This window comes from Xenopus laevis, chromosome 4S (assembly GCF_017654675.1).
Source record: "Xenopus laevis strain J_2021 chromosome 4S, Xenopus_laevis_v10.1, whole genome shotgun sequence".
Lineage (NCBI taxonomy): Eukaryota > Metazoa > Chordata > Amphibia > Anura > Pipidae > Xenopus > Xenopus laevis.
Window position 1 is genome coordinate 39,738,516 of NC_054378.1, and position 64,642 is coordinate 39,803,157.

The 64,642-nt window shown below is 39.8% G+C and overlaps 3 protein-coding genes across 4 annotated transcripts; 2 read left to right on the plus strand and 1 right to left on the minus strand.

The window, feature by feature from the left end:
* Positions 1-7,245: 7,245 nt before the first annotated feature.
* Positions 7,246-14,870, plus strand: XB5732280.S (uncharacterized XB5732280 S homeolog). The gene is made up of 2 exons (XM_018260483.2): positions 7,246-7,764; positions 10,892-14,870. The coding sequence occupies exons 1-2, from the start codon at positions 7,456-7,458 to the stop codon at positions 12,044-12,046; spliced, it is 1,464 nt and encodes a 487-aa protein (XP_018115972.1). The 5' UTR covers positions 7,246-7,455; the 3' UTR covers positions 12,047-14,870.
* A 4,156-nt stretch (positions 14,871-19,026) lies between these two features.
* Positions 19,027-35,269, minus strand: tk2.S (thymidine kinase 2, mitochondrial S homeolog; the record flags this gene model as incomplete). The annotated part of the gene is given in 10 exon segments (NM_001088715.1): positions 19,027-19,104; positions 23,256-23,336; positions 24,065-24,144; positions 27,228-27,316; positions 28,506-28,579; positions 29,530-29,619; positions 30,415-30,468; positions 33,474-33,548; positions 34,500-34,534; positions 35,089-35,269. Coding segments are annotated over 10 exon segments (837 nt in total).
* Positions 35,270-38,585: 3,316 nt separating this feature from the next.
* On the plus strand, positions 38,586-58,752 carry cmtm3.S (CKLF-like MARVEL transmembrane domain containing 3 S homeolog). Of its 2 annotated transcripts, none has more exons than XM_018260484.2 (5): positions 38,586-38,758; positions 52,891-53,046; positions 54,559-54,654; positions 54,741-54,861; positions 58,276-58,752. In XM_018260484.2, exons 1-5 carry the CDS (start codon positions 38,636-38,638, stop codon positions 58,302-58,304), a joined length of 525 nt encoding a protein of 174 aa, XP_018115973.1. In that variant the 5' UTR covers positions 38,586-38,635; the 3' UTR covers positions 58,305-58,752. The 2 variants fall into 2 exon arrangements, with proteins under 2 accessions (XP_018115973.1, XP_018115974.1); XM_018260485.2 differs by lacking the exon at positions 38,586-38,758 and adding an exon at positions 44,595-44,879.
* Positions 58,753-64,642: the final 5,890 nt, after the last annotated feature.

The following is a 64,642-nucleotide window of genomic DNA, read 5'->3' on the forward strand; positions in this document are numbered from 1 at the left end:
CGCTTGCCACAAGTAATTTAGCGGCGGGCGGATCTGAGGCATTCCGAAGGGACAGGAGAGCTCTGAAGGAGGGTCAGGAGAGCTCTGAAGGAGGTCAGCGGATGCATGTATGTGCATGCAGGTGTACATGTGTGCGTGCAGCTAAGCCGGGGCCCCGGAAGATTTTTTTGCAGGGGGCCGGGTTAGCTGTAGTTATGCCGATGAGCCGCCAGGTCTTAAATTGAGAGGAACAAGGCGAGAGTTCTGGGCAGACAAGGAAACCAAACTTGTGCAAGAAGGACAGGGAAAGAGTAAGAATAGTCATGGAACCGGCCGGACTCAATTACCAAACAGACAGCATGGTACAGAATCAGGATCGAGAAGAATAGTCAGTAATCAGGCAAGGTTGGTTCAGTCAGCAGGACAGCAAGGGTCAGGGATAGAAAGTTGTCTATTTACAGGATCAGACAAAATTAACACACCCAGGAATTATGGAACACAGAGATATGTTGGACAATAAGTCAGTGCAGGACAGGGGTTATACAGTATAGGCAGACTAATAACTTACCGTACACAGATCACACGTGGCCAAATTGGCAACAGATGAATCAAGTTATGCCAACTTGCAATTTGAAAGATAACAATAGGAGTGAACCAGGACCATAGCTGTCTGCCCACATAGAGCAGAGGCAATGCACACAGCCAGATAAAGACTAAGTCCTCGGTTCAAATACAGACAGGATGTTACAAGTAGGAGCAATTTAACATTCAGGCCCAGACTGGAAATCTGTGGGTTCTAGTAAATGCCAGAGAGGCTGCTGTTAGATGCCATAGACAGTTACTGTTTATTGGCCTGTTGGTGGCAGTTTGGGCCTCTGTGTATTTGAAATGCTAGGGTCTATTTTGAAACCCAGTCCAGACTTGATTTCATTGCATACAACTGCAGAGTGTCCCAGGGTTTTACCATGCCACAGAAGGTCATGTAATATTGTCCACATATTGTCCTATGCCTGCCTTTCCACAACCTAACTGACACAGCAGAGAGCTGTAGAAACAGTGGCGTTACTATAGAGGAAGCAGACTCTGCAGTCACAAGTGGGCATGGGGAACAGGGGGGCCTGGACTGTTGGGTCTGCTTCCTCCATAGGTAATAAAAACACCCTCCTCTCCAGCGCTCTCTTACCTGCGGCGAGGAAGGTGGGATGCAAGCCGGGGTGGGTGTGGGCAGAGTCAGGGTGGGGAGTGGACGGGCAGAGGCGGGGATGTGGGTGGGGCAGAGGTGGGATGGGAAGTGGGCGGGAGGATGGGAATTGGAGTATACCATGCCCCTCTGAAGATTTTTTTGAAGGGGCGCCAGGCACCACTATGTACCACATGAACTGTATGCCAGCATCCCTTATTCTGAGCCTATAGCGTTAAAAAGGCCTTCCAGGAGCAACAGCAGGGTGCTGGAACAGCCAATCCACAGGGTTCAGGGCTTATCATGCACATGCTAAGCTCATTTTTATGAGGGGCAGTCATGCATTTTGCAGTGGACCCCTTGATAGCTCTGTGTTGCATAAAGCATATTTTAAATGCATGCAGAGAACCTATGCAGTTGCAACACTGCTATAAAGTTTTTTTTTATATGCAGGACCACTTATCAGGATTACTTTGGGGACTGTTGGGAAAACAACAATTAGCAGCTGTTGGGAAAACAACAATTAGCAGCTAACCTGTGTCTTAATACATTTAATTAATGCAAAGCCTTTCTACTTTCCAAAGCTCTAATATACAAGTAGTAGTTGTACAAAAATCTGCACCAGAGTGACAGGGAGCTGCGCTCCACAGTGAGCATCTGGGGGCAGCATGCCGCCCATAATGTTTTGCCGCCCTAGGCCCAGGCCTTTTTGGTTCGCAAAAATCCGGGCCTGAATACCACACAGCAGCTTGTTTATATGAACTATAGTAGTGTTTCCAAATCAAAAGTTTTACCAGTGCAGGGCAACAGTACATGATATTTTCATAACTTAAAACACTTGCATTTTTTGGTGTTACTGTTCCTTTAAGCAATTGCTGAGTGGGAGTGGCAACACCTTGCTGTGATGTGATAACAGCAGGAGCAATGTCTTGCCCTCCCTTATGCTGAATTCAAAGCATCTTTCCAACAACCATCTGCCCTGAATCCTCCCAATTAACATTACTCTACATGTATGCAGTGGCGGAACTACCAGGGGTGCAGGAGTGCGATCACACCAGGGCCAGCACCCCCTTGCTGCTCCTCCGCCCACAACTAAAGACCAAGTTAAAATTTGGGATTCACTAGAGTACTACTACAGAAGAATCCATTTACAAATATGGGACTTTCAAGAGCATAAAAGAATGTGTGGCTGAAAAAAAGGATATCTGCCTTTCAGTTTTAGTGTCATAAAACATTTAAACAAGTCATGGTCACACATGTGACCAGGGCCGGTCTTAGCAACTGCGGGGCCCAATTGGAACCATTTTGGGCGGGGTCCCTTTTGGGAAGTGCCTGTCTTACCCTCTGTCCAAGTGACTGCTGCCAATCAGGGCTGGGGGCAGGTTGGGGACCATATTCCTAAATGTCACTAAATGTTTTGTGCAAATTTGTTGACCAGTGTAAAAATGTGCGCACAACACCATGGATTATATATATATATATATATATATATATATATATATATATATATATATATATATATATATATATATATATATATATATATATATAAATACATTTCACTCATTACTACCGGTAAGTTTTATTTTTAACTGCATGGACAGAAAATGTATTTATGGAAACATAGAGTGCACGTACAGCATACCTCCCAACATTTTGAAAATAAAGAGTGACCATGCCCATTTTTGTTGGCACACCCCCTAATTACCATGTTCATTTTAAAGAAAATTTGGCAGGTTATGAAAGTTTGAACATATTTCTGTGTTTTTTTTTGTTATTACAGTTTTGCTAATGAAGGGGAACTGCCATTTAAACTGAGTCTAACTTTTCCAAAAGGACCTCCTTATCTAAATTGTTACAATTACTTATTTGCTTATCTCAAAATTGTTATAAAGTATCTTATTTGCACCTGTTAGCTGTTGTGGGCTCTCTGCCAAAAGCCAACTTTGTTTCTTTTTCTGGCTATTTATTGCAGAGAAAGTCGGAACTTTGCAGTACAAATGCAGGACTGTGGGTTGAGCTGTCAAAAGCAGGACTGTCCCACTGAAAATGGGACAGTTGGGAGGTATGTGTAAAGGACTACCTTAAACCTTCCTGCTTTATGGTAAATAGTACAGAGGAATACCAATGCTGGCATTTATTTATGGTATCTCTCTGTACAGACTATGAGCAAATTTAGGGGGTCCCTGTTGAATTGTGCTTAGTACAGAGGAATATCTATGCTGCCATAGTTTTTTGGGATCTCTCTGTACAGGCTATGAGCAATTCCATGAATAACAACCCGTGAACGCAGTAATTTTTTTGTTCAAAATCCTCAGCGCATATATTAAAATAAATATCACATTTCCAGAGGTTAAAAATTAAAATGACTCATGACAGCAAGGAAATAGTTAATGGTGTCACTATGGGAGAACAGAGTGGAACAAGCCAGATCTATGAGAGTAATCTCCCTGTGCTGAGACAGTGGGGGTGGAGGTGGAGAGCTGGAAAGTAGCTAGCCACTGAGCCACCAACTTGCCTTTAGCAAGTCTAGAGCCCAGCTGCAGCACTTGGCTCTTCTGCTGTTCTTGCTCTTCTACCCTCCCTCCCTCCCCACACAGCCTGGATAGGAAGCTCAAAAGCAGGAGAATGAAGATGCAATCTGAGCCAGACCAGCATCAATCACTGTGTGCGCTTTGATTCTTATCATAAATAGGATTACAAACTAAGAAATGCTTTTCATGGCTGTTGGCTCCTTTCATGGTTGGGTTTGCCACTTGGCCAATGTAGTTGCCAGCAAATTTGTAATACCATTAACAAAAGCCCTTGGCCCTCCACTCCAAACTTACCTTTTATTCGCCTTCTGGCCATCACGCTGTGTGGCTCCGCCCCTTTTGCATAATGAACACCCGTGGCTCTGCCCACTTTGCATCACGGTCTGCCCCTTTTGTGCCCGCCCCCACCACGGCCGGTAAAAATTTCTTGAAAAGGTGGCAACCCTATTCATGGCGTGGGGCCCGATTGGGCGCAATAGGTCCAACTTAGTGTTGCTACCTTTACGAGTGTCTGAGACCAGGCTGGGGGCGGCCGTGATGTCAGTGGGCGGGGCAGTGATGTAGATGGGAGTGGCTATGATGTCAGGGGCGGGGCTATGATGCGGCGATCGGCCCATCGAGGGGATTGTGCCCAGTTTTCATTATTTGGAATACCGGGCAGGAAGTTTTGACCCGGGCAGCCCTTCAAAATACAGGGCAGTCCGTGTCAAAACCGGACAGGAGGCAACCCTACCGGCACTGCATGTGACAGTCCCTAATGTATGAGTCATGTATGGAGGCCATATGTAAAGGAAATGTGGTTCAAACACATAGATTGTATGTTATTAAAATCTCTGCAGGGTATCAGAAATGCCTCTGGATGGCATTTTCTATAGACATGATATTCTCGAGTTACATACACCGACTTACAACTCATACTTACAAATGGAGGCTGTTACAGTAATGTACTGTGGTTTGCTTGGCCTTTATTAGCATTTAGATTTAACAAACCACCTGCCCCAATCCCCTCTGGCATGTGTTGTCTACTGCAGAGCGCAGAAAGGTAGCTGTGATTTCTGACTTGACGGGGCTAAAACTGCTTGCAATGTGCCCAGACCCCAGTGTACACGTGCAACTCCCTGCAACTCCCGGTACCTGGTGTGATTCGGTGCAGCAGAAGATCCAGTCAGACAAGTTTCTTTGCAGTAAAATAACTTGTTTATTTAACAGGGAACTGTTGCGATGGAATAGTTCACAGATACTTAAATGTATCTATATGGTAATAGGATAGCTTTAAACAGCAATATTCAGGGTGCTCCAGGTGAGCTATTATATACAATATAGATAACTTTATTTGAGTAGCAGCAACAATAGACTTAGAGGATAGTTACCACTCTCACTAGATACTATCCCTCCGAATGTACACTAAGGCTTGGATTTCTCAGCCTGGGGTCTTGTATCTTGGTACCGGACTTGGGCCTCGCCTCACCCACTGTTTTCAGCCTGGGGTCTTGGCACCCTATCTGGTCCTCAACTCACCCACTGTATTCCCTGCTCTAGTGGTTTACATACCACGGGGTCCTAACCCCACTACTTCTCCATGTTGGAGCCACAGCAGATCACTAGCTACCCTGTGCTGACTTTCACTCCTAGAGTGACTATTACCCTATTCACTATCCCTTAATAACTTTCTTATCTAGCTTTATCACGGGAACCTGGACCTGTAATCAGGGCCGCCATCAGAAATCGTAGGGCCCCATATGAAAAAATTTCCTGGGCCCCCTTGGCTGCGCCCACCACAAGCCCCACCTTCAGGTCCGTCCTCCCCACCCCACAGGTCCACCCCCCACCAGGGCCCCACCCATTGAAAAAAAAATTTGTGGTCAGGCCCCCCCCATTAAAAAAACATTTGTGGTCAGGGCCCCCCATTAAAAAATATTGGTGGCTAGGACCCCACATGGGGAAAAAATTGGTGGCCAGCCCCCCCCACTTTATAAGAAAATTGGTGGCCAGGGCCCCCCTTAAATGTCCATGTAAAAAAACTTGCCCCCCAGAAGTTTAAAAAAAAATTGGTGCCCAGGGCCCCACCACACAACAGGGACCACAAAGGATTACCTTTAGGGGGCCCTGCCATGTTACACTTACTTCACTTGCTGTCAGTGAGTTGCCAACTACATTTTTTTCCCTTATTGTTCACAGAAATTCAAGTCCTGGTAAAGCTGCATGGTGATTGGATGAGCTGGAGGAGAAATTCAAACCTCAGCTATCCAATCCCTGAGCACCTCAACCGGGATTTAAACTCAGTGACCAATAAGGGGAAGTAATGGACAGAAGATACCTCCCCCCCTGCCTTCCCGAAGTCAGTAGCTCTCAGAAAGCAGGGGGCCCAGCTAATCAAGAAAGTGCAGCGTGGCCGGGCCCCCTTACCCTCGGGGCCCCCTACAACTCGCCCCCCTGATGGCTGCCCTGCCTGTAATACCTCCCAGTGAGGCAAGGTCCGAGGACAGACCCTGAGGACATGGTTGTTATTTATTATATATTATATTGTTAAACAGTGCCACCTAGTGGACAAACTCTGCCTAGAGTAAACCCAGTGGACCCAGGAAGGGAGAACTACCTGCCCGGGTAGACCACATAAGTGTCCAAATACTAAGGGGCAACTGCCTGAGTAAAAAACACCCAAATCTCAGGGTCCCTACACTTGGTTTTCCAATTGAGCTGATTCTAAGGGTGGAGGCAGACGGAGATATTAGTCGCCCAGCGACAAATCTTCTCTATTATGGGCGACTAATCTCCCCGAAATGCCTTCCCGCCGGCAAGAATGCGAATTGCCGGTGGGATGGCATAAGTATAGCTTCGGAATTCCAAAGTTTCCTCGTGAGAAAGCTTGGCACCTTCAGAAAACAAAGCGCTGCGTATGCCATCCACGCACGCACAAATCTTTTTGTCCCTCTTTCCATTTTTTGAAAGTTTGGGAGGTATGGCTCAGTGAGTAATATGAGCTGAGGGGTCGTAGGACAGCATTAACTAGCAGAGGCGGTCCTCGGTCTCAGGAAAAATCAAACCTGCCCAAACGATATCAGCCTGATATCGAACAGGGAGACCCGTCGAAAGCCTGGATAACACTTGAACTGGGAACTGGCACTTATAGGACCATGTCATACACTGTAATCGAAAGCACTTTAATACCCATCCGAATTGTGTCGGTAAGTTACCCTCGCATTTTACACTCCAGCAGCAGGTACTGATTGACTTTTCACTTTTTCTGAGGGGGGTGGGGGTTGCTAAAGCAGGAGAGAATCTGTCAAACTGAGCCTTTGAAGCTTCTGAATTACCAACGCTGGCTTTCTACAGCTGAAGATTGACAGCACTTGCAGCCAATGAGAGAGAGACCTCAGAGCAGATCAGAGGCAGTTAGGAGAGCACTAGAGCAGCAGCAGCAGCAGCCAGTGGAATTATCTGTACAACATTTATAATACATTTTATTTAGAGACTTTAATAACTTCATGTGATGATTCATTTCTGATTACTGATTTCACGATAGTTCCCCTTTAAGCATCGCTAAACTCTGTTGCAAGAACGTTCCTTACTTCTTTCACTTTTGCTTTTAACTTCCTGAAATGCAGACGTATGTTGCACTTTGACTGATGCCTGCTGGAACCAATCAAATGTGGCAGTGTGCCGAGAGCTGTCCAATGAATGACAAGTTCCACAGACAGAGACGAGAGCTTTTGAACTTCGAACTTCCTCATGCTGCAGTTGTGAGAACTTGCTGGGTACAACATGAAGGGAGAAGCGGAACGGCAGGAGCAGTATCAGGAATTTGTTGCTTATTATGAAAGGAAAAGCCGAGAAGGAAACTTGACTTTGTTTGACACATTGGACTCAAAGGGAGACCTCGACGTTCAATCAGGGTGTCCTCTCATTGCGGGGTTAGGGAGCCTGTCTTTGCAGGTGTTGAAAGAGAATGATATGGGTGCTAGGCAGCAGGCTTCTTTACTAAGAGGCCTCATGAAGGGTTTTGCCATTTTGGAGCTTGTCTGTGTCAATCTCTTCCTTTATCCATGGAGGAAAGAGATAAGGACTCTGAAGGTAAGAAGCAATGCCTGTGAGTTAGGGATGTGATGCATGTAGCTGGCTCACCTTATTCTCTAATGGATCAAACTACATGTAGCTGCTGCCTGTCTGTCAGTGTCATATAAATGCTTACATTCTGACAGTAGGGAAAGGACTTTTTCTGGGGTTCACTACATTGAAAACGTGTTTTAAAGAAACCTTTATTTTTCATCAGGTTACATTCTTCAGAAACTGGTCTGTAATGTCAAGCCTGCTGATCTCCAGCATTGTTGAACTACAACTCCCAGTATCTGATGGCTGCAGATTGGGTATCACTTTCCCACCTCTTACACTGACTGCAAATGCTTCTCTAGTCTCTGCACATTGGCTTGCTACTTAAATATAACTAATTGGGGGGATTTAGAGCATTAAAGAGCATCTATCACCCTGAATTTGCTTCCTCCGGCAGAGGTGTGGGCTCCAGTTGGGGGAAACAATAGTTAAAAAAAAAAAAAAAGAAATGAAAAATAGCTCCACCAGCACTAGGCCACCAACACCAGGAGGATGCTGCTGTGGGTTGCAATGTTGGGGCACATGCATGTACATAATGGGCTAATGCCACAACTGACTCATCATGTGCATGCATGTGATGTAAGCTTGTGACGCGTATCCACCACACCTATGTCAGACACATACACATAATGAGCAAGTGGTAGCACTCACTCATTATGCACATGCACAATATACAACATGGTTGCCCTCACCAGGAGCTCCCACTTAGCAGCGGGCTTTTTTTTAAATTATTGTATTGTTTCCCCTAACCAGAGTGCAGTCTTTATTAGGGTAAAGTCACACCTGGAGATTTTATTTTAGTCGCCCGGCGACTAACCCCCGCTTTGGGTCCACTTATCTCCCCGAACTGCTTCCGCCTACTAGAATGAACAAACGCCTGCGGCATGGCACTCGTGGTGCTTCGTTTTCCGAAGTCGCCTGAAGTTGCCTCACGAGGAAGCTTTGGGCGACTTTGGAAAACTAAGTGCCGTGAGTGCCATGCCATTCTAGCAGGCAGAAGACAGGGGGAAGCCGTTTGGGGAAATTAGTCGCCCCAAAGAAGAGGAGATTAGTTGACAGGCAACTAAATCTCCCCAAATCTCACAGTGTGACATTACCCTTAGCCTGCACCTCTGCTGGGGGAAACAAATTCAGGTTGATAGGTGCCCTTTAAGATAATTTGTTTCCTGATTCAGACTAGGCAGGCCGGATTAAATAGCATAATCAAAAACCTATACTACAAATGAAGCACCTATATGACGGGCCAGGGCTCATTCACAGGTATCAGATTTCTGGTTCTGCCCATGCTTTCTTATCAAATTAGAATTATATATTTAAGGAAGAAAGAGCCAGGTTCAATTCAGTGAGAGAAGTGTAACTCAATTCATTTTTCAGATAGAGTTCTACATAGTTTTCATGAGAAAAAGCAGTACTTAGTGTTTATCATCAAATTACCTGAAATTTGCAAAGCAAGTATACCATATAGAACGGGTATAAATTCATAAAAATACACAAGCTGTTTGGGGTGTGTCGTTTTCATTGCTGGTGTAATGGTCTTTGTACCACTTTTAAAAAATATTATAAAACCATGGTAAAACAGTAAATATATATACAGTAAGAATGTTGGTTTTCAGTAAACTTTAGAAGTCAGTTTTCCTCTGGTTGCTTTGGTAAGTTACAGAATGTGCTCAGATATCAGGATAGTCTTTCTGTCAGCAGGTTAGAGCTAGGTTAGCCTCAATAGGTACTGCTAATGCCTTGTCCCTGAGGGAACGGACAATGCCTTGTGTAGATATTTCTGTATAATACACAAAAGCCATGAATATCTTGTAAATTATATCCTTATAAACGGTGAGTAGTGATGTCATCAGTTATAAACGGTGAGTAGTGATGTAATTTCTGTCACATGACTCACTAAAATTTGTGTATTATAATTAATAAAGTACCCCCAGTTGTAAAATATGAGGATATTATAAGTTACCTTGGAGTTCCATGACCTGTATAAAAACACTCGGCCTTCGGCCTCGTGTTTTTATATGGTCATGAAACTCCTCGGTAACTTATAATATCCTTATATTTTACAAGAGGGGGTACTTTATTCACTATATATGATATAAGCACTCTTTATACGGATGGAGAAACTTAGACAGAATATCACCAGTTTGGCCTAAAGATCAGATCTCCTTAATCTGTATCAAAACATACAATTTGGCTGGGTTTGGTTTAAAAGGGTCTCAAAAGGCCAGCAGTGCTCAGTGAAGCCAACATTCAAGTGGCCACCTTCCCTCTATAAGTAATAGTTCACACAGGAAAAATAGTAGACAATCTATCAGGGTCTTTATTACATATGTGCTATTTCAGTCAAGGTGTACACATCTCTTTGTTTTTTCAAAGTAGTCAAATTTTCCTTGAGGCAACTTCAGGCTACTCGGGAAAATTAAGCAACACATATTTTCCCACTTGCAATTTACACCATTGCTAGTGAGAAAGCATTTGCAGGAGATTATTGCCGATTTATTGCAGGCAGCGCCCTAAATGTTGAGACTTTGTAGCATTCTGTCTTGAGTTAGCATCAAGGTACCAGTAGCAAAAATATGTGCTTAAATTAGCAGTGTCTGTGTTGAGAGCTGCTATGGCTATTGCCAAGCTCAGCAGCCCTATGCACTTTTATTACCTTATACTAAGAGCCCACACTTTGGTTGAGGCTGCCCCACCAGGAGGGAGTACTCGATACTTCAAATGGCCACCCTGGTACTAGGGTTGCCACCGGCCTTCCTATATATTTATTTTTTTTCATTATTAATAACATTGGGATCAATCATCATTTTTACCGGCCAGGTGGCAATCGTACCTGATACAGGAGGCTTATCGCTCGCTGGGGCCATTTTTTCAAACTATTAATTCCCCCAGTCAAAAAGAAACATACAAAAAGAATCTTTACTGATTCTTACCATCAATAATCTTATATGGCAAATTATAATTTAACATTATTATATTTTTGTATTAAACACAATTTGGGGGCAAACATTTGGCACCCTCCAGTGTTACATTAACATATAATTTATTTATTAAAACAAAAAATGTTGACCCCCCTTTTCTTTTACTGTTCCAGAAATTTACTGGTAATTTTGTGTACTTTGTTGCACCCGTGATTCCAGAACACATGGTGAAACAGATCCTCCAGAGAGTCGGTTATACAGTGGTCACAGACACTGAGTATATCTTTGGAGGAATAGTAAATTCCGAAGAAGCCAAACAAGCTGCCTTTGAATTATTTCTGTCCAGGACACAGTGTGAGACATTAATCAGGCTGATTCAAGAAGGCAAAATGGACCATGTGCAGCTCTTCCTTAATTCTGAAGGCAGCAGCGATATAAAAGAAGAACCGGATCAGGAAAAAGTTTTGCAGAATTCTGCTGGTAACTCAAAAACAACCCAAGAAGGCATACATAGCGTACAGAAAAATCATGCTGAAAATAAAGAATTGGACTTAAATCACACTGACAATGTTGCCATGCCTCCAAATCCAAAAATGCACAAAGATGTTTCCAATGCCTGTATCACACACGACTCTGTATATTTGTACAGCAACTGCTCAGAGAGTGAAGAATTTCTCAACCAATATAGTGACCTAAATCTAGCCCAGAAGCCAATTTTTCCTAAACACGCAAGCAGACAAAGCTATACAAAGACTAAAGACAATAGGAAAGATGAGTGGGTGCAACCAGTATGTGAAGAATCAAGCACGAGTGGTATCCTGACACAGGTCAAACACTCCCATGCTTTTGATATTGAAGGAAGCCACATACCCTCAAGTGAGCATGTCATTCAAGAAACCGGGAGTGATGGAATCTCTGAAAGCAATGAAATCATAACTTGTACCCAAGGCCTAACCAAAAAGGAGAGTAATCATTCTGAACGATTGGTGAACAAGCTGAAGCTTGAGAATATGGTAGACGAGTTGTTAGCCTATCCTATTGAAGAAACAGCACCTCCAAATGCTGAATCTGCAAACAGTAATGAGACAAAAAACTGCAATGCAAATGCCTTTAATTTGAGCCGACTCCGAGAGCCTCCCAGTTCCACATACATACCCCCTGGCGGGGCAGAGAGGCAGTGTGCTAAGATCATAGACATGCACCCTAAAGAAAATCACTTCCAAGCCCCTTCATCTGAAGACACATTTATAATTGATCAGTCCTTGTTTAAGATGAATGTTGACCCAAGAGAGGACTTTGTTCTTATCACCAGAAGAGAAAATGTGTAATTTTTTGGCCAAAAATGTAAAAAAAACAAAACAAAAATTATCTAGTGAAAAATATTTTTTCATAATATCTTTATACAGAATTTCAGAGCTTGATATTTTGTACAATAAAGTAAATGTTATAATAACTAAAATACTGCTTCACAAGAACATTTATAATAATCCCTACCAGAGTCAAGTTATTGAATATTCCCGTAGTTCTTAAAATGAACCTACAATTATAAAGGATTAGCTTCTTTGAGAAGTACAGTATTAGATATAGGGACCTTGAACATGGCACAGCCCCCTCTCCCCAACCACACGCAATGATAATGTTGTGGAAACATATGTGAAATTGGTAGATAAGGACATAACCAAACAAAGAAAGACTGTTACGTAAACCTATGCTTGATCAACGATCCAATATGACGGGTAGAGAGTGAAGGTGCCTTTCTGATTTAATGAGTAATAATAAATTGATATTTAAACCTGCAGATAAAGGTGGCGCTTTGGTGGTCATGGATAAGGACTATTATTTATCTGAAATCTTTGGTCAGTTATCAGATAATGAGGTGTACAAAAATCCCTGTTAACCCATTGAGTTCTATACAACAGTACATGATGAATAGGGTTCACCAGGTATAATTTGATGACCAATTGGAATATTTTCTCCTTGAAACTTATCCTGTTACCCCTGTATTCTACACCCTTCTAAAATCCATAAAAATATGGATATAAACCTGGACATCCAATTGTTGTGCGGACAGAATCTGCACTTAATCCACTGGTCATTTATGTGGAATTTTACAACCTCCGGTCTACAATACAACCTCCTATTTAAAAGAATCCAATCATTTACTTAATATCTTAGAATCATAAAATTACCAGCACATGTTTTTCTGGTTAGTTTGGATGTCTCCAGTTTATACACTTCAATTAAGTATTGTTCAGGGGTAACAGCTGTCAAATATTTTTTGGACAGCACTGATTACACTTCAGTCCAGAAAACATTCATCATTGATCTTTTAGAAATTATTTTACATCAAAATTATTTTCTCTTTGGAGACTCATATTATTTACAACAGCAGGGGCAGTGATGTGGCACCAAGTTATGCCAATCTTTTTATGGCATATCTGGAAACACATTAGGTGTATGTAAATTCCCGATCCAGTACCCATTGTTGGTTATATTTACTTTACATAGATGACCTGCAACTCAGAAACATTGACTTCTTTTATTGATTTTCTGAATAACATGGAGGATTTGATTCAATTCACATATGACGCTGACTGTATCAGTTTTCTGGATGTGAATATCACCAGGACTGGACTGAAATTGGAAACTGAATTCTTTAGAAAGACAACTGACAAGAATAGACTTTTACATTTTCCACCCATACTTTCTCAAATGTTCCCTTCCATAAACACAATTTTCACGAGTCAAAAGAATCGTTTTCAGCACATACAAATACAAGGAAAGGATTGACAAAATGATAAATTGTTTTAGAGAAAAAGGATACCTTGATGATGATTTTGGATAAGGGTTTGTCGTTAATTAAAAATAAGAGTCGTGAGAAGTTACTGCATTCCTCCAGAAACAACAAAGATAATGACAATAGGTTTGTCTTTGTTTCAAATGTCTCCACTGCTAGTAAATATGGCCGTAGAATAATAAACATTGGCACTTACTTGCATCGTGCTTTTCTAGTATTCCAGCCTTCCAACATCCACCCCTGATGGCATACATAAGGGCCAGGAGCCTTAGAGATCGACTAGTTAAAAACTGATATTGGTCCTTTAAGACACGTTTTCTCTGTAACCCCAAATATGGGACATTTCCTTGTCTTTATTGCACACAGGGAATGTGTTTTACCATCCTCACTTGGGTAAGACATATAACATATGAAAATTACAGATTTGAATCTTCCTTCGTTGTGTATTTGTTGAAATGCCCATGTGAACATATTTATATTGGGGAAACCACACAGAAGGTAAAAAATTGCATTTCCAAACATAAATGCACCATAGGCAAACAGTTGACTGCCCTTCCTGTTCCAGCACATTTTCAGAAACCTAAACACACAGTAAGCCAGTTACGCTTTCAGGTTATTGATTCAGTAGTGATCCCTAGACGTGGGGGTAAAAGGATCCTTATGATAAGAAACTGGAGATGCAGTGGATACATAGACTGGATACTATTTGGCCTCTAGGGCTTAACAGGGACTATACCCCAGGAATGTTTATTGAAATTGCATTAGGTATGTAGTCCTGTTTTTAATGGTGTTTAACGTTAAGGTATCACATGTACATTTTTGGGAATTTGTTTTTAACTTTCCTCTTTTATGATCTACATTGAACACCCTGGTGCATACAATGAAGTGCCTTAGTTAAAGTGCGGAGTACTGTATGTTACATTGGTACCATATAATGTCTCAGGCATGTATAGATCAATTCCCGTATGTTTTCAAATCCATATATTGGCCTTACATGATTCATCAAATGAAATTATTGTATCTGTGTTACTTTATTGTATCTTCACACAACTGAACTGTCACTGTGTTCTTTCACTGGATATTTTGTTATAATTTTAAAGACTTTGCTATGGACACCCTGCCACTAACCCACGGTTACACTTTTGGACTGTATGGCTATGGACTATTGCTAATGAAAAAGACTCTGTCGACTTTGGTCTATGTGGGCGGGATTAGAGGCGGGATTTAGCCTCCTTTTCATTATTTAAGTTTGTCACATGTATTACACTATTAGGCTTGACAAAGGGCCCTGTATAAGCCCAAAACTTTGCCACTTGCTTATGAGCTAATAAACATCTGTCAGCAATTCAACTGCATCAGTTGTGCCATTGGTATTTTGTTTTGTTTCAACCACATGAAATAGGCATCCCAAAATGGTTTTGCTCCCCCATATATGAACTAGAAAAGAAAAGCCATTCATCAGGGTTAGTGACTGCCATGTCTGGATGATGTACTTCATGCAAATGAATTGAGTATACATATGTTAGGCATCAAAGGAATGCAAATATTTTATTAATAATCTGAGCAGCCAGAACTATTTGTCTTAAACGCTTTCAGTGCCAGCCTATTCTTGAACTTAAAGGAGAAGGAAAGGCTGGAGACACTTGGGGGTGCCAAACATTAGGCACCCCCAAGTGATTGTAGCGACTTACCAAAAACCCAGGGCCGGTGCTCGAAGACAGAAGTAGATCTCTCCATGGTGCTCGCTCCTATAACCTGGGGCCAGTGCAGATTTCTCCCGATAGGAGCACAGGCCCTGGGTTTTTGGTAAGTCGCTACAATCACTTGGGGGTGCCTAACATTTGGCACCCCCAAGTGTCTCCAGTCTTTCCTTCTCCTTTAATTCTTTAACTTGAAACTGCCAAACTGAAAAACTAGAAAACAGTGTCTTGTCTTCCATGTCCTCTGGTACAAAGATAAAACATTATTATAAATATGTATGTCAGAGATGCCAAATAGCCATAGGATCATCAAAGTATATGGCATGTAGGGATCCTAAAATAAAAATAATGCATATACATTTTCATGACTGATACATTGGTTGCTGCATTTTTCAACTTCTTATCTACACACATCAAAACAACAACAAGAATGTCAAACGAGATCAGTGGTAAAAATGCCATTTCAACTAGTACAGTTATGCTAAACATGTTTTACGGCCACAGATAAACAATTAATAATCAAGAACTGGAAATGTAAAACCAGTAAAAAGAAATGCAATAAACATAACGTACTGCAATCAATACTTACAAAAATACTTCTGAGGAGAATAAAAACCTTGAAACGTTTATAAGATTGAAACATGCATGTGAGTTACACTTACTTGTGACAAAAAGGAGGAGAAAAAGGAGGAAAGACACAAGTATCATGGAATGTCACCATAGAATCTACAATCTGTTGCTCTTTGGTCTCCTTATCCACAGGTTATAGATACTATTTTCTGCAGCACTTAAAGGGGTTAAAACTAGCAATACACTGGAAGATTTAGCTCAAAGATTTGGAGAAGTCAGGGCACACGTTGCTATTTTTTGGAGATTAGTCGCCCATCGACAAATCGCTTCTTCTTTGAAGTTTACTCGTGAGGCAACTTCGGGAGACTTCAGAAAATTAAGCGCTCCGAATGCCATCCCACTAGCGATTAAGATTGTAGCCGGCGGCAAGGCAGTTCGGAGACATTATACGTCCGAAGAAAAGTCGATTTGTCGCTGGGTGACTAATTCTCCCCGAATCTTTGCATGTGTCTCTACCCTAAGTATGCAGTCATCTACTAAACTGTTCAACCTCCAGTGTGTGGGAGACAGACAGATTAGTGAGGGGTAAGCAGGGGGTGCTTCTAGTATAAAAGAATAGCAGCGCTAGGGTTTATGTACAGCCGTGTTTAAAATTATAGCAGTGGGTTTAAAAAACAAAGTGATTAAAGCTCAAAATCCTTATAATAGCTTCTATTTCCATACACACCAATGCATTGGGAACACTGAACATTCTATTTGTTTCTATGTTTGTAGATTTTGCTTTTCTTTGAATCACTGAACTAATATTTAGCTGTATAAGCACTGTTTCTGAGAACTACTGCACATCTGTGTTGCATGAAGTTGACCAACTTCTGGCACCTGTTACATTCCACAATTCTTCTGCATATCTTGGTTTTGCCTCAGAAACAGCATTTTTGATGTCACCCCTCAAGTTTTCTATTGGATTAAGGTCTGGGGAATATGGTGGCCATTCCATACCATAACATCAATCTTGTTGGTCTGGAACCAAGATGTTGCTCGTTTTTTTGGTGTTTGGGGTCGATGTCTTGTTGAAACACCCATTTCAAGGGCACTTCCTCTTCAGCATAAGGCAACATGACCTCTTCAAGTATTTTGATGTATTGAAACTGATCCATGATCCCTGGTATGTGATAAATAGGCCCAACATTATAGCATGAGAAACATCCCCATATCATGATGATTGCACCACCATGTTTCCCTGTCTTCACAGTGTACTGAGGCTTGAATTCAGTGTTTGGGGGTCATCTGACAAACTGTCTGCAGCTCGTAGACCCAAAAAGAACAATCTTGCTCTCATAAGTCCATAAAATGTTGTGCTATTTCTCTTTAGGTCAGTCAATGTGTTCTTTGGTAAATTGTAACCTCTTCAGCACATCTTTTTTATAACAATGGGACTTTGCGGGGTTTCTTGCCGATAGCTTGGCTTCACAATTGTAACAACCATTGCTGCATTCATGTGGGGTAGATGGAGACACATGGGCATAATCCCTCCTATCCCTTAACTTGTGATCATTCAGAAATGTGGGTGCAGGCTGCACAGGTGCTCCAAACTTAACTGCTGCCCTATGACAGGTCTGCCTTGTGTCTGCTGCCACAGTATGAGCCTGGGTGCAAGTGAGGGAGCACTAAGGAGCAATTTATTTTGCACCCTGCAATGCTCTAGCACTTGCCCCGAGACTGTGTTATGTTATTTAAAAAGTAATCTGGCAAAAATAAATGCAGAAGATGTTCTATTGTCTCATCCACCAAAACAACTGATACATTCAAAATTTATTTAAATTGACTATTTCCAACATCTTATAAAATGGCAGCAGTACTAAAACATGATTACTCACGAGAATGTTTAAATAAATAGTTATAATCAAAACAACCAGCCTCCCGGAATGTTTTAATGGTTATCTTTTTAGAACAACCAGCCTCCCGGAATGTTTTAATGGTTATCTTTTTAGAACTTAAATAGCAATGTCTTGTGAATACTTTGCCGCAGATAAATTAACCTCTCCATGACATGTGGCATCTTCTATTTTTACCAAGATGTAGGCAGATGATAAATGTAATTGTTGAAGGGGAATACTCTATAATAAGTGTACCCCATTTGTGTATTCTGGTCAATGCCCTCCTGAATTAAAGGATCAGTAACACTAAAATATTTTATGTATAAAAAATTAATTCCACCCCCTTCAAATAACAAATGTATCTTGGACAAAGTTAATTATTTTTATTGCTTCATACATAAATACCTAGGTAAAATCCCACTTCCGGTTTTGTGCTGCATTTCAAAAAAGGCGATAGGGCGACATGCATTCTAAGCTTTTCTGCTTGCTTGCTCCAGTCTCCTGGTAGCCAAACGTTCTTGTTAAAACTGATAATCAGTTGCTTCTGCTTCACAAAGGGTTTCCTGCCACTCTGTATCTTTCACCAGCTTGATTTACTTCAGAACCGGCTGCCGGTTAGGGCACACAGGTCAGCCCTAAATCTTTGAAGGAAGTTGAAGGAAGATGGGAAACCCAGACAGCGAGGGCAGATTTGCTCTTAACTTTACTATCTAGCCCTTTTAGAAATAAATCTTGCTAAGGGTAGTGCTCCTACAGACTCTCTCCCCATACAAACTGTTTGATACAAAAGTGATGGAGAATATGACAGGCAAATCCTTCCTGAAGCAGAAGCCACTAACTTCCGGTTTTAAAGAAAGAGTGCATGCATAAGAGAATTTATGTCACCCCATTGCCTTTTCAATGCAGCACACAACCTGAAAAGGGTTTTTAATCTAGGTATTTGTGCATAAAACAATTATATAAAAAGAACTTTGTCTAAGATAGATGTGTTATTTGAAGGGGGTAAAATACATTTTTTACGTAAAATTTTTTGTGTTACTGGTCCTTTAACCAGAAATACAGAATCTATAAATCTGATACTATGGTCTTTTTATGCAGGCAATGTGGAGTTAATGTTCTATGGCACTTGAAAGGTCAATTGTTCAATAATACAAAATAAAACAGTAAAATATATGTACAATAACATTTGGAAATGTTGACGAAATGTTATGGTTGAAGATCCTCTGCTTCAGAAGAAAGATGCTCTGTAATGAATAGGTGCCCGCTAGGTGCATTAGCTTGACCCCCAATGTATTGCTTGCGGCAACTTTAGCTAGAATAGAGGAGTCAATGCTCTTTGCAGGTTGGGGTCACAATACATTGGGTTACAGTGACAAGATGCTGGTGCGATTCTCTTCATAGTGTTGAGTCAATTCCTCTAGTTCTTTATTACCATCTATTACCTGTGTATGGGGGGAAAAACATCATACAATCATTGTAGTCGTTCAGTGCGGAGTATGACTGGGTCTGCAGAAGTAACACACTTTTACTCATTATATTGCTTTTTCAACATTTGTACTTCCAAACATTACTTTTTTACTATATATGAATGGCAGTACTTTGACAGTCACAAATTCATATGTCCAGATCACAACTTTCAGATTTTTACTATTTTTAAGGTTAATGGCAGATTGGGCATGTTGTCACCTGCATGATATTGCCATGAGTGTGGGAGACAAAACCCCTAAAATACCTTCCCATTCAATAGTATTAGAATCTCTGTATCCCTACCAGCACAAATACTTTACAAGTTAAAAACATAGCAGTGAGATGGCACGGAGTTAAAGTCCGCTGGCAGGGACACAGTGATTCCAATGCTTCTGAATAGAAAGGTAATTTTCTTTAGTGTTTTGTCATCCATCCATTCACAAAATCAGGGTGTTGCACTTATAGATAGATACTCTGGAAGCTATAGAACAGCTTGTTTGGAACAGACCATTTATTTTTAGCAATCTTGCTATTTATCTCATGAACGCATTAGTCTAACACTTATATGTACTCACTGCACTTACTACCATACAAAGCAACTATGCATTGTACAATCTAGTCAGTGGCTGACTCAGGATATTCTTAAAGCTTTAATAAAAATTGATGTAAACAAAGCTCCAGGGCCTTATGGCATATGCCCCTGGGTGGAAGCTTAGTTCAGTTTTAGACCAGCCCCTATTTCTGATTTTCTCAGATTCACTTTCATCTGGATGGTGCTTATGGATTGGAGAAAAGCTGATGTTATTCCAATATTTAAAAAGGGATTACGATCTCAGCCTGGCAATTATAGGCCAGTAAGTTTGACATCTGTGGTGGGCAAATTATTTGAAGGCTTGTTAAGGGATCACATTCAAAATTTTTCCTAGTGAATGGCATTCTGAGCAGCAATCAGCATGGCTTTATGAAGGATAGGTCCTGTCAGACAAATTTGATTGCTTTTTAAGATGAGGTAAGTAAGATGCTGGACAGTGGGGGGGGCAGTAGATGTGATCTATTTGGATTTTGCCAAAGGGTTTGATACCGTGCCCCACAAACAACTGCTTTCTAAACTAAGGGAATTAATGGAGTCGTTTGCAAATGGATAGGAAACACGGGTACAGAGGGTGGTTGTTAATGGTACATTCTCTATTTGGAGTAAGATTCTTAGTGGGGTTCCTCAGGGCTCGGTATTGGGTCCACTTTTATTTAACTTGTTCATTAATGACTTAGGGGAGGGTGTTGTAAGTAATGTATCAGTGTTTGCAGATGACACAAAACTATCCAGCCCAATTAATTCCATCCAGGATGTGGCATCCTTGCAACATGATCTTGACAAACTGGCAATCTGGGCAGCTAAGTGACAAATGAGATTCAATGTTGATAAATGTAAAGTCATGCACCTGGGATGTAAAAATATCCAAGCCACTTATACCCTTAATGGGACTGCACTAGGCAAATCCATTATGGAAAAGGACCTTGGAGTCCTTGTAGATGATAAACATGCCTGTAGCAAGCAATGCCAGTCAGCAGCATCAAGGGCAAATAAGGTCTTGAGCTGTATTAAAAGGGGCATAGAGTCACGGGAGGAGGGGGTCATTCTTCCACTGTATAGAGCACTTGTAAGGCCCCATCTAGAATATGCCATAGAGTTTTGGTCTCCATCACTCAAACAGGACATTATTGTATTAGAGAGGGTACAGAGAAGGGCCACTAAGCTGGTAAAATATATGAAAATCTTAGTTATGAAGAAAGACTGGCCAAATTGGGGATGTTCACGCTGGAGAAGAGGTGCTTAAGGGGTGATATGATAACTATGTATAAATATATAAGGGGATCGTATAATAATCTCTGTAATGCTTTATTTACCAGTAGGTCTTTCCAGCTGACACAAGTTCACCTATTCCGATTAGAAGAAAAGAGGTTCCGCCTAAATATTGGGAGAGGTTTTTTTACAGGGAGAGTTGTGAAGATGTGGAATTCTCTCCCTGAATCAGTTGTACAGGCTGATACATTAGATAGCTTTAAGAAGGGGTTGGATTGCTTTTTAGCAAGTGAGGGAATACAGAGTTATGGGAGATAGCTCATAGTACTAGTTGATCCAGGGACTAGTCCGGCCATTTTGGAGTCAAGAATGAATTTTTTCCCCTCTGAGGCAAATTGGAGAGGCTTCAATTTTTTTTTTTTGCCATCCTCTGGATTAACTAGCAGTTTGGCAGATGTAAAAAAAACCCAAAAACTAAAAGGTTGAACTTGATGGACGTGTGTCTTTTTTCTACCTTACTTACTATGTTACTATGTATGTTACTCTATTATTATTACTGCATTGCAATTCTATATCATACTGTAAAAAAAAAAATGTTAATATGTAAAAATATGTCTCACTGCCCTTTGCTGCATAAGAAATTCCTATGTACTTCTAGTACAAATGGCAATAAACAACTACTTGACTTGACTAAATCCTCCCTGTAAATTTATTTTGACTTGCAAAATTGCTTTTGAAGACCACTGTATTTTCCCCCAGACACAACACAACTCAAAAATTAGAACCTTAAATAAAAGTTAAATTTAATCTAAAACCATAGGTACAAGACTGCAGCAGATATTCTAAGTGTGAACACACTAATCAAACCAATTCATAAACCATTGCAGTTTATGAAACCAAAACGAATGTGGGAAATGTAATGTGTTTCCCTAGTGCAGAAAACGTTGGCCGATTACAGACCTCGACAACTTCCTTGCAATGTGTGCTAACAAATGGCTTTTGCAAACATGCGCAGTGTATGTAATAACATTTTACAATCGCAAAGTTTTCTATTGTGGCAAAATATTTAACGGAACTCCAGAGCAGGTGTTAACGCTAACCTTCACATATCAATAATGCACAATGTAATATTCGTCAGCGAATGATTTTATATAGCGAGCAGCCCTAAACATTTGCAAAAACTGAAATCCTGGCAAGGAAGGAGGGACTAAACACTGGTGTTACAAATTGTAACAACTTCTTCACAGCTTACAGACAGCATGCAGGAACAACATTACCCGCAATGCATTGCACTGCGATGTTCCTTCCTTATTGAAATCACACGTGCAGTGAATTGTGGGGTTTGGAGGATGCAGGCTAAGAACAGATTGCTGCTGATACAAAGTAACAGTAGTCAGCCAGCTCAGCAAAGTAGTCAGACAGATCAGCATGAGAGCAGGGGGCTAGGCTTAAGGAACTGTTCCAAACCATTAAAAGTCTGCATCTCTTTTAATTGATGTATATTGCAAAGTTGCTTGAAGTAAAAGCTTTTTATGTCTGTGTGGAGTTCCCCTTTAATTATATTCCCCCGCATAGGCTCCTAACTCCCATTATGCTACTTTTAACCAGGTTCACTACAGACTCATGTTATTTTAGCATACACACTTATGGAAGTTTTACATATATAATTTACACCCATGTGAAACACTGAATTATTTTGCATGCTTTGTATAAACTAGTGCTCCATAAATATGTGGTTTTGCTCAACTTGTATATGATTCTTTAGCTATATTCACAAATTTTTAGAGCAAAAAAAAAAAGCAGTTTATTTCTTATGGGATATTCATTTTCTGTGCAGTTCTTTAACAGCACTGAACATCTGAATCAATTTTTTCCAATGTAAATCGTATGAGAGATTTGGACATTAAGTTGTTAAAGAAGTCCACTACCCAAAAACTGTTTTAGCAACTTGCCAAAACATATTCATTACATCTTCTGAATAGCTTTAAAGTTATCTGTAATTTTTTTTTACTATGAAAATCTGTATCTGTCTGTTGGTTTATAACTGGGGTGTCCAAACTTTTTGCAAGGAGGGCCAGATTTGGCGAGGTAAAATGGTTGGGGGCCGACCATTTAGCCTGACATTCTTTGAACCATTAACATAATTTATCTCATTTAAACAAGGAATCGCATACCCGTAGCTGGCACGTCAGTACGTCTATTGCACCTCCAGCAATAGACGTACAGCGAGACTTTTTGGATGGAGGACCCTTTTAAACCTAAATGCACCAATAAAAATTGTGATAACAGTGATAATAAATAAACCAGATATAAATAAATACTCACAAGCACGGGTGCCGGCACTGAGAAGGACGTCTGTTTAACTAGCCAGTCTTCATAGAGATTGTGGATTGCACACAGATATTCCTGTTCAGAAATAAAGACGACAAGCCTTTGAGTTGAGTGAGAGCAAAACACCTGCATTCATACTGAACAAGAAACACACGTCAAACGCTGTCTACTACCATGCTGACACTCTCCACTGTAACTAAAAGAATTCTTGTGAATGGCAAGTGACCTAAGCCATATCTTCTATTCTCACATTTAACTCATATTTCCTGTTTCTCTTATAAGTGTCTAGTGTGCAGCCAGTCTGTCTCTCAGTTACATCTAACTTCTAAAACAGTGTGACCCTTTTCATTTGAAAAAGGGGAACAAAAAGCAAAGAAAGTGAACAGACTTTTTGGAAGATACTTGATAAAAGCTACTAGATTCGCTGTCTCCAGCATAGATGCTTTTCTTTGCTTGTGTGGGGGCGTCAGACTTTCTGTAGATGCCAGTCACTTTTATCAAGTCTCTCCATGACTCCCTACTGGAGTTTATCAAATTGGTGACATTGTATAAGCAACTAAAGGAAAGTATTTTTTTTTTTTTTTTTAAAAAATGATAGTCTGTACTGTGCAAGGTATTTACACATTTGTTAATGGATCACATCAAGAGAATATTTTGGAGCATGGCTCTGACTAGGAATCAGCATGGCTTTATGAAGGACAAATTGTGTCTGACAAATGTAATGGCTCTGAAGTAGGAGCTTGGACAGAGAGGTTGCAGTAAAGTAGTTGTACAGTAGGTAAACTTGGTAGAAATTCTCTTACCAGTGGTATAACACTCTCCTCTTCTCTACACCTCTTCTTTAGTCTCTGGTAACAGATTTCTGGAGATGTCTGCAGATAAACTTTAATAGAAGGGGAACAGGGCAATATTTGTTATGTCCCTGGTTCTTTCACACACATATGTTTATTGTTTACATATTTCTGAAAGTACATTTGCTAAGTGTATGAACAAATATTTGCAAAAAGCCTGGGACAGGCTGCTTTACAACAATACGGTAATCCTTTACTTACAAGGGAAAGATTCGGACATTATGGTAAACTCTGCAGAAAACATTTCCTTTTCCTTAACAATATTTGTCTGTGACTTAGGAACTGCCCTCCTACCTGTCTATACAGTTTGCAATACGTGGCACTGTCATGAAGCTTGTAGCAGTGGTCCACCCTACATCTGTCTTCTGACCTTTGATTTGAACAAGGACCACGAAAAGTAAGTTCACACAAAGGCAAATAGCCTCTTCTGAGATAAGGCAAACCAGAAGCAGCAGAAAGACAATCACAAACTAGAACACATTTAAAAGGAACATTTATCAAGGGTCGAATTTCAAATTCATATGAGTTTTTTTAAATTCTATTGAATTCAAGGGAAATTTTTAAAAAAAATCAAATTCTTAAAACTCAGACAAATTTTACCGATCCGAAAAAAACTCAAATAAAATTTGATTTGAATTATACAAAACTCGATTCGAGTTTTTTTTCTCCGAAAAAAAAACCCCAGTATGTCAGGAAGGCTACAAAGCACCAAATTGATCCCTGAACCTCTCCCATTGACTTATAATTGACAGTAATTCGGAAGGTTTTAGTGGCGAATAGTCAAATTCTTAAAGGGCCAGAGTATGATAAATCTTCAAAATCGAATTAGAATTTTTAATAAAAACTCTAATCGAGTTTGGATAATTCCCTAGTCGAATTTGCAAACACCTATTGTTGCTTTTTAGCCTGCAGGCCACAATGAAGCTATATGATTTGCTTGATGCAATTTATACTTCAGGCAAACATTAGGCACGTGACTGTGGGAGCGAATCAAATGCTTCATGTCTTTCTAATTACTTGTTCCAGGTATAATATATTAAAGAGAAGAGCAAAACTTTGTACTGATCCCACTGTTAATAAACTAAGTGACCATTCCACTACACAGACAATTACACTTCTCTCTTTTGATATAGTTTCATGTTTCATAGGTATATTTTGGTACTACCAAGACAGAAAGGTGAGCCAGGAAGCAGAAAAACTGGTTTGATTTTTTTTTTATTAGTTGTTTTTCCCTTAAATATGAAGTTAGCCCTTTTATAAACTTTTACTACATTATAGATCGAATCATTCTAAGTAACTTTCTAACTGGTCTTCATTTTTGTTTATTCTTTACAGTTTACAACTTGATCAGCATTCCTATTCTGCCTCCTTATAACTAGCAATTGTTGGGGCACTGTCCCCAGCAACCAAAAAATCAGATTAAAAATGATGCTGTAATTTTGCTATTCTTATTTTTTTTTTTTATTGCTTATATTTCTGTTGCAGCACTCTACTATTCATCTTCATTTCAAGTCCTAGCAATCAAATTCCAGGCCGGATAGCTACTCAACAAAAATGTTTGTTTAGAAAAATGAAAGCTGCATCAGTGGACGATGAAATGGTAAACATAATCAGATAAGAATGGGCTAGTATTGCATTTTTACATGATGTAGAAGTTATACCTAAAAAAACAAAGCTTGTTCCCAAACCTGAAATGTATAATCCAGTGAGGCACAATCTCCAATCACTTCCCATTTGAAGTAATCTATGAGCCTTTAATAAGGTGGTCATACACTGTCAGGTTCACTCATCTAGCAAAGTCACCAATTAACTGGATCTGGGTCTGTTTTGGCCCCCCATATCAGGGGCCAAATCAGGCTGATCCAGTCATTGACCAATTACAGAGGGGCCTTCAGGTCCATCAGAGGACTGCATCAATACACATCATGCAAAAAGAAAAAAATAAGATTTAAATGTTGGTTAGAATTAGGCATTCTATAACATAGTAAAAGTTCACTTAAAGGTGAACCACCCTTTGATATGCATCACTGGTGTCCTTACATTACACTGTAATTCTTTCTAATATGGCTCTTTAAACTTCCTTTTTCAGTGTGTAACATTTTTTCGTTAGTTGTTAAAGGGCATGTAAAGGCAAAAAAATAAAATCCCATTTTTACTTTCTTTAATGAAAAAGAAACCTATCTCCAATATACTTTAATTAAAAAAAAAAAGTGTACCGTTTTTATAAGAAACCTGAATGTATGCAGTGAAATTCTCCCTTCATTTACTGCTGTGGATAGGAATTGTCAGACGGTCCCTAACTGCTGGCCAAGGAAACAATCATACTTATGAACAGCAAGGGGAGCCCCCGCCTTACTTCACAGCCATGAAGAACTCAAGCAGCTTTGTTTGTTTCCCTGTAGAGCAGTTGGCGACTGTGTAGAGATTTATATTGGATTTTATTTTTGCCTTTATTTCCCCCTTACTGTTTCCAACTCCAGCTGCAGGGACAAAGATCATGGAGCCAGATTTGAACAGATAAACTGGTATTCTATTTGAAGGATTATTTTGCTGCAGCCACTGGTTCTGCAGAGTTGGATAAAGTATGTATTAAACAATACAAAAACTATAAAATCAACATTAGATTACATGACAACACAGGACTCAGTGCAGTCTGACTATTCTGATTATTAATCAGTCTTGCCGTATCGGCTTCTGGCAGATATTATTTGACGTGTGCTGTTTTGATAATTTATAATGATCCCTAAGCAGTAGCCCAGACCACACTGAGCATGTGCACAGTCTTGGTCTTGCAAAGATGTTCAACAAAGATACAAGATGGTGACCCACCGTGGCCAACTTTGAAGCATAAATCATTTATTTGATTAGGCTTGTGGTGCAGTAAGTCTATGCTTATGTTTAGTAGACAAAATACAGCATTTCTAGCCTTATTCTACTTTCGACTTTACTTCCCCATTAAGTATATTTCTGTATAGCACTGCACTATACAGAAGCTGCTCAACATTATGAAACTACCAAGGTATCTGTGTAAAAAAAGGCAAAAGAGAAATGGAAAGAACATGAAAATAACACAGGTACTGTACAGCTAATACATCACCACTGATGAGGGTATTACCGATCAGATCAACCGAGGTATCGGTGTTCTTTACAATCCATTTAAACCACTCTGTTAAAATGGCATAATCCACGGCTGGCATTTTTCCGCTGTACAATACACAAAGGAAAGGAGGTTATTGGAAAGGTTATTCTCTGCAAGCCAGGGGATTAAATTCCAGTTGGGGTCTGTTTAGCAGGATATAGGTATGTGCAGAGTGCTAATATACTAAAGAAGTTTGTTGGCTATGATAGAAATAAAAAAGCAATCCCTATTGATATCTGCCAGGAAGGATCAAAAAGCTTAATGCATTTCCTTTGTGTCCACATTTGGATCCAATAGCCAACAGGTACATCAATTCTGCAAAATGATGCTAAACTAAATAAATACTGTAACCAATCAGCCATTCTTTTAATCTGGAAGAGTCTGGAAGAGTCCCGTGAAAATTGGCAAAGTCTAAAGTCTGCCTTATGTCTGATGTTTCTGCTTTGTCAGGAGGACTAAAATGAAGGCAAGTATGAATGCTGATTAGAGTAAGAGTTGAAGGGAAAACAATTACTACATGTCCTAGATTTTATTTTAACTGTGGTTTAATGGCTGACACAACATTACTATCATATTATATATTTCATATCATCATTATATTATCATCTGTAATCTTGTTATAAGTTAACCTAAAAAGTCTATAAACACTGCCTAAATGTAAATCTGCTCTAGTTTACATCAAACCAGTCATAACACAAGGGAAGAGAAATGCTATTTGGCATGGGAATATAATTATTATACCCAGAGAAAATACAGGCATAGTAATCCATTGTAACACTGTAACATAAGGCACTTTTTTGGGAGGATTCAGTTGTTTCTTTAAAGGAGAATTAACGTTTAACTAAAGAATTAGGCTAGAATGTTATACAATATGTTTTAAGCTTCCAGCCCAAAGCAACCACAGCCCTTTAGCAGCTTTAGCCCTTTAGTAGCTCCCCATCTTCTTGTCTGCTGATTCACTGCACATGCTCTGTGCTGCTGTCTCTTACTGAGCTTAGGGTCCCACTCACAATATACAGTACACATAGAATATAAATGTTACAATATAAGGCTGATTAGTAATTAATACAGATCATTACTACATGGCAGCACAGAAAACAGTGCAATTAGCATCAGAATATTAATAATCAGCTGTCTGACATTACTGGGGAGGTTAATAGCAATGGGATGCATGATGGAGTATCAAGGTGCTGTCAATTAGGAGCAAGTGCAATGTGTATGGTAGCCGAACACAAGAAAAACAACTTTACTTACCTCTGATACAAGTTCTCTACAAAGATATACTTTGCACTGTAAATTGACCTTTCCATCATTTTAACAGGCGAGATCTACAAATAATTATAAAGAAGTCATTGATAAGTCTATGGTGTGCATTTCCAGTTTTTCTCACCATTTACTCAGTCTCATTATTCACAAACTTGAAAAGCTGTGCCTAAAGATCGTAGCACTGAGCTGAAGTGAGGAATGCAACCAAACTTGATTAAAATCACAAATTACTATTTATCCATTTTGAAACACCTTGTTCAGAGCGTGCAGGGTGAGATTAGTATCAACTAAGGGGCAGATTTATCAAGGGTCGAATTAGAAATTCTAATTTGATTTTTTTTATGGTCAAAACTGTCAAATTCGACAAGAGAGTTATTCAAATTTGATTCGAGTTTTTTAAAAAAAATTCAAATTCGAATTTGATTTTCGAGATTTATCATACTCTGGCCCTTTAAGAACTCGAATTTGACTATTCGCCACCTATAACTTGCCAAGTTGCTGTTTAAGTCCATGAGAGAGGTCCAGGGATCAATTTGGAGTTCTTCTTTCAGCCTTCCTTTTAAAATTAAATTCGAGTTATTGGGTCAATTCCATTCATCTGAGTTTTATACATGTGATTTTATTAATACATTGGTTGAATTTCAAATTTATGGGAGTTTTTAAAAACTCACATGAATTTGAAATTTAAACTTGTGAGTTTTTATCAGTTTAAAACAGAGTTGGTGACCCCCCCCCCCCCCCCACAGCTATGACTGGTACGCAGTTTTATCTTCTTTCACATAACAAAAACTTACAGCAGTTTCAGTGGTACAATAAGCCAAACTTCTATGCTGCCTGAATTAATCCTTACAAACAGGAAGTAACCCCATTTCCAAAGTGCCCTAAGTGATCCTGGGCTGGAGTTCAAGTTACTGTACCTTCCACACTACTGTATGTAGAAGGAAATTTAAAAAGAAGGGATTATCTTGTGCGTCAGACTTTATACCGCTTTATGTACCCCTCCCAAACGTACTGATGGTTTGGTGTGAATGTCCAACATGGTGAGTTGCACGTACGTCTGCAAAGTTAAGCCCCACTTGTTAGGATCTTGATACATTAAACCCTGGAAAAAAATACAAACACATATATTATATGACTGAAAGTGTAACAAATGTTGAATTGCTGGGGGACTAAAAGAATGTTGAGAGATATCCTGAAGAAGATTAGAGGCAAGTAAAATATTTTTTAATAGAGTGAACGGTACTCTGTGGGATATGGTTACATCATTTTAAAGAAAACAGTAGAAATCCTATTTTAATATCCTAAAGGGATGTAGTAACCCATGGGAAATGAAAAGTAAAAAGAATTTAAGGGTTCTAAAACCTGACATTAGTAATGTACATTGAGGAAAATGGAAAAAAGCAACCTTCATTTAGTTAGGAATAAAAGTAAAACTAAAAAAATCTATATGGTTACTTTATATGACCTCAAGCTTACTGAGGCAGGAATAGTAAAAATGTTTTAATATCTAAAGAATTTCCAAAGATTATAAAAATTGGTTGTGGAAAGGGGTTAACCAACAGGGAGTAGCTTTCACCTGACAACCCTTCCAGGCTGAATGTTGAATTTTCTTGAGTTTCCTTCCCGTCAAGGTTTTACAACAAGAGTGGCCTTTGTACAGAAACACTCTGTGTTTTATTATCTCATTTGACTTAGAAGGAACAAGGAAACTATAATATTACAATAAAATATCTGTTGAAGACAAAGGAGGGAAAGAATACAATATATACAATTATATACTGGGATCATCTGAATGTGGCTGATCTTCCCATCCAAGTTCTTTAAATTACTATTGCTGCACAAACAAATAGCCGCATTGTCATAATAAGGCTCCTGGGCAATATACTTGGATACTTACAAGTGGGTTATGGCCACAGACATTTCTCCATTTAGCTACAGGCTCCTTGAATACCTTAAAAAGAAACAAATATATTAAGAAACATCAGACCACCCAAAAGCAAAAAATGAAAAACATTTTCTCTCGGGAAACTATGAACATATCTAAAGTATTAAAATGCATTACTTGCCTCTATAAATATGTAGGTATTACATAGCTTGGAATGGAGCAATGATGTAAAATCTTTAAAGAACTAAACCCTGAAATGAATGTGGATAAAAATGCCTTCTTTTATATACTGAACTTGTGGCACCAGCCTAAAGTTTCAGCTTCTCAATAGCAGCAATGATTCAGGGCTTCAAACTTGTCACAGGGGGTCACCATCTTGGAAAGTGTCTGCGACACTCACATGCTCAGTGGGCTCTGAGCAGCTGTTGAGAAGCTAAGCTTAGGGGTTGACTTAAATTATCAAGCAGAAAACTAGATTGATCCTACAAGGCCGATTATTAAATTCTGATGTTAGTTGCACTGTGCTGCCATGTAGTCATTATCTGTATTAATTACTAATCAGCCTTTTTATTGTGACATTAATATTCTATATGTTCTGTATATTTGAGTCGGTCCCTAAGCTCAGTAAGTGACAGCAGCACAGAGCATGTGCAGTGAATCAGCAGAAGATAGGGAGCTACTGGGGCATCTTTGGAGACACAGATCTTTACTGCTAAAGGGCTGCGGTTTCCTTGGGCTGGTACAGAAGCCCAAAACATAATGTACAACATTTCTAGCCTACTTCTTTCATTAAAAAAAAAGCGGTATAATGAAAGTCCTATGCAAATTAAACATGAAACCCAAATTCTTTATTTCTTTAAAACATCCATAATGTTTATAAGCTCATTGTTTCAGCTGTCAATCATATATTGCCTGCCCCTCCTCTATGCCTTGGGCAACATTTGCTCACTGTATATAAATGAACTCTACTCAGTATTTGCTGCCCAAGACAAATTGTGAGTCCCAAACTACACATGTCAATAGTTTTAAAAGCCAATTGCACACAGAATGGTTTCAGATTGGAGTCAGGACTTCAAACTTGTCAAGGATTTTTTTCCCCATTTTGAGCCAAATTAGAGAGGCTTTAGAATAGTTTTTTTTTGCCTTCCTCTTGATCATTTAGCACTTAGGCAAATTATACATATAAAAGGTTGAACTTGATGGACTTCTAACTTACTATGTTACTATGTTCTGATCCCCACCTGGTTGTCAGGAACAGCCGTAAGCAGCTTTCTTCCATTTAGACCAGTGATCCCCAACCAGTAGCTCGTGAGTAACATGTTGCTCTCCAACCCCTTGGATGTTGCTCTCAGTGGCCTCAAAGCAGATGATTATTTTTGAATTCCAGGCTTGAAAGCAAGTTTTGGTTTCATAAAGACCAGATGCACTGCCAAACAGAGTCTCAATGTAGGTTGACAATCCACATAGGGGCCACCAAATGGCCAATCACAGCACTTATTTGGCACCCCAAGAACATTTTTCATGCTTGAGTTGCTCCCCAAATCCTTTTACTTCTGAATGTTGCTCACGGGTTCAAAAGGTTGGGGATCCCTGATTTAGATGAAAGAAAGCTCATGTACGCACTTTAAAACTTTTGACAGCTGTTCTTTCCAGGAGGACTGCAATAGTCAAAACAAAATGTGTGTTGTTGGCCTAAGGGAAGGCTGTCTGCTTCCAGTGATTTATTTATTTATTTATTTTATTTTTATAAAATCCTTTTTGCCTATATATTTTAGCAACCTGTTACATTCCATTAATATAGTATGTTGGCCATAAATGGCTGACAATTCTTTTTCTGATGAAGCAAAAGATCACATTTGAATGAAGGACCTCTCAAACAAGGCTGTTTACCACTGTTTAACTCAGTGTAAATCTCTAGATCAAAAAAATATTGCTTTAAAAATAAAACAGTACAATATACTTAATTTTGGAGGAAATAAAGAGAGGAAACCCTTAAAGGGGTGGTTCACCTTTAAGGTAACTTTTAGTATGTTATAGAATGGCCAATTCTAAGCAACTTTTCAATTAGTTTTCATTATTTTTTTTTTATATAGTTTTAAAACTGCCTTTTTCTTCTGTCTATTTGCAGCTTTCAAATGGGCGTCACTGACCCCTTCTAAAAAGGAAATGCTCTGGAAGGCGACAAATGTATTGTTAATGATAATTTTGATAACTAATCATAATATTCAGGCCCTCTCCTATTCATATTCCAGTCTCTTATTCAAATCAATGCATGGTTGCTAAGGTCATTTTTGCCCTAGCAACCAGATTGCTGAAACCACAAACTGAAGAGCTGTTGAAAAAAAAGCTAAATTACTCAAAAACCACAAATAATAAAAAATGAAAACCAATTGCAAATTGTCTCAGAACATCCCTCTCTACATCATACTATGAGTTATCACATAGGTGAACAGCCCCTTTAAGGTGGCCATTGACATAACAATTACGATCTTTCTTGGAAAAGATCTTTCCAAGAAAGATCGTTTGTTTCAATACACACATGTAGAGCTGAATCCTCAGATATACAGGTAGAAACAATAGAATTCTATGTGTATCTGACAATTCAACACTAATAATGGCCGATGTTTGGGTGCCTTTAAAGGCATCCGATCAAAATTTTCCGCCCAACTAGGGACAAGAAATTGAACAATAGATATTGATCAGTTTGATCCCATATAGATACAGCTAAGACAGACAAAATAGATGAACCTAATTTCTACTGCTCACTACTAAAACAAGATTCTAGGGATACTTACTCAAGTGATAAGACAAAACACTTGCAAACACGGAGGACAGATATAGCTACAGATTCAAGAAAATGACGTGGTGGAAGGAGAGCCACTTATAATGCATAATAATAATACAACTGACATCAAAAAGTACTTCAACAGACAGTGTTAATTAAAAATTAGATAAATAAATGCTTTCAGACCATACTTTAGGATGTGAGGATGACTCCCAGATGAAGGTCCATCCCAATAAAGGTTAGGAGATGAACAGGTACCAAGTTAACACAGATGTGTATAAAATACCTCAAGATCTGGAGTATTAGAAAAATAATCCAAGCAGCTTGTTTTTCCACTTGCAATATTCCCCTCCACACAAATCTGATCAAGGGAAAAAAAACATCATGGAGATAAAGGAACAGAACTTGATAACTATCGATGCATCATATCAATCATTTTGGGTTTGGTTACTCATCATGACTAAGCAACCGGTTTTCCCCACAGACTGCACTAGAACTCAAAGGGGGTTATTTACTAAACTCCGATTTTTTTCTGGTCGGAGTTTAAAACACACAATTTTTTCATAGGAAAAAAAACCAAAATTTTTTGTGAGTTATTAAACCCGATGGGGTTAAAAGTCAGAATCACAAAGTACTTGATCTAAAAACCCGCCATGGTCATGTAGAAGTCAATGGCAGATGTCCCATTTACCACTGGAAGATATCATGATCTAAGCTGGGCTTCATATAAAACTAAAATACAAATGCTATAATACTAAAATATAATTTTCGGCGATAATCTGAAAATATTGGAGTTTTCCAGCGTCAAATCTGAAAAATCATATAATTCAGAGTCTTTACCAGCACCACATTTTTTACGAGTACATTTCTTGTTAAAGACGCGCACGGGAGTGGTTTTAAGAGAATAGTAAGAAATTTCGGATGTCAATAAATAGCCATGGGCTATCAGATCCATTGCTGTCAGTATCATGGAATCTACATTCAGTCTGAATCCTGCACCAAATGCTGAGATTCAGTCAGCTCCTGGGTTTGGGGTATGGAGAGTGATGGAATGGCAAGGGAAAACATTATCTGCATCCAGGCCTGGACTGGCAATCTGTGGGTTCTGGCAAATGCCAGCGGGGCTGTTATAAGGTGCCATAGAAAGTCAGTATTTAGTGGGCTGGTGGGGACTGTTTGGGCCTCTATGTGGGCTGATCGGGCCTCTGTGTACCTGAAATGCCAGGGCGTATTTTAATTCTCAGTCTGGACCTGTCTATATCCCAATATACATTAGTTCAGGGGAATTAAAGATACTATAGAAACTACTTACTACTGTGCTCTTCTCTCGGCTTTTTAGACCATTACCTTAAAGTAAATAGGAAATGCAAAGGCAGGGTTAGACAAATGACTGAAGGCAAGTAGGCACTGCACACGTATAGATACAGGTATAGACACAGGTATAGGCAGTTTACTGAAAAAAAGAATACAATATAAGAAAGGAAGAACAGCAACAAAATTGTTGCGATTGAGTTGTGGTGTGCAGTTCTGCTTTCAAAGTCTAAAAAATGTTAACTATTGAGTCAAAGTGAACACGCAACGTTCTATACAGCGCTCACATCCCACCAATCCCCAGTCCAAAGGGGATCCATCATTTAGTAGAATAAATCACAACGAAAAACAGAAGGTACCAACTGTTGGAGTTTCCAAAGTACTATGAAAAGTTAAAAAAAATCTTTATTAGGACATACAGAAGCCTAAGGTGTTTGGTGCCTTTGAGGCTATGAGTAAGGGGCCACGAAACGTGTAAGGCTCGTGTATGTCCTAATATAGATGTATTGATCCCTGCTTTGACATATCTATTGATAGTGGTGAATGTAAGGCGCAGAACTGTCCCATTGGCTGCTGGCACCAGTGAATACCTGTGCTCCCCGAGGGCAATATTCCTCTCCGCATGATGTTGCATCTGCCGCACAAAGCGCTCGCTATTCTTCTAACAGTCAGGGCAGTATTTGCGCCGAGGTTAAACCTCGCCAGAGCGCCTGTTTTATGTTCAGTACAACAGAGCCGTATACATGTCCGGGCAGCTAGTAGTACTGACATGCTGAGCAAAGTACACGCATATTCTACTTCCGGGATCAGACACAGCGTCACAAAGCGCCGGCTGCCCAATAGGCTACAGAGAGGAGTCTAAAATCAGGGGCGGGGAAGAAGCTGAATACTCCTGGATCATGTGATGGCGTAAATAGCCACTAGGTGTCGCGCAAATACCAAATAAGACTCAATAACTGTATGTCAGACGGTGCTGCATTGGAGTGTGCTGAGATACAAGTAACCCCTTACTGACCAGAAGGAACCCAGCAGATTGGTTGGTTTCCAGCTAAATTGGGCTATTAATTAAAAGCCCAGGCGGGTCTTGAAAGTACAAACTAGCCAAGGTACGGATTGGGGCTACTTTTTGGGCCTTTGGCTGGTTTTTACTTTGGTTTGTTCTAGCTCTAATGTGCCAAGCCTGCATCTCCCAGTGCATACAATTCAAAACAAAAACAGTACAACTACAGTTCCTGGGGTTCCCCTTTGGTTCCGACTCGGTTTCCCGTTTCTCCTCGGGCGGCAATCAAAATATCAACAGTCTGTATGAGTCAGCGCTAAAAGCTAGGAGAAAAAAGAGTGCAGCATAAAGAGAATCTGTGTAGTGGATTGTTGATAGTTGTAGTCCCACACTGCCCCAAAAGGCCACTATAAGGTGTTAAATTACTTTTTACATCCACCACTTGTCTGTGTTTATAAGTTGGGTACTTACAAACGTTTATAAATAACGTTTACGAAATATAATTTCAGATATATCCAGACTTGAGCGCAAAACTACAAACCCTAAATGGAGATTCGATGTGCCCTGTAATAACTTCACAAATGTGGGTGGAATATTTTTTCTTTTTTTACACACACTAAAAAGGTTTCACTTTTACACTATCTTCTGCGCATTATATATTTCCTCTGACAGCATGGAAAAATCATAGAACGCGCAAGTCTGGATATATCTGAAAGCTTTAAAGTCTATAAACGTTTGTAAGTACCCAACTTATAAACACAGACACGTGGTGGATGTAAAAAGTAATTTAACACCGTATAGTGGCCGTTTGGGGCAGTGTGGAACTACAACTATCAACAATCCACTACACTTAGATTCTCTTTATGCTGCACTCTTTTTTCTCCTAGCTTTTAGCGCTAACTTATACAGACTGTTGATATTTTGATCTCCCAGTGCATGTTGGGTAATGTAGTTTTTGTTTAACAATTTGCAGACTGTCAAGTGTAATGTAAGACTACAATACCCAGCATGCAATGGGACTGACTTGCATAGAAGTCGGGAGTTAACAGATATTGGGCTCTGTACCCCAGTCTCCTCTTAAACATTCTCTCATTTTCTCCATGACTTTCCTCAATTTCAGGCAATTTTGGGGCAAAAATCTGCTGGCCACCAAAATGTCTAGAGGTTGAAATTGTATACGAATTTGGGCCTCATGGGGCCCCTATACCTCCTGAGCCCCCTAGTTACGCCCCTGGTGAAGGGGGCAGATCTTTCCCATTTTGCTTCATGGAAAAATGTGCAAATCAGTGAAAATTGAAAAAGGTGTTTCACTGCACATATTATGCTGTTTTTAGACTACTTTTAAAGTTCCTCTTGGCTAGTTTTGGGCTGGTTTTGTAGTTGACTTGGGCTGTTTTTGAAATTTAGACCTGGCAACCCTGAAACCCAGCCTTCTACTACTGAGATAGTTCTGTCCTGTGTGGTTTCTTTCACTGGTCAGATTATGTGGGTGAAATCTGAGACGTTACCTGCAGACCCAGACCTTACAGCAGCCTTTAACCAGGGCCGGAACTAGGGGTATACCAACGCATTTTAGGACATCATCAGGAGAACACACGTTCCTGCGTGCGGTCTCCTAATGAAGAAGTACTCGTCTCTGCAGTCACACTTCCGTGCTGCCCGAATAAACAGTTGCAATCTACGCCCTCATGGCTCAGCCCTCAGTACAAATGCTTAACTTCCTCAGCCCTCCCTCCTCAGCTCTCAGCCCTCCTGCCTCACACCTCAGCTCCTAAGCCAGGCTGAGGAGGGAGGGCTGAGGATGGAGAGCGTTTGTACTGAGGGCAGAGGAGGGAGGGATGCCGGCTGAGGAGGGAGGACCCAGGACGGAGGTTCGACTGCAGCCTTTCAGGATGGGTGAGAGAAAAAGCAGGCGATGCTGCATTCCTCTGCCTTAGGAGAGTGATTTCCCCTGAGGATGTCCTAGAATTCTTTCTGTCGGGGTAGCCATAAGAGGCACGTAGGGGCGCCAGGCACGTACATCATAAGCAGCCTACCCCTAGTTCGCCACTGAAAAAGAGAAGCACATTTTGTGCATGTGCGCCCTCCTTTGCGCATGGGGGCGCCCAGCCCGCACTGCCGTTTGCTATAAATGTGAACCTCCAGCATTCCCCAATTCATCAAGCCTTGGATACGAAAGATGTAGCTTTAAAAACAAAATATTTAATCAAAATAAAAAAGACCTACTGGAAAGTTGTTTGCAATTTGCCCATGTATAACTTGTTACCAATAAACAAAAAGGTGAATATGGCTTGAATTTCTGTAAAGGCACCTTAGGCCCATGATTAGGGCAGCAGCTTTAAGGGGTGTCCCTCTGGTAAATAGATAGAAAAAGAAATGCTCAGGACCACATCATACATTAAAGGATTAGTTCACCTTTAAAGTAACGTATTACTATGATGTAGGCAGTGATATTCTTAGACAAATTGTCATTGTTTGTTTTTTTTATGTTTGTAGGGTTTTTTTTTTAGTTATTTATCTTTATGTTTAGCAGATTTCCGCTGTGGTATTTCATCAGCTATCTGGTTGCTAGGGTCTTATTTACCATACCAACCAGGCAGTGGTAGAAGTGAAAGGCTTGAAGATGAATAAGTGAGGGCCTGAACAGTAAGATAATAATAAAAAGTAACAATAACAATGAACTTATAACCTTGCAGAGCGATCGTGAGCAATGACGGTTGTAAGTGACCCCCCATTTTAGATATTGAGAGTCAGAATAAGAAGGCAAATACAGTAATAATAAGAAATAACAAAAAATAATGAACACCAGTTGCAAAGTTGCTTGGAAATTGACATTCTATAACATACTAAAAGTTAAAGGTTAACAAGTCCTTTAACACAGCCCCTGAACATGCATCTTGATGTGTGCAAATTCCTTTCTTCTCTGTATTGTTGCCGTAGAAAGATCCACGAAGAGGGAGATATCCTTGTAAGTATCCGGCAGGGCTTGTGCGTAGCTGTGTTCTCAAAATAGTTGGTCCTTGATGTGGTAGAAATGTATCCGCACGATCACATCTCTTGGCGCAGTTGCTGGTGCATTTTTCGCCTTTCTAGAATTAAAGCTGATTCCGGTGCCTCAGGGAGGAACGCTGCCATAAATGTTTGGACATACGCATTTAGGCCCTTGGTGGTTACTGACTCCGGGATTCCCCTCAGTCTTACGGCGTGATCTGTCTCCCAGTTTTTGTTTCAGTGCAGAAACCTCTTCCGCTAGGGCCGAGGTAAGATCAATAATGTCGTTATGCGAACCCACCATCTCCTCCATTTTGCTTTCAAGGTGCGCAGTTCTATCTCCCTCAGTTCTGTTCACAACTCCGCAATGGTCTTTTGCATGTCGCTTTGTATATCCACCTTACGCAGCGAGTGAAGGCTTTTTAATGTAGCTGTTGTAAGGCCTTCTTGTGTATGCGAAGGGTTGAGATTCCCGTTCTGTGACTGTGATATCAATGATGCTGGGGAAGCTGGGCGCGAAGTGTCTCTCTCGTCGCCATCTTGGAATCTTCCCCGCGCGCCTCCTCCTTTATCTTTGGCTCTGTAAAAGGCCGTTAATTTGGTTGAGGAGCATTTTTTCTTTAAGGTTTTCCCCATCCTTACTTGTTGAGGAAGCTATCACTGTCTTCTGAGCCCAGTCTTGGCAGTGCTCCTCTGCTAGTTTGCTATTAAATTGGAAGTCCGGAGGCCTAGGCATAGAGGCGGGGCAAGCAATTACTTTCACTTTCCATTCAGCACTGCCTAGATGTAACTGCCCTCCTCACATTCCCCCATTCTCTTCACCATTTAATTGTGTAACCAGGGCATGGGGATGGACATCAGGTCCCCCATTCTGGTGCACAAACAAGATTCTGAGATGATGCAAGGCTTGCCTTAATAACAGTGTCCACAAAATGGCTCCTGTCTGCTTGCTAGAATTATGAATTCCCAGACTGGAGGAAACAAGATTCAAATAATTTATATAGTGTAATTAAAGTTCATTTTGCTTGACTAACATGATAAAATAGGATTCGGGATAATTTCTTTGGGTGACGGATCCCCTTTAAGCTAACTTTTAATATGTTATAGAATGGCCAATTCTTATCAACTCTACAACTGGTCTTTATTTTTTAATGTGTATAATGTTTGATTTATTTGCCTTCTTCTTCAAATCTTTCCAGCTTTCAAATGGGTCGGTCCACTGTCCCCACAGCCAAAAAAACTATTGTTATTGTTACTTTTTATTGTCAATCTTTTTATTCAGGCCCTCTATTATTTTTATTCCAGTCTCCCATTCAAACCACTACCTGGTTGTTAGGTTAATTTAGACCCTAGCAACTACATAGGTGCTGAAATTCCAAACTAAAATTTTGACTAAGAAGCTAGATATTTAAAAAAAACACATATAAGAACAATTGCAAATTGTTTTAGAATGTCACTCTCTACACATCATGCTAAAAGTTAATATAAAGGTGAACAACTCATATAAGTTATATGCATCTGGTGCTAAGTTGAAACCAAAGACTTTGTGGGTAATTCCTTGTGGCAACACTCCTAGTGTCATTCCTTGTGGCAAATTCTTTTGATCCTAGGCAGGTCACTTGAAGGGATACTGGTAAAAGTTCAAATTCCTGCCTATGTCATACCTTAGACCTCAATTCCTGGGGAATAACACACATCATTCTGCTCAAAACTGTACATTCTCTATGGTTCAGTCACCAGAACAGGCCCAATCCTAGCACTTGGGGTAATCGAATGGTCAATCTGAAAGAACCAAGGTTAACAGGAAATGTTCCGGTTCCAAAGTTTCACTAGTTATCACAAAAAATTCCGTAACTTAACAATATTAAAAATCCATAATATATTCAGAGATATGTATTAAAAAGCATTCAGCATACTGACCCCATGATACTCCAACTGGAGTGGAGTATCGTGGGGTCAGTATTGTGAATGTCTGATTGTACTACTTAAAACAACTGATCATCAATCCAAATTCCAAAGTGACCAGGAATTTTGGATGCTGTACCACTGAAAACCCTCTCTAACCTAGCAACCAATCAGATGTTTGCCTTTAGCAATGCAGATTAGACTACTAAAGCTAAATACAGATTGACTCCAGGCAAGTGAGGATAAGGATAACTACTGGAAGAAAATAATGTGCTGAACAAAGGTACTGGATATGAATAGACATAAAATAGCTAAGAGCAGGCCCTAGCTATCAATTGACTACAAGTTCAAAATCTTTTGCATTAAAGAGGCAGTACTTTTGATATGCTGTAGACAGTACAATACAAAATAACAATAATATTGTAGCCTCACAGAGAAACTGTTTTTTAGCTGAATTACATTGGTGGAAAAAACAGATTGGGTGTGGGGAAACAGGTCGAGAGTAGGGTTGCCACCTTTCAGCCCGGTGGAGACCAGGCTGTGACATGGAGGGGACGGGCTGTGAAGCATAGGGGGCGGGACCCGGATGCAGAGGGGGCGGACCATGACTTGGGGGTGGGGCTATGATGCGACAATCGCATGTCAGTCTTAAAGTGGCCATACACTATAAGATCCGCTCGTTTGGCGACATCCCCAAATGAGCGAATCTTTTCCCCGATATGCCACTAACAGCAGGGCTATATCGGGGGTAATCTGAACATTCGGCCCTATGCCCGAACGATCGGATTACGACGAGTTTAATAGGCTCCGACGGGTCGGTCGGGAGAAAAATCAAACCTTCCCGATCTATATCATGTCCAGATATCGATCGGAAAGACCCGTCGGAAGCCTCCATACACGGGCAATTAGCGGTCAAATTGGTCTAAACGACCGATATCGGCAGCATTATCTGCCCGTGTATGGCCACCTTTATAGAATCCTGTCCGGTTTTCCTAATTTGGCAGCCCGGTAATTTGAAGGGCTGCACGGGTCAAAACTGGACAGGTGGTAACCCTAGTGGGGAGTGGTTCGAGTGCTGGCGGACTGGGTGTGAGCTAAGTGGCTCGGATACGAGAGGGAGCCGGTCATGGGTGGGCAAGCCAAGTGGCCTAGGGGTGCACAGTTTATAAATCCGGCCCTGATTGTTAACAAGTAGGTGTTTGACGATGAATCAGAGTCTAGGTTGACTCAATTGCCTCCCCCCCACGGACTCTTCGCATCTTCTTCCTATGGAGTCATGCTCAGACTTCTTGGAGCCACTGGGGTGGGTATCAGTACTTATTTTGTAGTCTATACAGCACAAAGCACTGAGTTTCTTGACAGCGCTATATAAATAAATGATGATGATGATGATGATGAATATGTCCTTCACCCTTTTTAGAAGGAAACCAAATTCATTTGCTTTCCACAGATTCATCACACCTAATTTTTCACCATTTTGGCCCACTGAGGATTCTGGGATTTGTGGTTGAAGTCCCAGCCGAATCAGCTTGCCAGTGTTGTCAACTTGGGACACAGAATTGATAAGCAAAATGACAACTGGATACAACAGAGAGACCACAAGACTACAGTCTATTGCCTACCCCCATCTCTACTTTGTAATATGACTCCAAGCCATAGTCTGTTCTACCAGACCTAAGAGACCTAGTGCAGTGTGTTGTATTTCTTTTTAAACTGGATAGTCATTTGTGGGGATATTCTTGCTAGACAGCTATTGTCTCTTCCCAAACCCCTAGCAGCACATTTTCATATGTGGCAGCACATGTATTTACCTTTAATTGGTAAAATGTATCATCAAATTAAAAAATTATGATATTGTTACAAACTAATTATGCTCATGCTGTTGTATATTTCTCAAGAAAATATTTCACCTCCAGTATTCCTTCCAAGCCTGGCAAGCCTATCTTAATAATGAGATCTTCCATGTATCAGTTTAAGAAGATTACGATCTTCTTTATTAACTTAAAAAAAGAGGGAAAGATTTCAAGACTTGCCTTGTGGGCCCCTGCTTGTATTTTTATATACACCCATTTATTGTACAGTGCTGGAATACGTGGCGTCCTTAGAAATACACAGGAGAACTAAGCCTAAAACTGAATATGGCTAAAATGCTATATTTTATATAATTACTTTATTGCATCAGCTCCTCAATAGCAGCAATGAGCCAGGATTTCAAACTTTTCACAGGGGGTCACCATCTTCGAAAGTGTCTGTGACACTCACATGCTCAGTGTGGGCTCTGAGCAGCTGTTGAGAAGATAAATTTAGAGGTTGTTGCAAATTATCAAGCACAAAATTAGGGTGGTTTGTAATATAATCTGAAAGATAGGGAGCTACAGATGCATCTTTATGGGCACAGATCTTCGCTGCTAAAGGGCTGTGGTTGCCCTGGGCTGGTACAGAAGCCCAAAACATAATGTACAACATTTCTACGCTACTTCTTTAGTTAAACTTTAGTTCTCCTTAAATTTAAAACAAAATCCTGTTGTGTGCTTGAAACCGAAACAGTTTATTTTAGATGGGACAGCATGTTAATTAATCTTCCTGTCAACTGATTTTGCTTTCTGCAGCTAAATTTAATATCCATGGCTACCCTTAAGGTGGTCATAGACGCGCCAATAATATTAGATGTGCAAATAATATCGTACAAACCAATATCGGCAGAAGACTTGGGCACCTTTGAAGGCACCCAAACATCGGCCACTGTTAGTGCTGAACCATTTTGCAGTGCTTCACATTATTCCCATAGTTACTGAAAAAAAATCTAAAATTTACTTTATTTAATGACAATTCAAGAAAGCTATACATTGGCTGCTAGGTAAAGTATCCAAATGATTAGCCTGTGAGGTGAATTGATATGTCATGCCATTAACAGAAGGCCACATACATGTGTAACAGTACTTTTTTTTATTGTATTGTCTACTGTTTGTTCTATTCATTTACTGTTTTTATTTTCAGTGCTGCGTGCATAAGTAGCACTACATAAATTAAAATATACATACATCAACACGTGCCAAATTTGTACTGTGGCCAGCATCAAGGTGGGCACTAGGAAAAGCCCTGGTGGTCCTAGATACAATGGCTCCTCCTATACACTCAGCTGACATTCTGTTCTTGTACCATGGCCATTTGAGCTTTCAGTATGTGAAAACAATATTAGGAACTGAAAACAGAAGATCAAAGAAGAGAAAGACAGAATATGAAAGAGGAGAATGGAGGAAAATGGGGAAAAGTGTACAAAACATGGCTACACAATCTATTTGCCAATCTATACAGTGTGTGGCATAACTAGTACTGCTGGCAACACTGACTGATAAGCTGGTTGTTAGGGGTCACTGGGTATCCAAAAATTTGCTCTTTGAGACTTCAACAGTATTGTTTCCATTCCATATTATTCCTCATCTTTCATTTCAGGGCTTTGCCTATTCAACTTCCAGTCTGGCGATTACACCAATATCTGGTTACTAAGGTAATCCAGACCCTAGCAACCAAATAACTGTTGAAATTCCAATCTGGAGCGGCTGAACAAAATATTTAATATTTCAACACACAAAAAAAATGAATGCCATTTGCAAGATCACAGTCTGCATTACAGAAAAAGGGGTGGTTCAGGTATGGAATGGTTCAGGGTGGTTAGTATGTTATAGTATAGCCAATTCTAAGCAACTTTTCAATTGGTTTTCGTTGTTTATTTTTTATAGTTGTCTTTTTCTTCTGATTCTTTGCAGCTTTCAAATGGGCGTCGCTGTCCCCTTCTAAAAAATAGGAAAAAAAATAGAAAAATGCTCTGAAAGGCTACAAATGTATTGTTATTGCTACTTTTTATTTCTGATCCTTCTATTTAGACTCTCTCCTATTCATATTCCAGTCTCTTATTCAAATCTATGCATGGTTGCTAGGGTAATTTGGACCCTAGCAACCAGATTGCAGAAACGGCAAACTGGAGGGCTGCTGAACAGAAAGCTTAATAACTCCAAAAACACAAATAATAAAAAATGAAAGCCCAATGCAAATGATCTCAGAATATCTCTCTCTACATCATACTAAAAGTTATCTTAAAGGTGAACAACCCCTTTAATAACTAAGATTGGAATTCTCCTTTAAGAAAAAGAGCAAGAAAGCAGCCGCAATAGAAGTCACTGAACAGCCAGTGACCCCCGAGCTGCTTGTGGGCAGGAAGTAGCGGCTCTGGCACTGCAGGGGTTAAGCCTCCGCACATCACAGACACTCACAACTTTTTAGTTTAATACACATTTCCGCGTTGCCTCCATTTCCTTTCTTCTCCTACAGACTGCTAAACTATCCTTTTCTGCCCCCCCTCCCCCGACAAGAATGGATGAGCCCGATCAAACGAGCGAGACTCGCACTCCTGCCCTGAGGAGCGCATTGATCCCGGGAAGGGAGTTCCTGAGCTCGCGCAAGGGACAGCTGTTGCTGGCTGAATGGGTGAGTGCTCACATGCTCCGTTGTCACGTCTCCAAGCGCAGGAATGAGCCATTTGTTCAGTTACAGACATGAGATATACCATATGTGCATATACCATCCTTCCTCTCCCTTTCACTCAGCTGATGTGGGTAATGTGGCTTCGTCTTGGCCACAAAGAGTTCTATCTCCCTCACTTACAGCCCGTGATTGTGACTAATACAATCCTTCTGTGCAGCCAGGAAAGCGGAGGGGAAAAACAATTCAGCTCTTTTCTCTTATGGAAAATAAGTCCCTGCTCCAGTATTTGGATTTGAATGGAACAAAGGAAGAGGGACAGTTTTATCTCTGTGTAAAATGACTCATTAGCTTGGGAGTATTTTGAAAGTAGTTATTGTTCTTTCATCATTGTACTATCATCCTTTGTTTGGACTGAGAAATGATATGGCAGTTTATGATGGAGCCTAATGAGCGCATGGTTACATCACTTAGATGTGGGTCAGTCCCTAGTATTGATGTGCGGTTTGAGAATTGCTCGACCCGACCCGGGCCCGCTGCTCTCCTTTATTTATAGACCCGCGCCCGCCCCGCAGTGACGTCACAAAAGGGGCCTATAAATTCCGGCGCCAGAAGCCGGCAGTACTAGGTCGCGGGCGGTGAGAGCAGGAGAAGAGCTGCACCCGCCCAGGACCCGCGCTTTTTGTCCTCGGGTCGGCCCGCACATCACTAGTCCCTAGGCAATACATTAGAGTTAGTGATGTGTGGGCCGACCCGATACCCGCGGGTCGGACGGGTTTGGGTCGACCTCGCAGTGCTCCTCGCGGGTGGGTGCAGGTTGAGATCTTCTCCTGCTCTCCCTGCCCGCCACATTCAAATGCTGAGTTCCGGTTTTATAGTCTTGCATCTGCTTGCCCCGCCCCTTTTATGACGTCATCGGCGGGGCGGGCAGGCACGGGTCTATAAAAGGATAAAGCGGTGCGGGCGGGCACGTTACTAGTTAGAGTATAGAGAACTCCACAAGCGTTTTTCGTCAGATCAACGTCCGCCGACAAAACGCAAGGAACAAGTCGGATGGAGACGCAGGCGACAAGATTTGGACTGAATGAAAAGTCGCAGGTAAAAACTACATTACATCCAACACGACACGACTGTCGGGTGAGGACGCAGATAGCAGCAGTCCGACCATGTAGTTGTTACCTCCGACTTCATTTTCAGTCCAATTATATCTTGAAGCGTGCGACTCCATCCGTCGTATTGCGTGCGTTTTGTCGCCGGGTGTCGATTCGTCGAAAATCGCTTGTCTACCATGGGGTAGAACTACACGGACGACTTCTATGCGTTTTTGGCGGATCCGACGCGCTGTGCCAAACCGCAGCCGTCAAATTGCATGTGACGGAAAATAAGGTAAGCAATAGCAATATCTGATGGTGTCGCAGCATTCATTCGACATGTCTGTCAAGTCGGATGAACGCTGCGACAAGATCCAACGTTTGTATTTCTTACCTTATTTCCCGTTGCATCCGACTTGACGCGCATCGGATCCGCCGCAAACGCATAGAAGTTGTCCGTGTAGTTCTACCCTTACTGCCGAGTGTGGAGGCTGCAGTAAGATTTCTGCACTTGTAGATTCAATGAGCTATTCAAATGTAGATTTTTTGCCTAAAAAAAAATCTCTTTTATATATATTTTCTCCTACTAGGATTCTCTTACAAATGTGGATTTTACACTTAGACTGCAAATAATTCTGTCTACAATATAAAATGTAATTCCTGAACAAATGAATCTGTTTTACTTTGAAATACATCATTTATTGTGTTAATGACATGGGTTTAGTATTGCAGCATTAAAGGAGAAGGAAAGTCATTTATACTTGGGGGTGGCAAAAGTTAGGCACTCCCAATTGGTTGTATTTACTTACCTGAGAGCAGAAAACTGCACCAGCCTTGGGTTCCGCCAGCGAGCACCATGGAGCAATCCTCTTCTTCTCTTTTCAGCGAAATAGCCGACTTTTTAGTTAAAGTTTGGCTTTTCGCTCTACTGCGAATGCGTGGCCGTTCACTGAAAGAAGAAGCAGGAAGAATTTCACTGGAAGAACCCTGGACCGGTGCAGTTTTCTGCTCATAGAAGCACCAGCCTGGAGTGTTTCACTTAAGTAAATACAATCACTTGGGCCTAACTTTTGGCACCCAGAGTATAAATGACTTTCCTTCTCCTATAAATGAACTGTAACAAAAATGGGTGTATTTGCTTTAGGGACACTACTATAGTTTATATCAGCGATCCCCAATCAGTAGCTTGTGAGTAACATGTTGCTCTCCAACCCTTTGGATGTTGCTCTCAGTGTCCTCAAAGCAGGAGCTTATTTTTGAATTCCTGGCTTAAAAGCAAGTTTTAATTGGATAAAATAGCCTCCTGTAGGCTGCCAGTCCACAAAAGGACTACCAAATAGCCAATTACAACCCTTATTTGGCACCCCAGGGACTTTTTTCATGCTTGTGTTGCCCCCCCAACTCTTTTTTTCATTTGAATGTGGCTCACGGGTAAAAAAAGGTTGAGGACCCCTGGTTGCTGCGTATACATAGGGGCAGCCATTGAAGCACAGGATACACAGTGGATTCAAGGTGTTTTTTGTTCTATTTTAGGGCTGCCTTGTAATTTGAGTCAGTATGTGAATCAAAAAGTCCAGTTATACTGTGTAGCGTTTTTCAAGCAAGGTTAAATAAGGCTTAGTTCAGCACAGTCCTGGTGCATTTTCCAGGAGCGGAACTGTTTGTTTTGTCAGGTGGGCATTAGTGCAGAATGCTGGTGTGAGCATTTCTTAACAATCCTCTCCTAACAAAGCCAGACCCTGCTTTAGGCAGTTATATTCCTATTTTTTTTTTTTTATCACTGCACCCTTTTATGGATGAAAGGATCAGATATTAAAGGACATTAAAAGTGCAATGCACTGGAAGTTCCCAATTTGAAGATAACCTACCTGCAGCATTGGACTTGGGAGTTTCGGCCCACTGGGGCTCCTGAAAAACACACCATCCCAGGTTATGATTCCGAGCACTGCAGGACTCAAAAATGTCTTCAGACCAGTTCCAGGATGCCCAGGACAGTTTGCATATACAGTGTAGTAGCATCTGAAGTTGGTTCATGGGCAGTATACAAATGCAGTACTGGGATTTTTCCAAAAGTGACCCCTAACATGTCCTTCAGGAGAAAAGTACTCAAGGGTCCAAGATTCCCCCCAACCAGTGAACTGCACTGTCCTTAAAGGGCTCCGAGATATAGCTTTGTGTTTTCTATTCTTGAGAATAGCATTAACAGAGTAAAGATATCCAGGCACATAACATACCACAGTAAAGCCTTATATTTTTCCATCATTTAATTCAATGGTTAGTTTCCATTATACTGCAGTAATAGACCTAAGTAAGATAAACCATACCCAATATAATACAAACACTCAAGGCTCATGCCGGCAATAGGTAAAACAGACAGCTGGGGGAATGTATAATTTATCCTCTGGCGTCTTCCTTTACTTAAAATACATTATGGAGTCCCGAAGTTTGATAGAATCCATAAATGGGAATAGAGAATATTTAGACAGGCTGTTAATTTTGGGCTTTACTTGTCTCTACAATGAAAAGCATTAGAGAAAGTTCACAGCATTTTTCTTTTTCTGACAAAAAGCAATGTACAGAAATATTTTGGTGTGCCATCAGCTATAAACCAGTTATGCAATAGAATACACTTTCAAAGTGGAAAATATTGCAAGAAGCAGTACATGTATGAGATCAGTTATCTGGAAACCCGTTATCCAGAAAGCTCCAAATTACAGAAAGGTTTTCTCCCATAAAGAAAAAAAAATGACTTGCTTTTTTGCTGTAATAAAAAAACAGTACCTTGTACTTGATCCTAACTAAGTAATCGTTACTAGAAGCAAAACCAGCCTGCTGGGTTTATTTAATATTTACATGGTTTTGTAGTAGACTTAAGGTATGAAGATCCAAATGACAGGAAGATCTGTTATCTGGAAAACCCCTGTTCTGGAAAACAGGTCCCATACCTGTAGTTTTATGAATGGCCTGGACTCTTTTATTTAAAGGGAAGCTACAAACGAAATTAAGAAATAGTGCATACCAAACCTATGAATAAACAAAAATATACAGACAAATGGCTACAGTTAATGGCAAACTAAAAAAAAATTCTGCATAATTAAAAAAAATGCATGTTATTGAAAGCATTATAGGTATGTGATCTATTATCTAGAACCTGTTATTCCGAAAGCTACAAAATAGAGGAGGGCCATTAAGCAATTCTTATTTTTTCTTCTAATGATTTCTTTCTATAATAATACAGTACTTTGTATTTGATAGTAACTGAGCCATGTGAATCCATATTGGTGCAAAACAATCCTATTGTTTTTTTTAAATGTTTTTAGTAGACAAGTATTGTGATCCGAATTTACAAAAATAACCATTATCATAGAAATTCCAGGACCCACACATTATGTATAACAGATCCCATATCTGTATATGTCTGGCTGTTTACATTCTCTGTATCTCTCATTCTGACTTCTGAAACAAGTTAGTTTAAGCTGATTAACAGAACTGGAGGAGAACTGATATCTGCCTTATTTCAATCAGAACCAGAGAACTGAAAGGGTGGAACAGCTGGGTGGCACATTAACACTGAAAGAGCACAAAGAGTAACTTTTAAAGGAAAACTATACCCCTCAAACAATGTAGGTCACTATAAAAATATATTGCATAAAACAGCTCATTTGTAAAACCCTGCTTCATGTAAATAAACCATTTTCATAATAATATACTTTTTTAGTAGTATGTGCCATTGGGTAATCATAAATAGAAAGCTGCCATTTATGATTCACGGTGCACACAAACAACTCATACATGTTAGGTCACACGAGCCAATTAACAGACAGAGTTCTGTCTTTTGCTTCAACACTTCTTCACATTTACTATTGGTCGAATATCGACCATTGAAGTTAAATCCTTCGACTTTGAATATCGAAGTCAAAGGATTTACCGCAATTCATTTGATTGAAGGAAAAATCGTTCGATCGAACGATTCGAAGGATTTTAATCCATCGATCGAACGATTTTCCTTCGATTACAAATTGCCTAGAAAGCCTATGGGGACCTTCCCCATAGGCTAAAATTGGTGCTCGGTAGGTTTTAGGTGGCGAAGTAGGTGGTCAGTACTTCGACTATCGAATGGTCGAAATAGTCGAACGATTTTTAGTTCGATTCAAAGTCGAAGGTCGAAGTAGCCAAAAAAATACTTTGAAATTCAAAGTATTTTTCCTTCTAATCCTTCACTCGAGCTAAGTAAATGTGCCCCTTAGAGTTGTAGTATTTCTGTCCAGGTGATCTCTGAGGCAGCACACAGACCATCACGAAATGGTGGTTCAAGGCAAGAGATGTAAAAGGGCAATATTTACTTAAATATAAATTCCAGTTTGAGAAAAATACTTTAATATGCCACTTAATTTGATATAAATCTGTTGCTCAAGTGTTCATTTTGGTGCTATAATTTTCCTTTAAAGGCATAATCCTATTTTAAAAGGTATATTTTGCAAGCGCAACAGGTGAACAGGAAAAAAGGTGAGCACCGGGGTCTAAGAGGTAGGCTGCAACTGTGGAGGGGAGAGTGCCTGGCCAACGTGTCTTCGATGCTGGGGCGGGGGCCCCCAGTCCGACCCTGCCTATACTCCATGAATTTACTGCACTCCATGGGTTACATTTATCAAAGAGGCAACTTAGAGATCACTGCAGTCGCTAGAGTGAAATTCCGCAGCTCTCCATTCATTTCTATGGGATTTTTAAAAGAGTATTTATCAATAGGTGAAAATAAAAATGTACCCTTTGATAAATATGCCATAAAAATTAATGGAGAGTGGTGGAATTTCCCTCATAGCAGATTGTGGTGATCTCTAACTTCACTCTTTTATAAATATACCCCCATGTGTCATCAACCAGGCCAACGCCATGCCTGTAGGTGCAGAGGTGAGCAGACACGTTGTTTCTCACAGGCCGAGAATCAGCCACGTCTTACCGTAGCCTTAGGACAGAAGCCTCTTAAAGGCTAAGTACTCAAATGTCAGGGCTTGGAGAACTTGAAGTGTAAGTTCCTGTAAGATTGGGAACCTCAAATAGCTGGCAGTCAGCATGCCTATTATATCTCCTCCTCTGACTGAAGTATTTTAACAGCTCTTAAGCACAAACCACATGCTGAAAAAGCAGTAATACTTCCCTCTGAGTCAGTGTTGCAATGTAGGAATAATTGTGTGGCCTGAAAAATAGGGTTCAAATCATTTTAAAAAAAATCCAAAGAACTTAGCAACCAAAAATAGGGATAATTTACTAAGCAAGATGCAGTGCAAAGCACCAAATTGCATGCAAAATAGCATCCATCCAAATGAGATTCACAAAGGTGTCTAATACCTTCTCTTCTAAACTTGCACCAAATAATGATATGCATTTGCTTTGCTGAAAAAGATAGCAACCAATATCCCAGTCTTCTGATGATATTGGTCAGCTCTTCTCCTGCCAGACATGCACTGAATATCATTATTGGTGTGTTTGTGGCCACCTTAATTCTAGGAAATTGATGTTGTGGTTATAAACATGACCGATTGAGTGTGGATTTTATAACTTGCGCTTGCTGTGTAAATCTTTCCTTATGCCACAGCTTACACGCTTGCTTTATAATAAAGCATCACAGTAAAGATTATACAATGTCCTAGAGCTGAATACATGATGAAGGCTATGCTCTAAGTCAGAAAACTCCAGTAAGCACTGGTTAAACATTTATAATAAAAGTTGGTCAATATTTAGAGACTTTAAATTTACAGGCTACTAGCATATTGGCAGTGTATTCATACAGCATAACAGTATCCACTGGTTTCATCATGATTCATTATAAAGGTAGAAAAGTGGCTACTGGGCCCCAGCTACATTACGCAAACCAATTACTGGATAATGTCCCCCACATATATATATAAACATTACCCACCTTCTAATTGTATTTATAGGCCAGGTATGCCTAACCTGTGTTGGAATCCTCTGAAAGACAGGTGAAACGTAATTCTACCTGGCAGTGCTGTGGGATCTTCCTATTAGTCTTTGTACAAGTATGGGGCCTGTTATCTAGAATGCTCAGGATCTGGATCTTTCTGTAATTTGGATTAATTATATCTAAGTTTTTATCATGTACAAGGTACTGTTTTATAATTACAGGGGGGGGGAAAGAAAATCATTTTAAAATCTTGATTATTTGGATAAAATGGAGTCTACATGAGACTGCCTTTTTGTAATTCAGAGATTTCTGGATAATGGATCCCATACCTGTACCCAATTTGGCATGTCCTAAGGCTAAGGTCACATGGAGCATTAACTCCTCTGCTCTTAATCTGCGTTTTTTTTTTTTCTAGGCTGAAAGAAGCAGATCCAATCCATTCCACAGGTGAATTTATGTGCACTGAAAATTACAGCTTCTGCTTGGGTACTGGTACGCAGAGCAGAGATCAACTCAAACAACATCACAGCAGGCATTTTCAAGCCAAACTCTGATCAACTCAATGTTTCAGTGCAGATCAACGGAGCTGTGGAAGGGATCTTCATCTCTCAGCCTGCAGAAAAAATGCAGACTGAGAGCAGCGGAGCCAATGCTCCATGTGCCATCAGCCTAAACTAGTAATTGCAGCCTTCTCTAGGGTTGCCACCTGGCCAGTATTTTACCTGCCTGGCCGGTAAAAATAATGCTTGATGCCAATGTTATTAATAGGAAAAAACGGCAAGTATATAGGAAGGTCTGTATTTTTTTTCAAGAAAAGATGGCAACCCTAGCCATCTCCCATGCACAGCCACAGCTGTTATGTATAGATGGGCCAAATTAATATTTAGGGAAAGGCAATTTAATAAATTAATAAATTATTCCATTAAAGATATACATTGATATATATATTAATTTTGCTTTTAGATTCGATAGACCGCTTAATAATCTTTTCATTTGCATTTTGCAGGTTGTTTCTTTTCTCACCTTCATCTGTTATGCCGCATCAACTGCAGTTGGTCTCATGACTGTTCCACTCATAGAATTCCTTTGGGCTCTCTTTACATTCTACGCCTATTCTTTAAAATACAATGAACAGCTAAAGGGAATACTTTGGCCTCTTTTGGTAAGAAGCAGCATTCAGTATTGCATTACGTTGGTTTAAACTCTGAGGCACATTATTTGAAAGGACATAATACTGTACTGACAGTTATGGGTTTTAAAAGGAAACATGTATTTTTTTTCTTTTCACTGAACACAACAAGGGTTCAGTGTGGAGGACGAGGTTCAGTTTTCAGAATTAATTGGCAGTTATACTGGCTGGTGGAATACCTGAACTATAAGGGGAAGACTCAAAGGAACAGTACCATCAAAAAATTAAAGTGTTTTAAAATAATAATGTAATGCACCGTTACCCTGCACTGCACTGGTAAAACTGCTGTGTTTGCTTTAGAAACATTACTATTGTTTATATAAACAGATAGTAGATAAGCTCTGTAGAACATAATGGTGCTATCCACTATTTAACCTGTGCCATATAACCTTTTTTCAATTTCCGCCATTGCTAGCAGCTTGTTTAAATGAACTATAGAAGTTAATTTCTGAAGCAAACAGATCAGTTTTACCAGTGCAGAGCAACATTAAATTATATTTTCAGGTCTTTAATGGAGAAGGAAAGTCATCTTGCACTTGTGGGTGCCAAATGTTAGGCACCCCCAAGTGATTGTATTTACTTACCTGAAACCCCGGGCCGGTGCTCCTATCAGCAGAAAACTGCACCGGCCCGGGGTTATTTCAGCACCACAAAGCCGTCTTCTTCTTTCTTCAAATTTCTCGGGGCAGACGCATGCGCAGTTGAACATAATAACTTTTTAGTTAAAGTTCATCTTTTCGTTCGACTGTGCATGCGCAGCTGCGCAAAGAAAGAGGAAGACGGAAAAGAATCGTTCCATGGTGTTCACTGGTATAACCCCAGGCTGGTGCAGTTTTCAGCTGATAGTAGCACCGGCCTGGGGTTTCAGGTAAGTGAACACAATCACTTGGGAGTGCCTAGAATTTGGCACACCCAAGTGCACAAAGACTTTCCTTCTCTTTCATTTTTTTTGGTGTTACTCTTCCTTTAACTGCTTATAGTAACCCAACTTTTATAAATAAACATACAGTAAATCTATAGATAAAGGCAACTTGGACAAAAAAAAAACCTTTGCCAATATGTCTAATACAAAGTAAATGTTAACGCTACATATAAACAGGATAACGTTTTACTTTAAGAATATGTTTCTATATAATTTTGATTATTCTGCTTTTTTTTCTGGAGAAAGCAGAAGTTTATGTCCAGATCTCAGCTGTTCATGTAGGACAGTGTAGCCTAAAAGTAGAAGAGAATCCTCTGATTAGAAGCATTTTCCATATACGCATATCATTTTCTTCAAATCATGTTTTGTTGTTTAATTATAAAAATCTTTATAGAATTTATATTATGATGAGTACTATAGTGTATTTTACAACTTATGTTAAACATGAACTCAGTATATGTTTAGAAGTACTTATAAAAAAGTGCCATTAAAGAAACAACTGTTTTCCTTATGCTTAAGGTTCATTTAAATTGCTAATTAATACAACATTCTTTCTCTGATAGGATTTTATTCGTTGTGTGTCAGCTGCCATCATTTATTTTGTGGTGTCTCTTGTGGCCGTGTCAAAATACAAATGTGGGGCATCCAAAGCTGCTGCGGTGAGTTCCACTGTCCACCGATTTATCTGATGATTGATGATACGTGTCCATTTAGATTTATACATTTGTTACTCTTTTCATTCCAGGTATTTGGGTTTATTGCCACTATTATATTTGCAATTGATTTCTACATGATCTTCAATGAGTTGACCAAGTTTCTTAAAAAAGGAGATTCTGCTGAGGATCCAGAAAGACAGAAATCAGAGGGTATGGTACTGTGATTGGTATTATTATAATTGCTAAATATTAATTTAAATAAGTATTAAATTACATAATCCTGTACATCCATCACTTTAGAATACAAGTGCAGTATGGTAAAGTGCCTTCCACAGGTAACCAAAAATGGAAAATAAATCCTTATCTCTTTTCATAATCACTGACATGCAATAATGTAACAATGAATGTAACTCATTCTGAGTTATGTGAGGATATGTGTGGTGCTCTCCTTAAGTAAAGAGACGTTTTACTCTGTTGAGCACGTCTAAGTTTGTTCTTTCATTTACACTACAGGAGCTCATTTATGAACTCTAGGCTAATTTGCCCATGGGAAATTATCCATAGCATCCAATGAGTAATTGGCTTTTTGCCATATGTGAATATTGCATTCACTTGTATTGTAATCAGACAGTTCAGTGTGAAAATAAAAACTGGGTAAATAGATAGGCTGTGCAAAATAAAAAATGTTTCTAATATAGTTAGTTAACCAAAAATGTAATGTATAAAGGCTGGAGTGACTGGATGTCTAACATAATAGCCAGAACACTACTTCCTGCTTTTCAGCTCTATAACTCTGAGTTAGTCAGCGACTTGAAGGGGGGCCACATGGTACATTTCTGTTCAGTGAGTTTGTAATTGATCCTCAGCATTCAGCTCAGATTCAAAAGCAACATATATGATTTAAGTGGCGCCCCTCAAGTCGCTGATTGGTTACTGCCTGGTAAGTAATAAGTAGAAACCAAGAGAGTTGAAAAGCAAGAAGTTGGGCTATGTTCTGTTATATTAGACATCCAGTCACTCCAGCCTTTATACATTACATTCTTACATTCTTTTTACACTGAACAATTCCTTTAAAACTCCATGTGACGGATTCAAAAAGCAGTGTGATTCTTGGTTCCGCTGGAAAATTTACAGAATTTTTTACAGGCTGCAACTCCAGCAAACAAATTTGCCTATAAGAGACTGCGATAGTAAGGCATTTTGCAGTAATGATGCGACCTGTTTAACTGACTTTTGACAGCTGTGCATATTAGATTACAGCTTTGCATAAAAAGGAATAACTACTGCAGCCACATTATTGCATCTAGTACAAGCCAGATGAGGCATTAGATTAGCATCTGAGAGGGTTTGTTTCAATTTATCTTTCATCTATATGTCATTTAATATACAATGAACTAAGATGAAATAAAATACAAGATAAAACAGAATATTCTTTCTGTACAGCTTTATTTGACAGCTGCCCCTAATTTGCAGAAGTACTGCCGTGCTTCACAGACCTAGGTCTGCTTTCTGATTATCAGGAATCAATATCCATTGTCCTCTCTACTATGTATAGTTACTAAAAGACAAACAATACACCAGAGAATTGGCATGTAGTGTCTGATAAGTATGGCACATAATAATAGAGTATGTTTCATGTGATCTCCCAACCAATTGTTTAGAATTATTTTTGGATGTCGGTAGGTGTGCCTGTTACTTTGGGGAAGGAATTTTTGCTATACAAAATGGTAAAACGTAACTGGGGCTTATTTGCTAACACTGGTAAAATGTTTGTAAACCATCTTAAACTATCCAATTAGCTCTGGGCAGTCTATTGGAGTGTACATTTTTTATAGTGGGGGCTTTTAGTAAATCAGAACAGTCTGTTTTAGACCACTAGGGATTAATCCAGGGGTGTCCAACCTGCGGCCCAGGATGTATATGAATGAACTTGAACTTCTGCCAATACAGGAAACTTCATGTTGCAATGTCACGCACAGAGAGCGTATGTATGCAGTGTGCATGTGCGCTTTAAATTTTACATGGGGTGTGCAGTGTGTGTGGCTTCCTAGAGCAGGAAAAGCAGTTGACAAGTGAGCGTTCGGTTACTTACAAAGGCAGGTAAGCATTCTTCAGCGGCATCACTCGCTATGCAGCGCCTACATTTGTGAGCAACTTTTTTCAAGAATGAACACACAGAGTAAAATTAGAACCAAATTATCTGATGAACACCTTGAGAATCCACTGAGAAATGCAACTACTTCCTTTCAACCAGATATTGATGCAAACACAATGACAAAAATCCCACTAGATTTATGATACCCTCTTTTCTTTTACAATAAAATAAATCAAAAATTAGCGTTAGTGTTTGTGTGTATTTCTAGTGTGGCCCCAGAACATTTTTTTTCTTCCAATGTGGCCCAAGGAAGCCAAAAGATTGGACACCCCTGGATTAATCCGTGCCTACAAGATACAATATGCTTACCCATTGTTACAGTAACAAACATCTAAAGCTACACCCTATTTAGAAACACTATTTCTGTTCTGCACTGATGAAGGAGAGTGCAGAAAAGGAAGTAATACCCTTGCACGTTTATTTCCTGTCAATGCAAATGTTCCCTTACTCACTGGAGAGCTTGTCATTTAACAGTTGTGCAGTATACCAATATATGTGATCTGTGGGATCAGCCAACTACATGTTATAGCAGCAAATTATAGAAAATACCACTAAAAGGGGAGCGAGTCACAGAGGCTCACTTACAAATGTCACTGAAGCCACATTTGCATTGCTCATTTGTAGCACTAGTTTTAGGTGTACACAAGAACATGTGCTCAGTACAGACTGATTATGTATTTACTCACAGTAAGTTCCATGTCGCTACATCGATGCATTTTTGCACCTGTTCATCACAGGAGTAAAATTGTTAGCAGATGCTTGACCATTTGCAACCATGATGGGGGTGGGAACAAACAGGGGTTCGAAATGTACATGCTATCCACATCATACAAATAATTCTAATGTAGTTTATTTGCTACAGGTTTTAAAACCCAATCAATAACATGTCAATAATTGCTGCCTACTTTGCCACTCATTACAAAGTTACCAGCCTATTGGTCCAAGATTGGGGCTAAAATCAGTGGTGTAACTAAAAAGGCCCGGACCATGGTGTCCTCTATAGCCTCGGAAAATTTGTGCATCAGCTGCAAACTATCCACAGCAGGCAGATGTGAGTACATGAGTGGGTAGATTTTTTTGGAGGGGGGCTGGCAAAAACTATGGCCTATTATTGATGTATAATCTCTATAACATGTCAGCACTATGTGACTGAAGGATAATAATAATATAAAACACATTCAAAAGTATAACTTTACAAAAATGCTTCATTTTGGATACACAATGAACCATTTCTTCTGTGAAGATGAACGGCCTCTTCACAAACATAGGTTTCTGTTTGCACACGGCTATTTTCTGTGTATCCTAACAGCAGTAAATAATTTTTTTTAATACCAATGCATTAGGAACTGTGCTACAACCATTATAAAATGTTTATGACCCTATGGGTTTACTAGCACTGTAGTGTTACTCTTTGTATTTCTTCTCTTCTTTTGCTGAAAACAACTCACGTTCTTTTTTGCTTTTCCTAGATGAAGAATCAGATTCTGATTCAGACTGACTGAGAGCAGTTTAACAGTGCAACAGATAACACAGGAGGATCTGCAGAGCAGTTTCTTTGGAAAGGATTATTCCAAAACCTGAAATATATCTGCCTTCTGGAATGTGATTGATCAAGGAGGATGTCTTGTGAGCGGACATTAACCCTTTTTCATCTACAACAAAATGCACTGCTTATAACATGGATCACTTTAAGGAGGCTACAGACTGCAGCATGCAAAGTGGGAATACTTTTTTTTTTTTAATTGGCAGAAATGCAGAGAGTGTTGGTAGAACCCTATGAATGGAAGTGCTAATGGCATCCTACTTTTAAAATGATTTTACAATTTTGGTTGTAAGAGCTGAGCATGGACCTGATATGCCTTGGCCCCTATAAGTAGGAAGCTTACTTTTCAGTATTGCGCATTAACTTTTTACTGTGAGATACAATAAAGCCTTGGTTCATACAATATGGATTTTGTAAGGTCTTCGTCCTGTTCTGAAACACATGATGGGTGAGCTTTACAACAGGAAAGCATTAGCATCCATTAAACGTGGCCAGAGCTGCATTAGACGATTAAAGAGGGTGGAACATTTTTTATAGTCTGGTCCGATTGCCATCTTGGAGTGGGGAAGGAATTTTTTCCCCCTCTGAGGCAAATTGCAGAGGATTCAAATGGGGTTTTTGGATCAACCTAGTTAGGCAGGTTATATATAGACACACACTAATAATAATAACGTCCCTAAGTGCTGCTAGGACTTTGCTGCAGAAAGCAAGACCTGTGTGTTCAGTCTTCCAGTAAACTAGGGGAAAAAAGTAAGTTGCGGTAGGTGGGGGCACATTTACTAAGGGTCGAATATCGAGGGTTAATGAACCCTTGAATTCGACCCTCGAAGTAAAATCCTACGAATTTGAATATTGAATTTGAAGGATTTACCGCAAATCCTACGGTCGAACGATCGAAGGAAAAATCGCTCGATCGAACAATGAAATCCTTCAAATTGAATGATTCAAAGGATTTTAGCCGATCGATCGAAGGATTTTCCTTCAAAAAAATCGTAGAAAAGTAATGGGGAAGGTCCCCATAGGCTAACATTGTACCTCGGTAGGTTTAAACTACCGAAGTATGTAGTCGAAGTTTTTTTTAAAGAGACAGTACTTCGACTATCGAATAGTAGAACAATTTTTACTTCGAATCGTAGAATCAAAGTCGTAGTCGAAGGTCGTAGTAGCCTATTCAATGGTCTAAGTACCCAAAAAAATACTACGAAATTCGACGTTTTTTTACTTCGAAGCTTAGTAAATGTGCCCCCTGATGTTGCTGTCTGTTCACTTTACTTTGGCACCGATATCTATACTGACTAATGTAGCTGTAAATCTTGACCCTCTTACACTGCTTCAAGTGAAAATTTTATTCCTCAAGTCTAAAGGGTTTGCCTCTGGTTCATTGATGGTTTATATGGAAAAAAAATCCCCCACTATCTGTGTATAATGATCTGTAATATACTGTAATCATGTTGCTTTATCGGCGTCTTTTCTCCTAACTTGACAGTCTTTCCTCACAGTTTTCTTCCTTTACTTTTACCCATTTACTTTCACATCCAGGGCCGGACTGGGGGTTAAAAGCAGCCCAGGCAAAAAAAATCAAAGCAGCCCACATGTAAACCCCTCAGTGACTTCTAATATCCTTATCATTTACAGTAGGAGGTACATTATCCCTTATAATAAATGAGTGATACTCCGAGTTCCCTGTATAACTCAGCCTGCAGCCTTGTGCCTTTATATGGTCACAGAACAACCCCTCAGTGGCTTCTAATATCCTTATCATTTACAGTAGGGGGTACCCTAAATCAATATGGTTAATATGGAAAAGGCCCACATTACTGGATTCTTTCTGAAATAAAGATCAAGGAATTAAATCTTATGTTTTTACACTGGTTCCTGTGGTTCTTGCCTGATTGCACTGATCGCTGACCTGTATATGAAACTTGGCATTTACACACACACACACACACAAACTTGGCATTTACACACACACACACACACACCTGACCCCTGACCTTTATATTGGACTATGGCTTCTGTCTGGCACCCTGACCTCTAATTTGTGCTCTGGACTCATTTAATCTACTCACCATAAGCAGGTTCTACTCTCTGTAGACTGCAGACTGTTCCATTACCCGCCTTACCCAGTCTGTGGGCTCTGTGCCAGCTATACCCAACCACTTCATTGTCAGGGCCAGTCTTACCAACTGCAGGGCCCAATTAGGGCAACTTTGGCAGGGCCCCCAGATTTAAAGTTGACAGACTATTTCTTAACGATTTTTATAGAATGTTTATTCTGTAGAAGAAAATAATGGGGCTTTGCCTCAGGCAATCACCAATGTTTGGGGACCTCTTTTATTATCTCAAGTCATATTTAGTTTGCAAATAAGAAGTTACACTACTGGGATAAAAAGATGGATCTACAATGAGCACTGAGAAAAGCGATTACACAACTTCATCTTGCCAAACCACTGCAAAACTAAACAGAGAATAAAACATACCTTCTTAACAAGATGAATTTAAAAATAAAATATTTTATGCCAAATTATCTAGAATAAAGGTCACAGTGCAGTTGCAGAGTTTCTTTTTGTTTTACATTTGCAGATATAGCAATATGCTTCTGGCTGCTCGCTTTGCACTAATAAAAGATGATAATCCAAGTACATATTATATGCAGCCTGACTTACTTTCTCAGTCATGTCATGACTGTGTGGCGCATGGCAGAAAGGATAGTTCAGCAGGTAACGGGCGCGGGACCCAATTGCGCCCAATCGGCCTAAGGCCGGCCCTGGACATGGGCATGTCCATCTCCTGGATTATGTTGAATATGAGTGATTATCTATCAACATTCTTGTGCCAGCAGGATTAGTGGAGAAATGTACCAGTGTAGAGCTACAACAGGTAGTGTAATGCTGAACATTAAATGCCAATGTACAAGTAGAAATACTACCCATTATGTGCCAACAAGGTCTCAGCTTTACAAGCCACAGTGCCACCAGGAACACTGTATAGCTATGGAGTTGAGGCAGTGGACAGTCACAATGCTCTCAGCCCTTAAACACAGTACAAAAACACAAGGTACTGAACGATTGGCACTAGTTAAGTAATTTATTAGCTGCTCACTTGCTTTAGCTTGAGAGGGGACTGAGATCGTTTAAGCTGCTGCAGTATCTGCTGGAGGCCCTGCTCATCCGACTTCCACACACACAGCACGGCAGCAGCAGCAGCAGCAGCTTGAGAACAGCGACGAGTGAGAGGGGCGGAGCTACAGTGTGAGTTGAAGGAGCGGTCCTAGAGACTGCCAGATGCATTAAAAGGCAGTTTCTTATTAGGAGTAAAGATAGATCACGAGCGGCCCCTTTAAAGGAACAATATAGCGGCCTTTCGGGCAATTGCCCGAAGAAACAGATTACCAGTCCGGGCCTGTTCACATCTCTGCACTCTCTCCAGCTCATTGATATATCTTTTTTATAGACTGGGGCTCAAAACTACACTGTATACAAGATTACACAACAGGGATAATTCATATACTAACTGTAACAGGAAGAAGCTGAAAGAATAAGAGAGAGAGAACCTTCCATTTGCTGGCCAAGCTATGGCCATTAGTACTGGCGCTATTTTAAATAATTCAATGGCACATGCTACTAGAACAGTACATTTTTTATAATTTTTTTTTATTTATATGAAACATGTATATATATATATATATATGTATATACAGGTATGGGACCTGTTATCCAGAATGCTTGGGACCTGGGGTTTTCCGGATAACGGATCTTTCCGTAATTTGGGTCTTCAATTCTTTAATTCTTCTAGAAATTAATTTAAACATTAAATAAACCCAATAGGCTGGTTTTGTTTCCAATAAGGATTAATTATATTTTAGTTGTGATCAAGTACAAGGTACTGTTTTATTATTGCAGAGAAAAAGGAAATCATTTTTAAAAATTTGGATTATTTGAATAAAATGGAGTCTATGGGAGACATCCATTCCGTAATTCGGAGCTTTCTGGATATTGGATTTCCGGATAAGGGATCCTATATATATATATATATATATATATATATATATATATATATATATATATATATATATATATATATATATATATATATATATATATAGTTTCACTTTAAATTTAAAACTACACTGTATACAAGATTACACAACAGGGATAATTCATATACTAACTGTAACAGGAAGAAGCTGAAAGAATAAGAGAGAGAGAACCTTCCATTTGCTGGCCAAGCTATGGCCATTAGTACTGGCGCTATTTTAAATAATTCAATGGCACATGCTACTAGAACAGTAAATTTTTTATAATTTTTTTTATTTATATGAAACATGTATATATATATATATATATATATATGTATATACAGGTATGGGACCTGTTATCCAGAATGCTTGGGACCTGGGGTTTTCCGGATAACGGATCTTTCCGTAATTTGGGTCTTCAATTCTTTAATTCTTCTAGAAATTAATTTAAACATTAAATAAACCCAATAGGCTGGTTTTGTTTCCAATAAGGATTAATTATATTTTAGTTGTGATCAAGTACAAGGTACTGTTTTATTATTGCAGAGAAAAAGGAAATAATTTTTAAAAATTTGGATTATTTGAATAAAATGGAGTCTATGGGAGACATCCATTCCGTAATTCGGAGCTTTCTGGATATTGGGTTTCCGGATAAGGGATCCTATATATATATATATATATATATATATATATATATATATATATATATATATATATATATATATATATATATATATATATATATATAGTTTCACTTTAAATTAGAACTAAACATAAGCCCCCTTCCATTTCCTTCCAGCACCCCCTCATCTTTCCTCCTGCACAGTGTATTTTGTAAAAAATGCCCCTGTTTGAAAACCTGAGCTAAAAACAGAGTAACACAGCGAAGTTCCTAGGCACCATCTTCTGTCCATTTGTCTTTGGTGATGCGGACCCTGCAGGTGAATGCACAGTTGAAGCAGATATCTGACTAGCTCCAAATGCGCATGCAGGGTGCGTGTCGGAGATGAGACACTAAGGGGCAGATTTACTAAAGGGCAAAGTGACTAACGTTAGCGAAAATTCCCTAGCGTGATGTCATTTCGTCGATTTACTAATGGGCGCAGGCGTAACTTCGCTAGCGAAGGAGATAGACTCTAGTGGTAATTCGCTCCCTTACGCCTGGCGAAGTTGCGCTCTGGCGAGGAGACGTAACAACGCAAATTCACTAAGATGCGGATTTTACCGAACGTTACCTCTTGCGACAGACTTGCCTTCGCCACCTCAGACCAGGCAAAGTGCAATAGAGTAGATAGGAGTTCCTCAAAAAAACCCGGCTTCCCCCCTACATTCCTAACATATGGCACATAAACTATACACTAGGCTCATATGTAGGGCAATATAACAACTCTATTTTATTTTATTAAGGTTTCCCGGGCTTGCTATCCCCCAAACACGTACTTACCGTGACTTGCAAGCTGTAAACGTGTCACATCTCTCTTCTTCCTTTGACTCTTTTCACTCTAATATCTCAGCCATCTCTTGTCCTAATGTGGCTACCTCTGTCTACTATAGTACTCTCACCAATGCCCTTAATGAGCTTGCTCCTACAAAAATTAAACGTTCTAGACCCAAACCACTTCAACCTTGGCATACTGCTCATACAAAAGCGCTCCAAAGACACTCACGTGCACTTGAGCATCGCTGGCACAAATCCCACTCGCTGGCTAGAAATCTGCCATGTGCTCCTATAACACCAGCCTCTTCCAAGCCAAACAAACATACTTTACTTCACTCGTTAACTCCCTTTCTAAAAAACCAGCACAACTTGTGGACAATTTGAGACAAGTCTCTATCGGAAGCCTACTGAGTGCAATGGATTCATTTTATACACCAGTTGTCAGCAAAAAAAATGGCTAGATAATATACCATACAGCCAGTTTAACAGAATAAAAAGAAATTGCAGCAGACAAACGGATTATGAAAAAGAGAGTCTAATCCTGACTAAACAATTGAAAAAATAATAGGAAACGCTAAGGCAATGTGTGACAAAAAAGATAGGAACGAACTCTTACAAAATAAAAATCGAAAACGACAAACTCCACTAGAAAATAGTTGTATTCCGTTTATTACAACATACAATAATTCGAATAAAGAATTGGAAAATATTGGCATATACTCCGTAAAGATACAGATCTTCGAGAACATCTGTCTGTGAATCCTCGTGTAATTTATAGAAAACCATGCACGATCAAGAAAATGCTGGTGCCAAGCTGTTTACCTCCTAAGGAACAAA

Excerpts from the sequence above, each read along its gene's own strand:
- cmtm3.S (XM_018260484.2), top strand. The coding sequence starts at position 38,636 with ATGTTTGGACATACGCATTTAGGCCCTTGGTGGTTACTGACTCCGGGA. Across the intron at positions 38,759-52,890 it reads CCTCTTCCGCTAGGGCCGAG|GTTGTTTCTTTTCTCACCTT; the intron begins GTAAGATCAATA and ends TGCATTTTGCAG. Across the intron at positions 54,655-54,740 it reads GGGCATCCAAAGCTGCTGCG|GTATTTGGGTTTATTGCCAC; the intron begins GTGAGTTCCACT and ends TTTTCATTCCAG.
- XB5732280.S (XM_018260483.2), top strand. The coding sequence starts at position 7,456 with ATGAAGGGAGAAGCGGAACGGCAGGAGCAGTATCAGGAATTTGTTGCT. Across the intron at positions 7,765-10,891 it reads AAGAGATAAGGACTCTGAAG|AAATTTACTGGTAATTTTGT; the intron begins GTAAGAAGCAAT and ends TTACTGTTCCAG.